Here is a 62,575-nt window from a genome sequence, read left to right as displayed (position 1 = left end):
TCGAAGAAGGTAGTTTCAGAAATATTGAAAGGAATAAACAATTATGTACAAATGTAACATGCATCAAGTTAAAAATAAATACCATTTTTTATTGGTTTGTCCTTTTTATTATGATTTAAGGAAAAAATATTTGCCAAAATATCACTATGTTTGAACTACTGTTCATAAATTCAAATCTATTATGAGTTCAACTCAAAGAACAAAGCTTGTCAGTTTAGAAAAATATATTTACTTCGCAACACTTAAAAGAAATGAAGCAGTTGGATGACCTTTTCATGCTAATGTAAAGAATGAAATGTTATCTACTTGTGTATATATATCTGTTTTTGATATTAAAAATATTTATAGTTGATTTTACATAACACTCATACCGTATATGACTCATACTTTTCTGTGATACGTGTATGTACCGCCACATTGTAACTGACGATGAACATGTATTTGTTTTTGCCAAATAAACTTTGACTTGACTTCTCTTGTCGATTCAAACACTTTTAGCAAAATGACCTACGTCTGACTATTCCGCCTTAAAGTGATTCCAGATTAGTATCCCTTCCTGGTGTAATTCGAACGTGTTAGAATAGAAATAGATTTTAATTTTGCGTGCTTTGTTTGCAAAACACGTTTTGTTTTTGTTCAGATGCGTAGTAATCTAAACACGAAGACAAAATACGTTTTTTTTTCTTCAGATGTGTCGTAGTTACTCACGAAGGACTTTTATTTGCCAACAATGCATGCAAAACTAGAATCTATTTCCCAATTTCAAGTATGTCTTTGTTGATTACTCAGTTTGAAATTTTGACATTAGTCATTTTAACAGCCTGTGGACTTTTGGAACCAGACCCTTCTATACAAATAATATAACCAATCATAGTGAATCTTTAAACGGGTGTTACAACGAACCATCAGTTTTAACTTATACTGTGTTGATTTGTAAGCCAGAAAACGCTATAAACGAAAAGTATCAGAATGCTGCTTCGAAAGCAAGAGCAAACAGTTGTAGCGTGATCAAAGCCTGAATGTGTCTGTTAATTAACTTATGTAGTTTTCTTTTTTTAATTAGTTGGTCTTAAGATGACAAGACATGTTTCATTTTATTATCATGCTTATGTTATTCGGGAAATGTAACTTGAAACAATTCTTGTTTTTGCCACCACGGCAATATCATTTCAGTATAAGACAAAGATAGATCAGACGCTACATATTATGAATGATACAAAGTTGTCTCATGCAATTAGATGTAAAGGGCGGTCACTCACATCCTTAAACTTAAAATTATAACATTCTAACCAGTCTTTATTAATTACGAGCGCAGGGGTCTTGTAACATATCGTGTATTTGTTAAATTTGTTAAGGTGAAATGCTTTTTTACACAAATTGAATCAACTAGTTAAATCTTCAGCCGTGTGCCATATAGGAACTGTTTAATTTTTAAAAAATAGGGTGCTAGTTAAAATGTCTACACAAAGAGATTGAACTGAGATAGGAGATTTGTTCTGTAATTTAAAGTGGAAGATCTGAAAGCTACTTATGCAAGTTGGAAAAAGTAATTAGGAACATAATTGCTCTTGCAAATCAGCTATATATTTCACATGTGCGCTGACATAGTAAAAAAATGCACTTTATATAAAATGTATTGAAAAAAGAAAAGGGTTTTCATTTACTGTTTGCGTTTCTAATATACACCAAAATACACCTTTTGCCGTCATTAATTAAAACAAAAAATGTATTGAAGAAAGAAAAGGGTTTTCATTTACTGTTTGTGTTTCTAATACACACCAAGATACACATTTTGCCGTCATTAATTAAAACAAATACGGAGCAGGATACCCTTGACCCCATTCTCCCCCCCCCCCTCTCCTGTCTCCCGTACACCACCTCTGTGATTTATGAAAAAGGCCGCAGCTACGCGCCTGTCAGATCTAAGAAATAATATTATACACGTATTCTGATAATAGCATTTGTCAAGAAACTGCTTAACAGTTCCAAACTTAACATAAGTCTAAATGTGGCTTCTTGAGTATTAAAAAGTACAAAAATGATTGGCCTAGTGAATCTATTTTTTTTTACCTCAGATGAGATTCAAGTTTCATGAAAATATGGAAGAAATATGGCCCTTTGCTTGATTAAGCTTTTCTATTATTTGATTTAGACTCCAGTTGGTCTATTTTCATACTTGGCCTAAGTTGTTTTAAGTAATAAATGAGGTCGCTGGAATGCTAACAATATATCTCTTTGATTCAATCTAGTGACTTGGGTTTTGATATTTTAACTTTCTCATAGACTTTATAAACATAACCTTTGGATATTACTTTATGTAATTCAGAAAGTAAAAATACAAGGTCTATAGAGTTTTAACAAAGTATTTATATGGCTTTACTTAAAACCAAAATAGCATAGTTTCAAACTTGAGCTATACTGCATAATGACAAGCATTCTGACAAAGATTCATAAAAAATACAAAGTAAATATGACCTCTGTGACCAAGTTTCTAACTTGAGCTAGTTTTCATAAAACAACATTCTGATCAAATATCATGAAGATCATATATAAAATGTGGCATCTGGAGTCTTAACAAGATTTTGTTTGTAAGATTTTAGCCGTTGGTCTAGAAAGTTGTTTTATTACTGTAATCATGTATCCTATACAATAATACTTAAAGCTGAAGCTGTTAAACTTTAATTTCCTGCCAACAATATATGCACTAGAATACCTCTGTTGTAATAGGAAACCTGTAAATGTGCTGCACCCGTGTCCCCAGAGGCTTTCATCCTTCGCTTGCAAGCATCTTATAGCGACATCGTCACCTTTATTAAGTTCAAATACCACGGTCTGAGAACCGGTTTCTCCACGGAGGTACATACTGGACACCACGGTACCATTCCTCCGGATTGCATAGCCTCCAGACGTCGTATCGTGGTATGTCAGCAGGCTCACTGAAAACACATAAACTCCAGCGACAGGCGCTCGGAAGTCTCCCGCGAGAGGGTTGTAGCCATTGCTAACATTGGTGATGACGTTTTCCAAAGGAATTACTTGATGACCATAGCAATTGGTTCTTTGTTCGCAGGTGTTAGTATCTTGTATTCACCACTATCTAAAAAATAAAAACTTAATTGTCCAGAGCAAAGGTTGAACCCTCATCGAGACGTGTGATTCGAACGCTGTCAAAAAAGTTTCGTGAAAGATTGTACAAAATTTCAATATTATAATAGTAAAAATCCACTTAAACAGAGCTGCCTAGGGTTTGATAACCTAAGTAAAACCTTTTCTGCATCTCTAAGAATCGTTATTTATAAACGTTGCTATGAAAGGTTAGGTAATAAGCACTCGATTCACTGGCTGTATCTGTATTTGACTGTCCAGATATAAGTAATAAACAAAAAATAGCACATACCACGAGTATGCTTTGCTTTCTTCATCATGCTGTGATTCTTTGCGTTGTTATGTTCGTGTGGCGACATCAACACTTCAAATTGAAATATAGCGTCCCCAAAATGGCTACCATGGCGACTTGAAGCATTTTGGTTTACTGGTGTATCAGTCTCATTGGACCTTCTACTAATCATATCTTTCCCAATTTCGATTCCAGATGTTCACATCGTTCCTTTATCTCGGCAAACTATTTTTCGTGCTGTCTATCTCGAACTTCAAGTTGAATGACGCGCTCTTTCAAAATAAGATTGTTTTCATGTTCCTTCTTCGCAAAACGTTCGATATTCTCAATACGTTCAACAAGATACTTAATGAGTATGTTGTCTCTTACGGCATTAGCCGAAAATCATTGCTTTTTACTTCGTTTTCCGAAAAAGGTTCAAACAACTTCGCGGAATCAGCTGTAAGACATTGTCGAAAAAGGAAAATTAGAATAAAATGGGTCCACATTTTTGAAGTGATGTTCAAATACCTTGTGGCTTATCTACTTGGTATGTCTTTAAGTAAAATGATTTTTAATGTAGGCCATAAAAAGTGATATACATTTGTATAAAGTAACGCTTATCTAGCAGGATCGGCATTTTAAAACATTGCTGTTAACATTTCAATGTCATTGTTAATCTAATACTGCTTAGCTATCTTCAAGTCATTTTATGGGAGGGAATGGATGGAAACGTCACAATTATCGGCGATAAACTGACTTGCACTGCACAGATTCCATAACTCTATTTTGCTTTTATTTTTACAAAACTTTGCCCCTTTATTGACTTAGTATCTCAATACCTACTTATGAGAATGAGTTGAAACACACAATGGTCCTATGTAATGAGTTGATATGCACTGTATAGATTTCATAACTCTCTTTTGCATTTCTGCAAAATTATTCCCCTTTTTCGACTTTTGTGTTAGTCTGTTTAATAGTCGAGCATTGCTGTCCTCCGACAGCTTTGCTCTATTACTGTAATCGTCATCTTCATTTGAAATATTTTAAGTCATTCATCGAGCAATATGTACACGGAAATGATAAAATCAGTTGAGTGAAAATACAGTCAACTGTTCCGAGAAAAAAAAGTCATTTATGTTGAACATAATTCTTTAAACACATACAAATGGTGCATTTCAGACTCGTATCTTCCCACGGTTTTGAAGCCTGTTTTTTACAAAGACGTTTTTTTTCAGGCCCAATATGGGTAACCCCATTTTATCTCCCCGTCATTGGCATATTAGGGGTCGGTGAGCACCCACTTATTTATAAAATTAAATATTATGAAATAAATAGTATTAACCTTAAACAATAGTGTACAAACAGGTAATAAATGTATATATTACAAATAGAACACAAATTAAGCATTGATAATTTTTTTGTTAAAATATTGGATATTAAGTGTCAATATAATCAATTATAGACTTTTAAATGTACTTAATTAGAGCATAAATTTGATCATTCACCATGATTATCTATTTTGTTTTTCGGTAACATGATATAGGGTATCATGTGTAACAAACTTAATAATTATTGCTTTATCGATTTCTTATTGTTTAAAATCTAAAAATAAAAACACATAAAAGAGATCATAAAGAAAGCATGATTTATCGGACAAATTAGTAATTCGAAATAAGTGAAAAAAATAGTTCCAAACCCATATTTCTTGTAGGACAGTCCTCACATAAGAGAACAAGTAAGTAATTGTAAAACTATGTAACTGGACATCATAACACAAACAAAACCTGGAATACTGCGACCCGTTTCCACAGGTGTGAAACTTTAACATTACGTTATAAAATGGATCGTGACGAGGATTATCAAACTTTTGTTGTAGTATATAAAGGACTTTCATACGTCGGAAAAGTATTAGAACCATACACAGAAAATGGTCTTCAAAGAACTCATCAGGACATCTACAAAGCGCTGGGAGGGTACCCGCCATGCCAGTCACAATGCAGTTTACAGCATGGGAAAACTGTTAATTCGTAAGTACATGCTATGAAGATCTATGAAAAGGTTACATGGATACAATCGGTCTTTACAAAATCAAAGTGAAAAAGTCTGCTTTTACTGGGTCAATGGAGATAAAACTAAAAGTTTAGTTTAGTGAGCAAGGGTCATGTGCTATTTAGAACTGATTACACCAAAAAGGAAGTGACTACTCAGTGCTACGTGTGAGGTAGTCCAAATTGTAGTTCCATGCTGATGATGAAATCGGGTATAATGAGTCATATGAGGATGTGGCAGTTATATTTTTAGCTTAAGTTTATTTCTTATTGTATTGAGAAAAGATCTAGACCATTTTCATTTTGAATTTCAAGGTTTCAGTTTTTTTTCATTGAGAAAATGTTTATATACGCTTAATTGCTAAACTGCTATTTTCACGGGAGCGTTTTCAGAGGGTGATGTTTTTAAGAACAGATTATTTTTCTTATATGTATTGTAACATGACATGTCAATATTTTTTATTTTTGATAAAAATATATCTATACTTATTGACCATATATGGTTTTCTTATCATTGAAATGCTCTGAAGTACTGAAAATGAGGTATCAAGATTTCATTGTTTATATGAAATAAAGAAGGAACTGAATTGGTGTGCGTGCGTGCGTACGTGCGTGCGTGTGTGTGTGTGAGTGTGTGTGTTTATTTATAGTCGCCACCGGTAACCCACATGGGCGACTCCTCCAGAAGACTGTTAGTAATGTTAGTAGGAGGATAGTGCAAGATACAAAAGACGGTCCAACTCCAGAAGCTTCCCTGGTTTTTTAGCGTGCCGGGTGTAAAGCACCCATACATGGGACTCTTATCCCAATGTTAGGTATAGTGTAACCTAGAATTAAAGGACTGATTACACTAAACAGGAAGTACTTTAGTGTAAAACTAACTCAGTTTTACGTGTGAAGTAGTCCGAAATGTAGTGCCATGCTGTTGATGAAATCTGGTATAATAAGTCTTATGAGGATGTGGCAGTTATATTTTTGGTTAAAGTTTATTGCTTTTTTTTGTATCGAGAAAAGATGTAGACTTTTTTATTATGAATTTCCAAGTTGCAGTTTTTTTTCATTGAAAAAATGTGTACATACGCGTCATTGCTAAACGACTCTTTTTACGGGAGCATTTTCAGAGATTGATGTTTTTTCAGAACATATTATTTTCTTATATGTAACATAACATGTCAATATCTTTTTATTTTTGATAAGAAGATATCTATTCTAAATGAACACATATAGTTTTCATATTACTGAAATGATCTAAAGCATTTTCATTTTCTATTTACTATATCAAGGGGAAAACTCTTCTTTTACTAGATCAAGGGCAATAAAACTTTCTGTGAACAAAAACCACATGCTGATCAATATTCATGTGAAGTCTGGTGATTCTAGCTTAATACTTTCTGAATTTCTGTAATAAATTTTGTCATGCTGTCATGTTGTCGTGTTTTCGTGTCTTCGTTCTGCCAACAAGCAGAAATCAGACATCACACATCACATTGAAGTGCTTCTGTTTTGTTACAAATTTCATTATTTTTTGCCCCCGTACATGTAAGGAGTGAACGTCCGTAAGAACCAAATTGCCTACAGGCCACATTAATGATGCGATTTAGTTCATACTCACACTCAACAACCAATCCTTGTAGCGAAACCTGCAAACTGACACACACACACACACACACACACACACACACACACCTATTAAACTGACCTAATATGTTAGGAACTGATAAGTGGGTCTCTTTGATTTTAACCGATAGGTGGGTCAAAATTTTGTATAGTAACTTAATGGGGACCCTTTAACTCACCCAGTATGAGTATATATATATGCAAAATGCTGAACCAGTACGAATGTGACGAATGTGTAGTACAATTCGGGCCCGTATATAAAGCATCATCGAAACTTATCTTATTGGGTTAGCAGCCCATAATCATGTCCCGATTTAGTTCATACGCAACAAGCCTTGTGGCAAGACCTACAAAATGAGCTATATAGATGATCTTGAACCTCATGACCACATTGTTGACCCAGTTTAATTCATACTAACGCTCAACAAGCCTTGTGGTAAGGCATACAAACTTACTTATACATAGATGACCTTGACACTTATATGACCTTTACTTTCAAACTTAATAATCAATATTTTAGTTCTGCAGCCCACATTAATGATATTAAGTAGTTTTTACTCACACTCAACATACCTTGTGGCAATACCTACAACCTGACCGATATATAGATCACCTTGACACTTATAAGAACTTCACTTTCAAACATAAAACCTTGATGCACCATCTTTGGTCCTAAATGCAATATAAATGATCCAATTAAGTTCATACTCACACTCAGCAAACCATGTGACAAGACCTTCAAGCTGATCTATATTTAGCAGACCTTGACCCTCATGTCTTTTCAGCTATATATAAATACATTGACCCGCATAATCATGACCTTCACCTCCAAACTTAAAACCTTAATAAACAACAACATTTTTGGTCCTACAGCCCATGTCATGACCCAGTGCGGTTTATACTCACACTCAACAAACCTTGTGGCAAAAACTACAAACTGACCTATATTTAGTTGACCTTGACCCTCATATGATTTTCACCTTTTAACTTGCGTCATTTGATTGTATATGATAATAATCCAATTATATAATCTAAAGGAGACAGTACCTCAGTTATCAAACAGGAATGACATAATATTATTTCAAATGTAGACATTAACATTTTAACCAATAAAAAAGCTTATTGTCCTTTTATTGTTAAACGTTTACTAAGGTGATGAATGTATATTTCAATTGTAAAGTATAAAAGAAACCAAAATTCATATTTGAAAGTATAAACAATTGCTACATAGTTTATTTAGACACAAAAGTAACAAGTTTAAGTTATTAACTGCACTATGCATAAGTTTAAGTACAAGCTAAATACAGAATTTATATATTACAGCTGGTGTAACACGTGTAAGAAATGGAAGAAGTACCTGGCGAGAACAACTCGAATACCTTTTGAATCTTGGGACGAGATAGAGTCCTGGAAATGGCCGATGGATTTTAGAAGCATTGCTGCAATATATTTGCCGAAAGGCTCGGCCAATCATCCAGTTGATTTAGCCGATCTTTCAGTTGCATGCAACATTTGGTGTAATTGCAAAAACGCGTTTAATGTTCGTAGGTTTGTAATTCAGCATTTAAGAGATACCAGAAATCGGTACTTCGCTCATAATCTCAGTAGGCTTCAGGTAACACCTAATGAAAAAGCTAGAGCTTTCGATGCCTTCAGTGACGCGATTAAAGATCCAGATCTTGTAGGGTTTGTAGACAAGGAAATATCACTACAAGAATTAGAAAAGATCAAAGACGGAGATGAACTAATTGTATGGATGAAAGAACTTGCTGATAAAATTAATCAACATAGTGTGACCTTAGACAGTATAAAGCAAAACCAGAACGTTTTTGCAGAAGCTGGCACTCAACAAAGCCGAGCCTTATGTGATATACAACAAACCCAACATGGGGCGGTAGAAGTAGTTGTACAAGCGCTTGAGGATATTAAAAAAGAAACTCTAAACATGGGAAAAGTAAAACGATCGTCTGTCCCACTGAATATTCGTAGGAAGATTGTTTCAGCTTCAGTAATTGCAACGATTATCTTCTTAACTTTAGTTGTAATATGGCCAACCAAGAAAATTACTCATGAAAGGAAAGAGAAAGGTATATTTTGATATTGAGTAAATAAACTATTAATATATTTTGAGCATTTCCCATTTAAATCTTATTTACCTATAATTATCAATCTGACATACTTTATATAACTTTAGATAGTGTCATTATGTTAATATTTTCAATTACAAGAGAAAATACTTAAAGTCTATAACATACACAAGGAAAAAACCACGTTACTGCCTTCTTGAACTACAGTTTATCCAGTAACTTGGAGAAACGTTTAACCTGTCCAAGTCTTGCTGAGGTGATAAAAGTTTCGGAGACTAGCTGGATAAACTTAAATTCAGAAAGACAGAAACCTTATATTCTATTTATCCTGCAACTAAAACAAATATGTTAATAATTTGTTTAAAAAAGCATTTCGAAAGAATAATCATCAATTTAGACTTTTACTGATTTGGTAGATTCCTACGCTCTTGCTTAATTCAGTAACGCATGGTTCCTGACAATAAAAACATTATTCCTTCCTTCTATGTTTGATTTCCATATGATATAAATGATAGGTGCTAACAAGGCATTCATGTACAAAACAAGCAAACTGATTTTGAGTCGAATAAGATACCACTGAAAACCACGCTTGAGATGAATTCAAATGCTCTCGGTCTCTACCTTAAATATACTCCATATCTGTGCAGGAAAATGTAAATGCAGGAGAATGTGAAGGCTGTGCATCCCTTTCACTCTGAATGGTTAAGATCCAACAAATACAATGAAATACTGCATAAAACAATTTAAACTCTATAAATTTTCCAAGAAGTAATGTACAAATATTCAAAGTCAAGGTCGATTCACCCAGGCATAAAAAGAAAAGCCTGCATCGTATCATTCCGTATTAGGATACTAGTAAGAAGCAGACATATTTTAAATTTTTGCCTTGGCTGTTGTCATAAACTGATAAAATGTTTGAACTTTCGTCACCTCCTTCGAACACTTGTCCCAGTTTATACCGCCTACTGTACAAATACTTGAAAAAGTAGTCCGTGATAAACCTCACTGACCGTATAATCCTAAAGTTTTTACGACAAGCAGATACCGGTCTGATAAATACATAGTAATAGGATAAAATATGCATCACAAGTTTAACACAGATTTATATCAAGGGCTATACATGTTCATATGTATACACCAGTGACTTATCGAACAGAAATATATTGTCTTATGATTTCGTTTCAGCTTGCCTTTCAGAAAATTACAGTTACCCATTTAAACAGGATCTGCCATTGATGGGTTATCTAAACGAACACAAAGAACTGAAAGGTAGGAAATGGTTACTAGACGACCTTGTTAGTTTATTTTTGGAATCGGAGACAAATTATAATGGTGTTACATTAGTCGCTGAAATGGGATACGGTAAATCTGCAATCATTTCTCATCTGCTTTGTGCGAACACTGATGATAAACAGAACATCTTGCGAGAGCATATATGTGGCTTTAATTTGTGCCGATTTAATGTGAAAAGTACTCAGTATCCTGAAAGATTTGTAAAAAGATTGGTAGGATTTTTGGCAACAACGAATGCAGCGTATGGCAATATTATATCGCGTCTGCCAGACTCTTCGATCTTGTTTAATTCTGATGCTTGTGCCAAAGAAATAGACGCGTGTTTCGATCAGGGCATTACTTTACCGCTTAAAGAGATGTCAGCTCCAGAGAAAATACCCTGGATAATAGCAGTAGATGCTATAGATGAATGTTATGATGAAACACTTCACAGAAACCCTATTTTGGATATGCTGTCCAGTAGAATCAACCTATTGCCACATTGGATACAGTTCCTAATAACATCTAGGAACATAACAGAATTGAATAAATTTAGAAACATGAAACAAGTCCATTTATTCAGAAATAATGCAAATAACCTGAACGATATAAATTCGTATATTGAAACATACTATACAGAAAAGAAATGGGATGTTGATACTGAAACGTTAAAAAATTTAACACTACAAAGTGAAGGCAACTTTTTATACATTACTCATTTATTACAGTTTTTAACGAACACAAAATGTAATGGCATTTTACCGAGAACTCTGGCCGATATCTATGAAATCAATTTCGACAGACAATATAGTGGAAATGTATCTTTTCACGTGTCAAGAGCTATTCTCGAAGTGATATGTGCATCACTTAACCCATTGAGCAAAAACAACATTATGGATATACTTACTTCTAATAATATCACCGATAAGAATAATTTTGAAGACCATTTTGGAAGATTAATTTTTTTTCTCAGGTTAGATAAAAAAGTGACGATCATCCATCAAGCGATGCACAAATGGTTGGTAAGCGAACAGAATGCTATTTATCGTATCTTTCCAGAATCGGGACACGCAATCATTGCAAAACACTTATTCGAGAAACCATCTAGTGAAATACATGAGAGGGATATCGTTGACCTTGCGATACACGTGAGCATTACAAATGATGCTGCACTAACAGACATGTTCATATCTTTACGCTTTACAGAGGCCGATCACAATAAAACAGCCTTTTCATTACATAATCTTGTTTGGAAAAGTTCATCAGTCAAAGCTTTGGAGTTGCTTCTCCATCTGCAACCTGATGTTGATAAACTTAATTCTGGTGGTGTCACTGCAGCTTTTGTAGCGGCTGCAAAAGGACACATTGAACAATTAAAATTGTTACATATAAAAGGTGCAGATATAAGTTTCACCGTAGAATTAAATTTTATAATAAAACCGGTTCATATTCTTGAGAAAATAGAAATGATAAAAGACACATTTTACAACGGGTATAACTTGATACACATAGCTGCTCAGCATGGACATCAGCCTGTAGTAAAATATATAAGTGAAGTTAACAATACGTTGACAAACTTTCAAAATTCTATTGGAATGCGTCCAAGTGATATTGCATGTGAAAATGGTGATATCGATTCTTTGAAAACACTAGCTGCCTACAATAAATCATTTCTGGATGAAATATGTATGCATTACGCAGCTAAAGAGAATCGGCTTGATATTGTTACATTATTAATTGAAAGTGGACTAGAATTATTCTGCATAAACAATCACCAGTCTGTAAGAGCATTTAATGAGATTTTTAGAAACATTCCAGTACAGAAAAATGGTAGATTGTTACTGCCATATTTTCCAACAGAAGATACGGACGATATAGTATACAGTCCAGTGAAACCCCTCGATATCTGGTGGAAAGTCTTGAAGGAAAATCCTCTCCATGTTGCAATTAAATCTGGATCAGATTCAGCAGCGCTTTATTTAATTGAGAAATTTCCTAGACTTCTGAGATGCAGACATACCCTTGGATATACCTCGTCTCTTTTAGCTATTGTATACAATCGAACGACTTTGTTGCCAGCAATTGAAAAACGATTGGTCATAGACACATGCAAAATATCAAACTACGTAGAGGAATTCAGAGTAATAGGGTCAGAGAACCTGATAAAGGAAATAACAGACATTTCCATTTGTGCGAACGGTTCTACTGTGGCACATTTGTTAGCTATCTATCCCCGAGAATTATTTCTCATATTCGCAGTTAGGCAACACACAGTTGACTGGAATTCTCCAGATAGCAGCGGTAATTATCCTTTACACTATGCAGCTGCCAATTCTAACACGCTTTTCATTATATCTATGTTAAAACTTGGAGCAGATATTGCTAGCGTACAATCAAGAAATGGATCTACAGCCTTTCATATAGCTGCTATTACGAGTTCATTTTCAAGTTTCTACGCTTTGACTGAAAAACTACAGAAACTTCCATCTAATATGAACGATAACGACAATAGAAGTGTTTTACATTACGTTGTTTTGGAGAAATCAGTCGATTTATCCATAGCGAAATATTTATTTCAAATTCTTATTGAAAATTTCAAATACGATATTCATCAAACTGATGCTTATGGTCGAAACGTTCTTCACTATGCGTTGCAATTTGGTCATTGGATGATAGTAGCTTATATTCAAGAGCACTATCCACAGTCTTTGAAAATAATGCTTGAGCGTATGGACATTGAAGATTTATCACCCGTACCGTTTGCGCTTAAAAGAGGAAAATATATTCATATTTTATTAATGCCATCTGCATGTAAATATTATCATATTTTCAATCCAAACTGTTTTGAGGATACGTTCATCGAACAAGTGTTCTCTGACTGGGAACTTGCGCTGCTTGTTCTTATGAAAAATATGTCTACCAACCAATTCAATTCCTACATAGAACCGTTTCTTCAAACTATAATAGTTAAAAGCACATATCTTACAACGGCGGTTTTAGTGTACTACAAAACCATTTCTGATGATTGCCTTCAAGATCTTGTTCTAAATTGCTTTAGCGAATTCCTTCACCCATCACCGTATACTTTGCTCTCAATTGCTGTGTATAGACCACATATATTGCATCGATGCAATAAACCATTGTCAAAATCTCCAATGCATCTTATTATGAATAATGATTACAGAGTGAGTGAACATTTCAGTACTAATCACTTGTTTTTTGAAAATGCAAACGATTCTGATTTTTTTATGAAAAGTTTATTCGGGAATCCAATTGATATCGGACTCTTAAGTTGTGCCGATGAAAATGGCTACAACATATTTCATTATTCTGTAATGAATGGTAATATACCTGCTGCAAATTACCTAGTCAGTAAAGGAGTCCAGATAGCTAATACGAAAGTCAAGGTAGTAGATCTATTTTATATGACACATTTTGCCAACATAAATTTTGATCTAGGATTCATGAAGGAAGACTATACAAAATATCAAAACCCACTATCAGCGACACAACGTTTATCATCTGATATATTTTTAACAGAATTACTAAAAATGTTCAAAGACGAGATCACATTGGAGATGATGTGTGCAAGCGGTAAATCATCGTTATCACTGGCTCATATCTTAGCTATGTGCGGGTTTCAAACTACTCTGAAAGAAGCTATAAACATCTTTGGAGAAAGAATTTTAGATTGTGAAAATGCGGATGGTTTTACACCAGTTTATTTTGCACTGTTATTCCAGAATATCGACATGTTGCCTTCAAGCAATATTTCCTTTGGAAATTTTAGTAACATTAACCGCACTGCAGAGGATATACTTATCCTCTGGATATTAACTGCATTCCCTCAACCATCTATCTACTCAGCAAACTGTGGAATGAAACACGTAATACCTTGGTCGAAGCAATTAAAAGTAGAACTTGAGAGTATAGAAATGTTTCTGCTGTCATATATAAGACCGGAGGATGCAAATATGTACTTACACATTGACTTAATGATTAAGTCTCTTCGTGGTCTTTTGTATGCAATAGAAATATCAGCTCATATTCTTAGACGAAATGCGTTGCCAGAACCATGTTTAAAACTTATAAAGATAGCTCAGTCGATTTGTTTGGAAAAAGACACCATACAAAGAACAAGTAATCAATTTAACGATCCACATCTCTTCAGAAAGGCATCATATTTATTCGATATCATGATTGAGAATTTAAGAAAAAGGTCGCATTCTTGTATGAAAAACTGTTCTTGTTCTAATTTGAGTGTGGTATACGAGAGACTCGGACGCTTTTTTAACTCACTACAACACATCGTACAAGTCATTTCAAAGATCTTAAGACATACTCTTTTGACTGATTTCTTACATATGAAGGAAAAGTTATCTCTTACTATTGGTAAAGAGTTTCCTTTTTTTCAATGCAGGATGAAAAAACTCAAATTTTGGATAAATGACTATCGGTTATTATCTGGTTTTACTTCCAGCAAAGTTGAACCAGTGTCAAAAATACAATTTTCCGACCTAAGAAGACTGAGATATTTACGTGTGATTCGACTGACGTATGTGTACCAATACATGAACCGCTATCTCAAAAAAGAAAGATATGAAAATCATTATTTTCCGTCAGAGAAAAGTGAAATTAAGGAGCCTTTCAAGGACATGAATTAAAGTATTACATCTGGGTTGGTATTGTTATTAATGGATTAAGTAGAAGAGTATTTAGTAAACAACCAAAGAGTGGATTTTCTCGTGTTGTCGCAATATTGTGCAGCAAAAAAAAATATATGAATAACATAGAACCAGTTTCAAATGATTCATTATTATATCTTATAATAGACTAACATTAAAGCAATTGTCTTTGATCATTAAACGAACCGTAGGTGATGAAATATTCATTAATGGATAAATAGGATCAATTTTAAAATAACAACAAAACAATGCAGAGTGAATGTACCATGCAACCTCGTACATGAATTTAGTACACAGATTTCTGAGTTTTATTTTAAATCATCATATTAAACGCACATGCATGTTTTCATACCAGAAACAGTAAGTTTCTCTTCTGTCTGGATCATTCCTTGGACAAAACAATTGTTGTGCAGTTTCATCGAACTCGCTCCATTTTAATGTTTAATCATTTGAGATTATTCTGGAATTTATTACTTTTGTCTTGTTATAATTGGGTAAGTGAAGTTCACGTTTTATCGAAGATGTGGTAAAATTTGTTCAAACATACATGATGATTTCATAATTTGTTAACCGCTAGGGAATACGTATTTGTTTGAAATCGTGTAGAAGATGTGGTTTAATAAAGAAATAATATATAGAAAAATTGTGTTTTAACGTTATCAATACACGGAAAGAGTTTATACGTCCTCGGAATGATTTCACGAGGGCATAGTCCGAGTCAGTTATTTTGATGACGTATTACCGATTTTGAGTGTATTGATTTAGGTAACATACGATTTTGCTATACATTATTTTGATTTTTATATGCCCTTAATTTAAAATTGTAGATAAAATATAGTAGCGCTCTCTCTTGGTAGCAACTAAAACATTGACGTCATCGCACGTCAACAAGACGTCATTTTAGCGTAAGCACACAAGCATATTAGAAAAGCACATAATCAATAAGCTTAAAGCTGTTTCATATCTATTCAGTACGGAGTTTCAAACAAGTAGTTTGGTACCTGAAACATGTTCAGATATTGAGTTCTTCTCTACCCTCGTCTAGAGGATGTTGACGGTAGCATGCATTTGCATTACCGCTCATGAACAACTGAAGTCTGCAACATTTTTATTTTTTGTCGTGTTGAGCGACCTGCGGAGTTTCCACTTTTTCTTTTTTATAGGGAGACCAGACATGTTTCTGCTCCGTACATAATAAAATTAAGATTACATATAAAATTTGCTTTTTCCTATATCAATTTATCCCAACGTAAGAATATCATTTTTGACTATATTGTTGTATACTTGCAGATTTGTTTCAAAATTGTTGCAAGTGAAATGATTGTATAGCTATCGTTTATATGTGATCGTTTTATGCTAAATATTTAAATAAGTTTAGCAGAGGTCATTGATAATTATATGTAGTTTTTAGACTTGTCAGATATATAATGTTATTATTGTATTTATCATGTTTATAAGTAAGTGCATATAAACGTGCACAATCATTTATATTTATCATTTTAGATTTTTGTTACCTTAGAGTATGATTTTTTTAGCACACCTCTTATGTAAGATGTTGCACACATGATTTTCTGTCTTTAAAAAAAACAACAACAAAAAAAAACTGACACTTTTGGCATAGATTTTAATCGGAAATTAAGATTCGGACAAAAACTTTCAAACACTGATTTCTTGTTTCTGATTTAAGATATCTTTTGATAATAATTTGCTTCTGTAATTAAAGACCACAAAAAGAATATTTGTTGTTTTTTGGCATTGAAAGTGAAAGAAATCAGACACTGATATATTTGATTCTGCGCTTTTTGAATTTGTTATTTTTATGTAGGTTTGATGTGATATAATATTGCAAATAGTTCTGTTCTCAAAAAAGTTATCATAAAACCTGTCACTTCAAAACAAATTTTGAAAGTCTATAAAACAAGAAGATATGAAGATATAATAATTTGTTATTTTGAGTTTTTTTCTGATAGCATTGTAATTATATGCCTTAACTGTTTTGAGACACATCGCATGTTTGGTGTTTAGTCCTTTGCGCTGTCTTCTTTGATTGTGCCCGATGGTATATGTGGAAGTCCACTCGTACTTGATAGTTGCTTTGATATTTGTCTTTTTGCTTGTTTCGTCTGGTCCTGAATTGTGTTTCCTTCTACAAAGGCATAAGTACATACGTATATGGTTATTTAGGTTTTCTTTTGTATAATGTTACATGAACATTTTTGTATTTTCATATTGTTCATTTTGTTCGTATACGCATGTAAGGGATTAACATAACGGGGATAAATTGTATTTACACTGTCCTGAAACACTGGCACCTGGTGCGATAAAGAGTTGGGGTTTGCGCGCAATTCACTGGTTTAAGATTCCCATTCGAGGTTTCCCCCACCCCCTTTCTTCCCCTTACCACTTCCTCCCCCTCTATCTATATTTGGCATAAATTTATATCTACTTGTTAGATGTTTGAAGCAACCCGTCTGTAATACTTTTCCGTTGCAGCTTCTTTTTATTCTCGGCCTACTTTGCAAATGCGTGGCTCTGAGGCTGTGTTATAGTGCTCCGTGCTCCCGAGAAGTCTATCCTTACCTATCATCTTTTGCTCTAGGTCGATGACCCGCACTTTGTTTTGTCCTTGTTTTAGCTCACCTGAGCAGGAAGTGTTCATGATGAGCTTTTAAGGTCATAGGATGTCCGTCGTCAGTCTGTCCTTCGTCCGTGGTCCACAATATCTTAAAAAAACATCTCTTTCAAAACAGCAATGCCAATTTCAACCATACTTCAAAAGAATAGTTCTTGGGTGGTTTCCTTTAAAATCCATGCAGAATTCCATTAATACTATGGCAATTAATGGAAAACCTTCTTCTCTAAAGAAACTGCTATCACGATTTTGAAATACTTTCACAGAAAAGTTCCTTGGCTGATCCTGAATTAAATTCCGTCAAACCATTTTGTTTCTTTAAAAAGGCGGGGCAAGTTTTTCCATTTCTTAATATCTCCCCCGATACTGCTGGCTCGATTTCAAAATAATTTCGCAATAGCTTAAGTCACTCTCTAACAAAGTCCTTTAAATGATTCTATTTCATTAAAAACGTGGCTATCAGGGGCGGGACTAGTTTTCTCTACATGGCTATATTGAAACTTTTCCTCTGAAAACTGCTGGCTCGATTTAAAAATAATTTGACGGCGATATTCCTTGGGTGACCCTCTACCAAATTTCTCCAAATCGTTTGCTTCGTTAAATACATAGCCACCAGGGGCAGGGCTAGTTTTACCAATATGGTTATATTGAAATCATTGAAAATCCAATCTAAAATCGCTGACCCGATTTCACAATAAGCTGACGGCAATGCGTGACCTTCTAGGAAATTCCTTGTCTAAAAAAACATGGCCACCTATGGACGGGGCTAGTTGTCTTTATATGGCTTTAATGAAACTCGAAATTGTCCTTAATCGACCCTCTCCAAAATGTTTTTAAGCTCTTGTTCACACATCACTCCCGCCCCTTCCCCGAGCCACATTCACACAGTTTTTAGTTTCAATTTCTTGTGTTTTTTGATACAGTACTGTCTCTTAATATCATCTGACAATTTTACCCCCACTCCCGCATCAACCCAAACAAAAACATTCTTTTTTACTTTTAGTTTATTGTCATTTTCGATATTTTCTCTTAGTATTACGTCATCATTACCCGACCATCCTCCCAAACACATTACCTTCTTCGATTTATTTACATACAATGTTACAAAAACCAAGGACAAAACCAATAACAATGCCACATTCAAAAAACGCAGTCGCCCATACAACACTTCACATGGAAACATGGGTATTTGAAACTGTATACACGTACATGAACTCATCAACACAAACGAATGAATAATAACACAGAAGTAACTAACAAACACGAACACATATGAAGAAGGTTCAATAGTGTAGGGTAACGTCTTGGACAGGTCAGTGGCAAAACACTACTGGGGAGTTTAAACCTTCACTCTTTAACGTCTTTACTTCCATGTTCCTATATAACAAGACAGTGTAAATAAACAAAACCCCGCCAGATGAATCCCATACATATGTAACAAAGATATATAAATAAGTCGAAATCCATGTAACTGTAAACATATTTACTCGATGTATGACTTTGCAGTAGCTAGCACCATTATTCCTTGTCATATATTGAATGTTACTGTGCTATCATTATGGCCGCCAAAACCAAAATGACCGACAAAAAGATGAGAATGAAGTAGTCAATCGAAATATCATTAAACTGTAAAATATATATAAATAGGAATTCTAATAAATCGGTTATTATAATAATATAGCAAAGATTATGAAAAAATAAAACTTCCTTCAGCTGTTATTATACTGCTTAGTGGTGTTCTATGCTTCCAATTAAGGGCACGACGAGCAGAGGCAAACAGTAAACCAGTCCGTCCCTAGAGGGTGATTTAAGAGCTAGTTGCAATGGAGTCTTTCGCTTGTCCTATCATCGCACAATCGAAGAGAAAAATGTAGTGACTAATTGTAGAATACTTCTCTGAACAATATGGTCAACCGTGCTATTTTTGGGAAAGCATCAAACTTAGTTGAAAGTGAAGATATTTTATTCTTATGTTTCGTTCATGCCGGTGTAATGAAGTATTTCGACCCCCATAGAATAATGAACCCCCGGTCATTATTCTATAGAAAAAGTGACCCCCCGGTCATAGTATTATGACCTCCAGATCATAGTACTATGACTCCCCCACGTGAAGTAAACTGAACCTCACGAAGAATATTGACTCCCATAAAAAAAACGACCCCCGGTCATTTGGTCAAATTTAGTGATAACTCATGTATCTAAGGCCTTATTGCTGCATTTTATGCCCCCACTCGGGGGAGGGGGGCATATAGATTTGCCCTTGTCCGTCCGTCCGTCCTTCCGTTTGACCATTAGCCCCAGATACCATCACTTCACACAGAAATCAGAGCATTCCGCAACGGGAAAAGGGATTTTATTACTCTGTATCTTGGCGTATACATTTTTTTCAGGAAAATAACAATTCACAATACGTTCACAAAACACACCAGTGTCAATAATCCCTGCAAACTTCGGTATGAAGTAATTCTTCAGAAGAAAACTGCACAAGAAACTGCTAGAACTTAGAACTTAGTATTAATAGAAGTTGCAATACATAGCAGTGGCAGTAAAGTACGGTAGCGGCAACAATAGAAAGTAGTAGTAGTAGTAGTGGTAGTAGTAGTGGCAGTGGTAGTGGCAGTTGCAGTAGCAGCAGCAGCAGCAGCAGCAGCAGCAGCAGCAGTAGCAGAGGAATAAGTGACAGCAACAACAGCAGCAGGAGAAGAAGAGGTAGATGTACAAGACGTATTAGTGGAAGCAGGTATAGTAGTATCAGTAGTAGCAGTTGTAGTAGTAGTAGTAGAAGTAGAAGTAGTAGTAGTAGTAGTAGTAGTAGAAGAAGAAGAAGTACATGTAGTAATAGCAATAGAAGTAGCGGCACCAGTAGTAGTAGTACAATCAAAATGTTAACTATTGGCAATGGAGGGTATTAGAGTTGTAGATCTAGTAAAATTGTCCGTTAGGTTTGGTGGGGATCACTTTTTAATAGATATTATCGTCGAAAGTCTTTTTAGGAGCCGGTGTTTTACACGGAAAGAGTAACTTTTTTAAATAGAATAATGTCCGGGAATCGATATTGAATGAGAGTTCGAATGTAGTAATTTCGGCAGTGAGTATTTTACATGGAATGAGTCACTTTTTCTATAGAATAATAACCGGGGTCGTTATTCTATGAGATTCGAAGGGAGTCATCTTTAGGGGGTCAGTATTTTACTTGGAGGGGTCAGTTTTTCTATAGAGTTTTCAAAGGGAGTCAGATTTTTATAAGGGGAGTTAATATTTTACAGGAAAGGAGTCAAATTTTCTATAGAATAATGACCGGGGGGTCGTTATTCTATGGGGGTCGAAATACTTCATTACACCGGCATGAACGAAACATAAGAATAAATGTAAGAACCAGACACCCTCAGTGAGTATTTGTTACAGTAAATTTGTGTTTTGTTCAGCATTTTATGCAAATATTGATTAAACATACGTATCTGAATAGATTTAAGTTATTTATTGTTATTCACTACCGGTATATCATTACATAAATTGAGTTGCTTCCCTTCTGAAACATCTTGAGTTATGGATATTTTAACTATAACTCCAAATATATCTCTGTAGAAGAAACAAAGATTTAGATGTGTAGTGGTGCTTGAGTTGCTCAGGGAAAACTTTTTTTCTCAAAAATTATCTGAGTCGCAAATTTCACAGATACAGTCACAAAGTTTATATTTTCAATAGTTTTCAACATTTTGTTTTTGTAAGAATTAAGCTGTTTTACAAACACTATGCATACTTTGTTTTGAGATATTGCGTCCAGTTCAGTCTTCTTAGAAAGTATATGCTCTGTTGTGTGTTATGAAACAAATTCTATGAAACTACATAAACAAGTTAAATATTTAGGGTTATTTACATTTTTACAATTACATGAAAAATGCAAATTTTAACCAAAATTCACGCTTTCAATAGACTAGTTCATTTAGAATGGTCGTAAGTGAAATAAAAATTAGTATTATATTTTATTATGGAATCAGTTTTATATTAAATCTTTAGTATTTTGTTTCAATTCCCTTTATTTTACATTTTAATCTGATTCTGAACAGATTTTACAGACTGAAAATATAAGGTGAGACAGCATAAATGTTGACTCTTGTTCTGGTACCAGACCTGTTGTTGAAGATATAAGGTGAGACAGCATAAATGTTGACTCTTGTTCTGGTACTAGACCTCTTATTGAAAATATAAGGTGAGACTGCATAAATGTTGACTCTTGTTCTGGTACCAGACCTGTTGTTGAAAATATAAGGTGAGACTGCATAAATGTTGACTCTTGTTCTGATAACAGACCTGTTGTTGAAAATATAAGGTGAGACAGCATAAATGTTGACTCTTGTTCTGGTACCAGACCTGTTATTGAAAATATAAGGTGAGACTACATAAATTTTGACTCTTGTTCTGGTACCAGAGCTGTTATCTTACAAACCCAGGGAACATTATTACTTAGAAATGCTTTGTCGGCTACATTTTCTCAAAATTGTTGTGGGGCGTCTTTAACATCCAAAACTAACATAAGCATAGAATGTCATTGTAGGTCTTAATCATTATTCTTATAAGAAATATCATTGTACATCTCCAAAATAAAACACAGCTGCATTGACATTAGGTAGGCATATCATTTGGTGCCATAGAGACGCCAAGAAAGAGTGCTAACACATTAGATCTACAACTTTATATAAAAGACATCATTTCCAAATCAAAATGATATAACGGAATAGTGTTACACTTGATTCACCACTCTGAATCAGTTATTAAGTGCTAGAATAACTCACTAGATGTCTATGCTCTCTATTTCAACACTCTTAAAAACATGGTTATGTGACCTTGATCTAATGTATTTGACGCCATACATGCGCCAGGAATAGTTCTGCCTTTTTTTATCTCTTTTTGTCTACATAAAAGACATTAGAAATAATATATAGAAGGTACCTGTTTTGAAATATCTCAAGAATACAAATCAGTCGAACTGCATGTATAATTCTCTTAGGTTACACCCTAATGCAATTCCACAGATGTGTAACCTCTTCATGTTGTTTAGATATGTTTAAACATGGTTCTGCAGTATATTGTTTCAAAATTATTACAAAGAAATCCTGAAAGTGCTACTTCATGTTTTTGTGCAGTGTTTATAATTATGCAGAAGGTAATAATTATTATTGTTTTGTTTGTTGCAAGTACCAATGTTTTATTGATCAGTGTATATTTTTTTAAAATGTATTGTTTTTAGTAAAATACTTTATTGTGGTAAAACTTGTTAAAATTATTAACTTTTTAAATCTTCATACAAATGAAATACAGTTATGGAAGTTTTTTTCAAATATTTTATTTTATTTTCAGTTAAATATGAAATCTGTAAGGAGATGTAATCTTGTTTGCTTGAACTAAATACTCTTTAGAAATACTTGTTCTTCCCTTAAAACACTACATTATTTCTTTGAGATAGATATCTTTTTCTACTCGAGTTCTGTATTAAGGTAATTTAGCATATCTTCGTATACTGAGATAATTCAGCCTGTAAAAACGATATTGTTTTGATCTGATTTGAAAAAATCGGATGTTTAGCCGTTAAATTAAAATTTTAACAGTCTGCCCACTTAGCTCAATAGGGAGAACACTGATCTACGGATCACAGGATCTGAGTTCGATCCCTGGGAGGAGCATTATGTTCTCTGTGACGATTTGATAAAATCATTCAACCTCCACCTCTGATTCATGAGGGGAAGTTGGCAGTTACGAGGGATGTTCGAAATGAATTGCTTATTTCTATCTAGAAACTTCAAATTTCAAGTTAGCCCAAAAGGGCTCATTTCATGCCCTCGAAGTACTCCCCGTGGCTAGAAATGCAAAGTTTCAGCCGATGTATCCACTTCTTGAAGGCGTCACGATACACTGATTTGGGCACAGTAATAAGGTACTGGTGAATGGCAGATCCAAGTGCCTGTCGTGACTGGTATTTCCGCCCAGCAAGGAACGATTTCAATTTCGGAAACAAAAAGAAATCACATGGGGCAAGGTCTGGGGAATACGGGGGGTGAGGCAAAACAGTTACTTTTTCTTTTTTCAAAAACGCCGTAACTATTGCGGAGGTATTAGCGGGGGCATTGTCATGTAGAAGACGGACATGTTAAAACCATTGGCAGGGCGTCGTTTCTGATAATACTTTTTCAGTTTCTTCAGTACTACGTCTTTGTAGTACTTTCCGGTGATGCTTTTGCCCTTTTTCACCGGCACTTTTATTGCGACTCCTTCACCAGAGAAGAAGATTGCATACAAAACCTTCTTTGCACTCAAAGAACGTTTGGCAATTATTGGGCGTTTGCTGTGTTTAGTGGCCCAGATCTTATTGCTAACCTTTCTGACGGGCTCAAAATAATGGACCCAGGTTTCATCACCTGTGACGACATTGGCAAACTGCTTTTTGTCAAATTTTGGAAACATTTGAAGCAGCTTTTTGGCCACTTTAACCCGTTGCCTCTTTTGCTCATCAGCAGAAATCTTTCTGACTTTCAAATGCTTCTTCAAAATAAGGTGAACCGTTGACAGTGATATGCCTACCTTTCGTGCAATATCACGAACTGTAAATCTGGCATCTCCTTCAATGATTTCCGTTATTTTGGAAACGATTTCTTTACGAGATGCAGATTTTGGCCTACCTGATTTCGGTGCATTTTTGATGTACTCTACACCAGACTCAACTTTCTTTTTCCACCGCCGAACTGTGTCATAAGACACACAAGACGGTCCATAAGCAGTAGAAAGTTCAGTCATCAGCTGCTTCAAAGAACAACCAAGTTTTGAGCGAGCTTTGATGTAAGCCCGTATTTCATCTTTTTTGTCGACGCTTCTACCAACCATTTTTACTACAGTGGTCAATGATTGCGTGTATTCAAATGGCAAATTTTATGTCTTACACTTAGTCTAACATGTACATTTATACACCGTTGTGTAGGTATTGAATAACCCTATACAGGTAGGTATTGGTTTTTATCGTGCCCCACGTGGATATCGAGCTAGATATCAATAAGCAATTCATATCGAACACTCCTCGTACTTGCAACAGGTTTGTACTGAATCCAGGAACACTGGTTAGGTTAACTGCCCGCCATTGCATAACTGAAAAACGACATGAAACCCAAGACAAACAAACAAAAACAATTTTAACAACACAATTTAATTCTAGATTATTTGTATAAATGACCAGCTTGAAAATTTGCAGAACTACTTTAAATGTTATAAATTTAAATCTGCTTTTGTTGCTTGCTTTGACAGCAAACTCTCCTTATCCGACTTCTTCTTTAAATTTATATTATACCTTTACCTGTGATGACCAGCTCAATTTTAGTAATTTTTATATCTATTTCTTCATTGAACTGTTTTTATTTTTATATCTTTAAGATTATAGAAAACTCGTTTGTATAGGCGTTTTGTCAAAAATGTATTTATATTGAACAGTGTGGAGTTTCAGGGGACATTTTTGTAAAGTTTTGTAAATGATGGTCCTATCTTCAAAAAGTAAGTGAGTAGGAAAAAAAATGACAAAAGCTTTTGTGTTGTAGATGGAGAAGAAGTGTTTAATATATTCATGAACTTTGAATTTAGTATATAAATGTTAACATTCTATGGTTCTTCATGCTATGTTTATTAATGAAATTACAGCATATCATTTAATGAAATGTTGTTGGTATATATTTTAAGTGATAACAGTATATCATTCCAAGAGTATACATTTTTGCTGGTCCTGACTTTGGGACTTTTGTTATGGTTACTTACCAACCTAAATAGGACCCCTGTAATTCATGCCAGATAGCTGGGCTACTATTTTGCATGCTTAAGTATAGGGGCGTTCTTTTTGTGACAAACTAATTTGGAAGTACATTCAGGTAATCGGGCTACCAGGTAAAGCAAAATCTGAATTTGGAGACCGGTCTCTAAACACTAGCATCTCATTGGTTGTTCCTCAGCTCAATTTTGAAATCAGCCAATGGCAAGGTTGCTTTCTTAGACTGGTATATATAGATAAATCATTATTGGTATGTAATATATTTACACAGCAAAATCACTTTTGTGCCACATCATTTACTTATCCATTTTTATTAGCAGCAAAAAATATCAAAGAGTTGTAAATTTGTAGAAAAAGTGGTCAAATGATTTTTTGGAATTTTGCTCTTAATCAGAATCATGAATGAAATTATTATACACATGGTAATTATTAATGAAAATGCATGATTTGTAATTTGTTTAAGTTTGCCATTACCAGAATATTTATTGTCTTTTCTGTGACTAGAAAAATATGTTTCAACTTTTCTTGTTGTTATTTGACAAATGTTTAATAGAGAATAACAGGCTACTGTCTTTTGATAGCAATGTTATCAGGTCGAGGCTGATATGGGCTGGAAGGGGTGAGGGAACCGAACCCCTTCCGCCCATATCAGCCGAGACCTGATAACACTGGTATCAAAAGACAGTAGCTTGTTATTCTATTTATCATGAAACTCATACAAACTGCCTAGAAAAACATAATCTTCATCTCTTATTTAGCAAAAAATGTCTTCTGAAGCAAAAAATTAAATTTATATTTTACGGATTTGAAAATTCATCCGCCCCTGAAACATCTGAACGAAACAATACGGCAGCCATATTGAATTCAACTCCGACAATGTTTTTGACTTTCTGATATTCTTGTAAAAAAAATAACAATGAAATAATTTCTTACATGCGTAAAAATAAAAAATCATCCTCTTGAATAAACCAGAACATGCTTTATTTCCATATTATACAACATTCAAGACTCAGACAATTACATGTCCAAAGCGCTGAAAATTTCACTTCCAGTTCCAGGCTTAAATTAACTGATTCAAGAATAATAATTTACACAAACACTTTTGCTAATACTTGATAAAATGTGCATGCCTTAAATAAGGCATAAATCAAAAATAAGTATATATATTGTCAAGTGTATTGTAAACCTTTCCAAGAATTGATCCATGTAAACATTGTGATGTCATGATGAACGTTTCACAATGACGTCATTCAGTGCTATTGTCTGTGTGATAAAATGAGAGACAACCATATTCAAGGAAATTTGTTGAGATTACAGAATATATTTAGAAAAAAAGTTGTGCAACATCGAAACTGGACTCTGTAATAGAATTCAATCTGGAAGGAAACTAATGTAAAAACTAGTCCGTCAATATGGGAGGAGCTAAATTTTGATATCAGGTCAATGACCTGATAACAAAATAAAATATCAGGCAAGTGATATCAGGCACTTTTCATAGTAGTTGCATGATAAAAATTGTTTCATGCCCATTAAATGGGATGTGTAAATGTTAACTTAATTTGTTATATTTAATAAACTTTATACTTACAGTGAATTGTTAATAGATATATTGTTTTAATGTGTTTTCGCCAATGAAGTTTTTGGACCCAGTAAAATTAGAACTTTAAAAAAGCTTAAAACTTGGGTGTTTTTACCTCAATTTATAGAAGAGTGTTACAAGTTGTATCAACTGTGCTCAATGACTCTGTCAGGGACTTCTGAATGATGTCTCTGTAAGGGAGAGTGTAGCTTGCAGTAAAGTCCTCTCTAGATCAGCTTCGAACTCAAATCCTCATGATTGGGAGTGCGATATTGTACTCTTACATTGTAGCAGGTTATTTAAGGGCTTTTCTTAAATTTAGATAAAAAAAAAGCTGAACTTAAGAAAAAATTAGCATTATAAAGTGGAAAAATGAAGTGATTCAATGAGTTGAAAGATTTATTTATTTTTAAAACTACTTATGAATCCTGTAGGATAATTAGAAAAACCTGCTACTTAGTGCTATTTGAATCCTTCATGCTATTTCTCGGAAACCACTAGCTTGAACTAAACTAAATTTCATGGGAAACTTCACTATCAAGAAGAAATACACATATTATCAACCATTTCTGGTTTGATGTTCTTTTCACGGAGTTATAGCCCTTTGATTTTGCTACATTAAGTAATCTGTAGCACTATTCTTGATTTTCCTTGTCTAGAACGTAACTCCAAAGGAGTTAACATATTTCAACGAAATTTGGAATATTGATAGAGATCAATACAGAATACCAGACTGTTACCTCTATATTGAATAATTCATTAAATATTCCCCTTTTTAACTCACCTGAACCAAAGGTTCTAGGTGCGCTATTAGTATAGCTGGAAGGTCTGGTATCCACAATTTTACTGTTATCACACTGGAGGTCTCTATATTAGCCCAATCTTAATGTTTGCTTCAGTTAAACCTCAGGTGAGCTTGATACTGGGTAAATACCTGAGGTAAAAAGAACTCTGACACTAGGCCAACTTATAGAAATAAGTTTAAAGGCTAAATGGCTTTCATTAAACAGAATGTCTGCCTTTACAAATCTAGGTCAAGATCGAAAATGGGTTATCTAGCGTCAAAACTAGGTCAATAGGTTAAATCATAGAAAAGCTTCATTAACACTCTAGATGGCGCATTTTCCACATGCCCCTATATGAAATCTGGTCAAACTGTTTGTCTGTATAAAATTTAGGTCAAATTTAAAACTGCTGGGACCAGAAACTAGGCCACTAGGCCAAATTATAGAAAACACATTATTAACACTATTATAGAGGGTGTGTGTCATTTCTCGGAAGACACATATATTGTATTTTCTGATTGAAAATCAAGTTCCTGTGGTTAGTGGTAACAAAAACAATGATATGTATTTACTGTTCATCCAGGGGTGAATTGCCTATTTGTAAGATTCAGATATATGTTATACGCTATATTTTAAATGTCTCCATGGTAGAAGTAGGATACTTTAATTTGTTAGATATCTTTAAAAATGTAAATTTTTCGCAAAACATGTTTTCTTCCAAATGTCCCATGAAATCGTTTTCAAAATATTACAAAATTTTGACATGTGAATGATACTGTTATGCTGTCTAAGATATCCTAAAATTTTTATAACAATCCGTCAACAAATGAGAACAAAATTTAAATTCTGATTCTTGCTGGTGTAAAAAATGGCTTAATTTTATAAGGGAAAAAACCCTATAAAATCGCTTTTTGCAAAACATTTAAACCTAATCAAAATTATTTGAAAATTTAAAAAGTTTCTATTACCAGCCTGGGCGTTCTTTCAAATTATAATGGTTTCCAATGGACATCGTCGGCCAATGATTCCAGTCTCTAATAATATAAGCAATTTGATTGGTTTAGATGACGGGTTCAAACTTTGATAAACCCATAGTTCATCATTTTTATTTCTAGTACAATTGTATTTTAGCGTTGCATTAATGGCCTAATATCACAGCAGTAACATTCGAAAAACAGCTACAGCTTTCTTATTTCTGAAAAAACTAGAGCTATCACTAAAGGTGATGAATGTACCCCCCACATGCACTGACACAGTACATTGCAATTTGACGCACACAAGATTGCATAATTATGTGGACTGTATGTATATAGACTGTATGTATACAGTATAGTAACAAAAAACCAAGTCCCATAACTATGCAGAATATTTATCTAATAGAACGTAACATGCACCATGCACAACTAGGGTTGATACTGATCACTTGTGTGAAGTTTCATTAAATTGTGTGCAAGGGTTCGGAAGATTAGGAGCGCACAAGACTGCATATGCAGACTGTATGTACATAGTATGTGAACAAGAAACAAAGTCCCGTAACTCTGCAATTTTTGTTGTTGAAACAACCTAACATGCCCCATGGACAAGTACTGTTGTTACTGATCACTTGTGTGAAGTTTCATTAAATTGTGTCAAGGGGATGAGGAGAGATGGTGCGCACAAGATTGTGTCTATGTATATAGTATAGTAACAAAAAACAAAGTCCTGTAACTCTGCAATTTTTTTATCTGAAAGAACCTAACATGCCCCATGCACAACTACTGTTGTTACTGATCACTTGTGTGAAGTTTCATTAAATTGTGTCAAGGGGATGAGGAGAGATGGTGCGCACAAGATTGTGTCTATGTATATAGTATAGTAACAAAAAACAAAGTCCTGTAACTCTGCAAAAAATTTTCTGAAAGAACCTAACATGCCCCATGCACAACTACTGTTGTTACTGATCACTTGTGTGAAGTTTCATTAAATTGTGTCAAGGGGATGAGGAGAGATGGTGCGCACAAGATTGTGTCTACGGACAGACAGACGGACGGACGGACAGACAGACAACCTGAAACCAGTATACCCCCCCTTACAACTTTGTTGTCGGGGGGTACAAAAACCGTATAAGTGTGATTTGATTTGATTTAGCCATATTTTATTGCTTATATATACATATACAAGTAGATAAATATAATTACATCAATACAAAGGCAAATGGGTTGGGCAACAGGTTCTAACAACATTACATTAAGCCCTTCCCAGTAGTGAAAAATAACAGAAAAATACAAGAATGGTGACACAAAATTATTTACATGTATATGCAGTTAATAATTTAAATTTTATTTGTAATTTTATCTTAGTTTGAAAGGTACATATTTGAGAATGTAAACTGTAAAAAAGTAAAAATTATAAAGTAACATTTCTGGTATACTGAAGCAAAGATACTGAGATCCCATTCGCCCTACCGGTCATTATCCACGACCTCGTGCCCAAGTTAATAAATTCCACCTAGTATTAATAGTGAGCTACAGAGTTTGTTGTTTTAAGTGCTCGGAACAATTAAATTGTGCTGTATTGAGATAAGAACAATCACTCTGTATTAAAACGTTTTGTCAGTTTGATAAATTTTTGTAAAGCTTCAAAAATAACTAAATTGTCATCGTATCGTAGGTTTTCGCGGCCAAATAGTAGAAGGTTAATATTCAGTGCATGATATGGTCTTGTGTCGCGGAATAGAGTAATCCTCTGTTCTTTAAAAATAATGCTCAGATTTTTCAGTATTTGAACCACACTGACAGTAAGAATCTTCTCTTAGGTGATTTCTGAACAAGTCATCATTTAAATTGCTGCATTTGTTTCTCAAACGAGCATGTGATACTAATAAATTCCTTTGACCACAGAGAAAATGTTTTGGTACCTCTGTTGATTTATATTTTTGTTTTAATTTTGAATTAAAAATATTTAAAGACGGAAAATTTCTTATTTCCGGCTCAAGATTATTCCATAATTCAGTAGAAGATGGTACAAAATATGCATTAAACAAATGAGTACGACTGACTAAAGTTGTATAATTGGTATTATTTCTCAAAGGATAACGGGTTGTCTCGCATATTATTTGCGGAAATATATTTGCAAAGTATTCAGGTAAAAGGCCATTTCTAGCTTTATATACAACGACAAGCTTTAAAAATTTGTATTTTGCATCTGTCCGAAAGAGAAACCCAACCAATTTCCTTTATTAGACGTTCTATAGAGACATATCTAGTTTAGCTAGTGACGATTCGGGCAGCCTCGTACTGTATTGTTCGATTAATTGTTTTTCATACGCGGTACATCCGTCCCGAACAGTGGACGCGTATTCTAATATAGGACGCATGTAAGATATATAAATCTGACATAACTTAAACCGTTTTAATTTGAATTTCAACGCTCGCATTAAACTAACTTAAAGGACTTTTGATGCTGAAATGGTTATATTATTAATATGGTCATGCCATTTTAGATCATATGAAGTGTTAGGCCTAAATGTTTATGGTGTCCGACGAAATCAAGTGTTATATTATTAAACATGATCGAGGGTTTATTTTCTTGATTAGAGGAGAAAAACATTACTTCTGTCTTGTTAGGGTTAAAGTTAACTAGCAATTGTTTCGACCATTTATTGATTTTTCTAGATCAGTATTGAGGACAGTTTCGATATAATTTATATCGTCGGATGAAACCGCTAATTAACTGTCATCAGCAAATAGCCTTGCCACACTTAAAAGGTTTTCAGCAATATCGTTAACGTATACGAGAAATAACAGATGACCTAGGGCGGAGCCTTGGGGAACACTCGCTGATATACTTAGAACATTAGAACTTTCATTTCCAACAAATACTGACTGTTTATGGTTAGAGAGACAATCTTTAATCCATCGAAGAAGTTCGTTATTTATGTCATATTGTTTTAATTTAAATATTAATCCCGAATGCCAAATTCTGTCAAATGCTTTAGATATATCGCAAAATACAATGCACGTTGACTGTTTTTTATCAAAAGAGTCACTGATCTGGTGATAGATGTCGATTAGCTGATAGACTGTTGAATGGCTCGGAAGAAATCCGGATTGTAACGGATATATTAAATTGTTAGAGTACAAATGATTATATATATGTTTGGACATAACTCTTTCCATTACTTTTCCTACGCAACTTATGAGCGAAATTGGTCTATAGTTTGAGGTCGTATCACCCTTTTTAAAAAGAGGCATGACTTTAGCTAATTTGAAATTAGCTAATTGAATATAATGTGTGAGAACTTCTTTTCTTCATTTCCTATCCGGTGATCATAATTTCGATTCAAAATTTGGCAAAAAGTTTTTACTTCGAAAATATCGGTGCCGAGGAAAAAGATTTAAAGGCATAGATCCACTTATGTAAGTGCCCCCCCCACCCCCATTCAAATAAACAACTCCCATCTGTTCTGTTTTGTTGAATATTCCTCCGTTGACTTGTCGGAGCATCCAAGGTAACCTTGATTGATAATAGCGACGATGAATAAATCCAATATTTGAATAGCACATATAATACCACTCTCCAGGAATATTTACACAGGACACAGATATTTAACGTAAGAGAGAGATTTCACTTTCTATCAACACTATCACATTCCTTCCTTATACATGTATACGAGACGTAGTATTGTATTAAACCACTGATTTCTTTCTTTGTATTTATATTTGTCTTAATACCCTCTTATTAATTTTCTCATTTGTTATCCTATTATATTTCAGCACTGTTCATTCTATATATTGATAAATCCTATCCCTTATGTATTGGTTTTTATCACATTGTTAGCTTCCATTAGAATATTCAACTATTTACGCAATATTTGTTTGTTAATGCATCCTAAGTTTTGCTTCAATAATAATTTATAGTTTATTTGTGATTATTGTGAGTATTGTGTTTCCCCATGTCATAATGAGAATTATTCATTTTTGCATGCACTAGTTTTATATACATGGACTGTCTATATTTCTACTGTCTGTGGTATTTTACAGTTACCTAACTGTCTGAAGCATGTTCAGCCTACTCATATGCAGATCGTATAGAAACTTTCTGGAATATAGCTCGTGTTGCTCTATAGTGTGGGACTCTATTTTAATACCCAAGGTTACATGTATACCTGGGTGCGCACAGTCTAGCACAAGTTGTGTAAAATGACCCGGTTTCATATTTTGTATTTCGAAAACTGACAGATTTAAAATACCTACAGCTTTCATTATAAATATTTCTCTTGGTGAAGAAAAAGATTTACAGACAGCAATAAAGTGTTCACGGTTTTCTGGATCTTCTTTGCATAGCCAGCAAGCGGGATCCACTTGGAATTGGTTGAATCTAGATCGGTTTGCTTGGAGCGCATAATGTACCAGTGAGGATTTTTACTTTCAATTCAGCTCTTTATATATCAAATATGTTGTTTTCTAACTGTAGAGTAGACATTACGGGGTTTTCCTACATGTAGAGACAGAGGATTGATGTACTTTAAAGAATTCACTATTATATTTTCTTTCCATTTCTTTTCTACTTCTGTATTTACTGCTTTCACAAGTAGTTCTTTCCATTTTTCTGTAGTTGGAGTGACAGAAGTAACTGTCTTGCTCCTGAAAACATACTTTTGTCATTGATTTGTTTCACTTCTAACTGACGCACCGCTATATCAAATTCTATTGTGCCAGGTGTTGAAAGTATACCATACATTAAATTCAGAAGATTTTTATTTACGACTGCTGTTACTGGTAATATTCCTAGTAAGGCAGTTACTGCAACTGATGATGTCCTTTCTGGAAGATGTTGGATTTGTTGCAATGTTTTGATTTCAAATTTCTTGATGTTACGTTTATAATTCTTTGTCATTAATAATGTCTCTAATCCATATGTAAGTCTTGGTACTGCATATATTGTCCAATAATGTGCTTTACTTTTCTTTGCTTTTTCCATGGCAGCCAGCAACCATAAAAGAGAATACAGTTCTTCTAACAATGTAACTTTTTTCTTCTATGTTCACTTTTCCATCTGGTCTTCTGGTTACTCCAAGATGTACGGTTTAGTCTGCTATTTCAACTGACTTCCCGTGCAGAGTTGGATTTTCCATTATTTTCCTTGAATTATACAGCATGATTGAACTTTTTGTTGGGTTTATTTTGTATCTATTGTCATTACTGATTCTTCTACTTGTTTGACCATCTTCTACAATTCTTTATCCAATTTTGAAACAAGAGCGAGATCGTCTGCACATGTCACATGCTGAATTTTAGTTGTACCAATGGAAATACCATCAAAGTTGTTTTCCAGTTATATAAGCAGAGGATTGTTATACCGCTTGTTGTGCGCAGATGAAAGTATTCAACCCTGTCTAACTCCTTGAAGAAGAGGAATTCATTGGAGAGAATTCCTTTCCATTTTACACGAGAAATCACATCTTGGTATAGATCTTTGATAAGAAGCCAATCATTGTTTCGTATACCGTCGAAATAGAGTTTATAAAGAAGGATGTCATGTGAGACGACATCAAATGCTTTTTAGGTTAATATCATTTGTTTCTTATTGGATTTGGACTCTAGGGGACGTCAGGGGATTTGTTGTTATTGAGACTATACACTGCAGATTATATATTTTTAATGTGGCAAATTGTGGTTTCTCATTATTATTTTCACACAATTATTCAATGAGTTCGATGTCACTGATAATTTTATTCAAATATCATCATCAAAATTTCCATCCTGAAGAGCTGATGTCTGTTTTTTGAAGTATGATGCCCACGCTTCTGTTATAACTTCAGGAGTGTCTGTTGTTTTTTAATTAATGGTTAAGAAATTTGTCGGAGTAGTAGACGTCGCCCTCTGCTCTTTTACAAGTTTATAAAAAGTTTTATCATCTCCCCTGGATGTCATGACTTTCTCTACCTTTTTTAGTTTCAGCTTAATTATCATTTGTCTTTGAGCTTTCCTTAAGATTTTCTTGGCGGCGATCATAACCTGTAGTTTAGGGTTTCTAGTATCTGTGGGAGATCCGTTCTTTTTCCATTCCCACCATATATTTTTGATGTCTTTGGAAGCTTTTTTTATTAGGCTATCACAAACCTTAAAGTTAGAGCGCTTAGAGCGAGATTTCTTTTTTGGTAGACTTCCTTTTTCAGCAGCTTTCAGAGCACTTGTTAAATGTTGAATCTTACTTACAATACAGGTCTGTTCAACATTTTCTTCTTGGCTTTGTATCTGCTTCTGCACGATTTTCTTGTATGTTTGTACAACACATTTTCCCAGTTGGGTTTGCACTGTATAACATTTACTTTCTCGTCTTTAGTTTCAAAACTGATACTTAGTTTGGATATGACACAACGATGATCAGACGTGTTTTGGGGGTCATTTAAGTTAACATCTATATAGGTTACACACCAACGTGCGATATCTTGAATAGAGGGTAGTCTATTACGTATTTATCTTGGCCGTTGGCATGCATAAAGGTAGGGGTACCATTTTGTCTGGTAACCAGCTTATTCCCAGCAATAGATTGCTTGAAAAGTTTGTCATGTTGATTTTCAGGTTGCCTATTATTTGATGCATTCATATCTCCACAAATGATGAGAGCATGCGTGCCTGTAAATTTCTGAGATATTTGAAAAATCTGTGTTCGTTTATGAATTTACAACATCATGAGATATTTCCACAAGTTTATCTAAGATTGACTGAAATTCTTCTTTCGTGTTGTTTCCTTTAGACGGCATGTAAACACTTACGATGCAGAGTTTAGGATTTGTGTCAAGTTCTTTAGCTGTTATACGATTTTGCCCGTCGGGGAGCTTAGTTGTTTTTACGGTCCAAAATCAGTTCTATGTAATGTATCTAGTTCACCATATCCTCTAGAGACTTGTGTCGGAAGAATAGGGTCATTTTCATCATCCGACTTACTATGTGATGCATGATGTGGGGAAATAGAGTCTAAAAATTTTAAGTGAAAGTTAAAAACCCAATGCTCTTGTAGGCATACTATATCATGTTTATTTGAGAGTTGCTGTGCAAATGTCAGATTCCCTTTGATGTTCTTGACATTCAAAGTGGCTATGGAAATGTTACGTCTCTTAATGTTTTGTTCCGGTCCAATCTTGTGGATGCTCTGCCGTGTCCCAAAAAATATTGCTGTTGTTCATGATTCCCTTGGGGTACTATTCCTTTACCTCCTTCAGGCTGTCCTGTATCTTCACTCCTTTCGCTTAATTCATCATTCATTCTTCCTTTTTTTTAGTGTAGAGTGTAGTGTGACATAACTGCTTTCATTAATATCTTTGTATGGTCTTTTGTGTAATGGGGGTCCAGTAACCATGGTAAGGACAGAAGGCGGATTGTTAACATCTCCTTGATTCTGTCGTTGATAGAATTTCCCATCATTATTATTACACTGTATAGAGTTATTGCTCGTTGGATGTGGCTTCGCATCTGAAGTTGTAAGTATTGGTTGCTGTGTAGATGTATTTGTTTGGTGTCCTATATTTGGTGGGAAGCTATTTTGAGGCTGCATTGGATGTGATGCAGCAGCAGTGGACTGCTGTGCCATATGGTGTGGAACTACTGGAGGTGGTTGCACTGTATACGGTGGAGCATTGTGAGGTAACTGCATTGTATGACTCGGAACAGATGGAGTTGGTTGGTACATGCTGTATGGATGTGGGACCAATGGAAACCGCAAATTACCTTGTGATCTTATCTGCTGCTTATCAGCGATTATGTAACAGTACCTGATTAGAGGGCAATTAGCGCAGCAAGGGTCCCAACTAGACAATGAAGATGTGTGCAGTGGTGTTGAAAGAAATTAATTTTCCTTTGGTGAATGTGGAATAACATTAATAATGATATTATTATTATTATCATATACCAAACAAAAAAGGCCCAATAAACACTGTCAATAAACGCCACTAAAACCATGATCTTCAAGCGAGTTGTTAGTCCAATAAACACCATCAAAACCATGTTCCAATTTCACAAGCAAATGAGCTAATGGATCGCTAATTAACATAAATGCGTCATTTAACAACACGCTAATGGAGCGCATAATAGATCGCTCAATGGAACGCATAATAGATCGTATAATGGATCGCTTAATGGATTACATAATGGATCGCTTAACGGAACGCATATATAAGAGATCGCTAATAGATCACTCAATGGAATGCGTTTCATCAAACAGATACATTCCTAACTACAGGCTGCATTTAATTGAAACAATTCAGTTTTGGCAAATTGTTTATGTGACTTGGGTTTAGCCTGGATTTGCAGAGATATGCAGTAACTGTTGAAAAGGCCTTTCTGTTAAAATTGTTCAAACTATAATTTGTTACAATAATGTTAATATATAGATACAAATTTAGCAATCATTCTATATTTTCATGATCATTTGGATTCAGTTTTATACAAATCATTTGATAAATCATGCAGCTAACAGAAATTCAATCTTTGTGAAATATGGAATCAGGATAGACAAAGAGAAACTTACAGTAATTAGCTAGTTTTCATATAAGTAAGTGTACAGGTCATTTGATTCAGCATTTCAAAAACTATTATGTTATATTGAATAAAATCTTTGAATTCTAACATACGCTTATTTTATTGAAATCTTTAAAGAATCACAATGTAAACATGTATTTATTTATACTGAATTGTAAGTATTAAGAAAATGCCTTTAGCTGTAAATCATAGAAAATAAATGAAATAACAACGACCATTTACTCTTCAATTATCCATATCCTGTCCATCCTCTATTCTTATTACCTACAAAATGCACTAATTTCTGTCCCTTTATATTATACCTTAGATGAGATTACATAACATAACCATAGCAACTAGAAGATAAGAAACTCTCCAGAATATCTTTCTGAACTTCTCGTAAAACAAACACAGACAAGGAACTTGCGTTTTTCAAATTCCGTTACTGGGTGTTTCGTTGTTCCTTTCAACAAGCGCAAAACGTTCAGCGACAGAAGTTTTGGTACTGTTGGACCTAAACTCTGGAATGAATTGCCTCTCGAAATAAGGAACTCAGACACAATAGATGTTTTCAAAAAGAAGTTGAAAACTTATTATTTTGGAAATTACTATGCACTCTTTTAGAAACTGTGACTGTATTTTTTTAAGAGATTGAAGTGACACGGACTGGATGATTTTATTGTGTAAATATATTCGAATTCTTACCTTGATAACAAACAGCTGTCTTACCGTACCTTAATGTTCTAATATTTTATTAATCTTTTCTGATGTCTGATCCTTTTTTTTAATGCTTACTAAATAGTTTATTCACAATGATATTTATGCTCATTTATGTTATATGTCATTAAATATCTTAATTTTTTGTCGTATTTTTATGTATTTGTAAAACGCCATTGAATATGTTTTCCGTAAAAATAGGCGTTTAATCAAATAAAACAGTTTCGGTTTCAGTTTCAGTTTCAGTTTCAGATATGCTGTGATGGTAAATTGAAGGGAGTAAAACCATGTGTTTCCTGATAAAAGAGGAGAAAGCCTTCTGCCTGACTCTGTAAAGTTAATAACTCTCTTCAAAATCGCGATCCATTTAATGGAACACGTTCCGTTAGCGATCCATTGCAACCATTTCTTGATTGTTTCCATGGATCACTAATGGAACGCACTAACAGACACCGAAAAAGCGGGGTTTTTTTATAGTGTTTATAAGATGTTTTGATAGTGTTTATTAGGAAATGTTTTTGTTTGAGTAGATAATTATTAATATCTTATTATCATTATATAATATTACAAAAAAAATTAATAAAAGATATAATGATAATTATATTAAAAATAATAATGATAATAAAACTCGGGTATAGTGAATACTCCATAATTTTTTTTTAATCCCCCGCCACAAGGGTTATAGGAATGGTCTCCGGCCGTCCTTCCATCTTCCGTCCTTCCGTAACATTTTGTGTCCGCTCTGTATCTCCTAAACCGCTTGAAGGATTTCATGAAACTTGGGTCAAATAATCACCTCATCAAGACAATGTGCAGAACCCATGAGTCAGCCATGTCGGTTCAAGGTCAAGGTCACAACTCAAGGTCAAAGGTTTGAGCCATCCATTTCGTGTCCGCTCTGTATTTCCTAAACCCCTTGAAGGATAATCATGAAACTTGAATCAAATGATCACCTCATCAAGACGATGTGCAGAACCCATGAGTTAGTAATGTCGGCTCAAGGTCAAGGTCACAACTCAAGGTCAAATGTTTGAGGCTACCGCTCTGTACCTCTTAAACCTCTTTAAGGATAATTATGAAACTTGGAATAAATGATCACCTCATCAAGACGATGTGCAAAACTTATGAGACAGTCATGTCGGCTCAAGGTCAAGGTCACAACTCAAGGTCAAAGGTTTGAGCCTTCCATTTTGTGTCCGCTCTGTATCTCCTAAACCCCTTGAAGTATTTTCATCAAACTCGGGTCAAATGATCTCCTCATCAAGACAATGTGCAGAATTGATGAGTCAGCTATGCCGGCTCAAGGTTAAGGTCACAACTTAGAGTCAAAGGTTTGAGCCTTCCATTTTGTGTTCATTCTGTATCTCCTAAACCCCTTGAAGGATTTACATTAAACTTGGGTCAAATGATCTCCTCATCAAGAACTCATGAGTCATCTATGTCAACTCAAGGTCAAGGTCACAACTCAAGGTCAAAGGTTTGAGCCTTCCATTTTGTGTCCGCTCTGTATCTCCTAAACCCCTTGAAGGATTTTCATCAAACTTGGTTCAAATGATCTCCTCATCAAGACGATGTGCAGAATTGATGAGTCAGCTATGCCGGCTCAAGGTTAAGGTCACAACTTAGAGTCAAAGGTTTGAGCCTTCCATTTTGTGTTCATTCTGTATCTCCTAAACCCCTTGAAGGATTTACATTAAACTTGGGTCAAATGATCTCCTCATCAAGAACTCATGAGTCATCTATGTCAACTCAAGGTCAAGGTCACAACTCAAGGTCTAATGTCTGAGCTCTGTATCCCCTAAACCGCTTGAAGGATTTCATGAAACGTGGGTCAAATAATCACCCCATCAAGACAATGTGCAGAACCCATGAGTCAGCCATGTCAATTCAAGGTCAAGGTCACAGCTCAAGGTCAAAGATTTACCCTTTCACTATCCATACCAGTGGCGGGGGATTTAGCTGTCTTTCAGACTGCCTTGTTGTGTTTAAAAACAATATCTTAAAATATCATACTTATGATGAGAAAGGTCATACCAATCAAGGTGATCCTTGAAAACTTACAAAAAAGAATGGGAAAATGATTTTCTCATATACATGCAATCACCATTATTGGAATATAATATTACTGGATAAAATCAAATTATTGTGTTCTATCCATACTGAATTTTTGATTTCAATAATAAATTGCCTAAAGCGTACTTTTTTCATGCTTTATTTTATAACACTGAAATCAGGGGGAGGGGGACTTATGGTGGTATGCTGTAAGGATTAAGTGAGCGAAATGTATCGCTGTAACAAAATGGCGGAAATTTAAACAGAAAGTACACGTGGCAGAAATATTTTCGACTGGTATGTTGGTTTTTGCTTTACATTTCACGAAATAAATATGCCAGTGCTGTGGCGCAAAGCCTATTCCTTAGCTACATTGTCTTTACAGTCGGATAAGTATGAAGACAAAAATGTTTTATGAAAGGTTTTGCGCTCGGGTGTACCGCTTACAAATAAATGTCTTGATTTTTGACGTAATTTTGCCCTTTTCCCCTGTAAATATGACACTTTTCTACATGTTATACATGCCTGTTCATGTAGTTGTGCCTATTTACCACTCAAACATATCTCTGTCACATGTATTTTCCGTTTAAACTTCCGCCATTTTTGTTACAGCGATACATTTCGCTCACTTAATCCTTACAGCATAACACCATTCTTCCTCCTTCGAAAAATAACAATGAAGAAAACGATACTCAGATGATCGAAGTAGAGACCTCTAGTTTATTTTCATACATAGCCAAGCTTAAGAATGCACCCATTCCATACCTTAACTTTAAATCTCAAGAAAGACGAGTAACTATTTTCTAGATCAAAAGAAAGCAAATAATAAACCACTACACGATTATTCGCAGAATATGGATTTTGGTATATATTTGGGATACAAGGAAAGTTGTTTTAATCACTGTAATTATGTATCTTATGCAATAATACTCTAACAAACTGAAGATGTTAAACTTTTATTTTCTGCCAACAATATTAGCACTAGGGTATGTCTTTTGCAAAAGGAAACCTGCAAATGTGCTGTATCCGTTTCCATTGAGGCTTTCATCCACCGCTTGCCTACATATTACAGCGACATCATCACCTTTATTAAGTTCATATACCACGGTTTGAGATCCGGTTTCTCCACGAAGATACATACTGGACACCACAGTACCATTCCTCCGAAATGCGTATTTTAAATACGTGTTGTCATGTAACGTCAACAGGCTCACTGAAAATATGTAAATTCCAGTGACAGGCGCTCGGAAGTCTCCCGCGTGAGGGTTATAGCTATTGCCGACATTGGTGATGAACTTGGAATAACTTGGTTGACCCCTGTGTTGACCATATGTTTTCCGAGCGTTGCGAAGAAAGCAACTGGTTCTTCGTTCACAGGTGTTAGTATCCTGTAATCATCACTACCTAAAAAATAAAAACATAATTGTCAGAGCAAAGGTCAAGCCCTCACCGGGACGTGACATTTGAACACTATCGCAAAACATCCTATGAAAGATTGTATAAAAATAGCAATTTTATATTAGTAAAATATCACTTAAACACAGCTGCGTAAGGTTAAAGTTTTCTGCATCCGAATCGTTATTTATAAACGTTTCTATGAATGGTTCAGTAATAAGCTTCGATTCATCCATTAAATCCGTATCTAACTGTCTAGTTTAATTAATAAACAAACAATACTGCCTACCACGAGTATGCTTTGCTTTCTTCATCATGCTGTGATTCTTTCCATAGTTACGTTCATGTGACGCCATCAACTGTTTGACATGAAATATATCGTCACCAGAATGGCTACCATGGCGACTTGAAGCATTTTGGTTCACTGGTGTATCAATCTCATTGGATCTTCTACTAATCATTTCTTGTCCCAATTTCGATTCCAGATGTTCACATCGTTCCTGAATCTCGGCAAACTGATGATCGCGCTGTCTATCTCGAGCTTCAAGTTGAACCACGCGCTCTTTCAAAACAAGATTGTTTTCGTGTTCCGTCTTTGCAAAACGTTCGATATTTTCTATACGTTCAACAAGATACTGGATGAGTGTATCGTCTCTTACGGCATTTGCAAGAAAATCAATGCTTTTCACTTCGTTATCCGAAATAAGTTTAAACGATTTCGCGGAATCAGCTGTAAAACTTTGTCGAAAAAGGAAAATTAGAATAAAATGGGTCCACATTTTTGAAGTGAATTTCAAATACTCTGTGGCTTATCTAATTGGTATGTCCTTAAGTAAAAAGATTTTAATGTAGGACATGAAAAGTGATATACATTTGTATAAAGTAACGCTTATCTGGCAGGATCGGCACTTTAAAACAATGCTGTTGACATTTTAGTGTCATAGTTCATCTAACATTGCTTAGCTGTTTTCAAACCGCTACATTTACATGTAATGTATTTAACAGTTGTAACATCATGAATAGATTGAATACTTCAATAATTATGCTTTGATAATTTAATAAAGAAAGCGCAAAATGACACACCCAAAATATTTTGCTTTCTACACAACGAACCGTCAAATATGCGATGACAAAAAATTCTCAACATAGCTTTGTGTTTCATCGTCGCTCCTTTGTGCTTTTCATTAAATATAGGGATAATACTTTGTTTCTAACAAAACACCGTAAAACTAGATCTTCAAATTTCTTCGAATATAGATTTGTTTTTAAATGGATCCATATGTGCAGCATAATATGACTTGTCGTCTTTTGATTGATATATTTTAGGTAAATATGTAATTGTAAAATGTTTAAATGCTGAGGTTCACGGCTACTACAAACAACAGAATCAGTACCAAACACACATGCATCATGGTTTAAAGACTAACTGACCAGCCGCCGCCTGTCAATGAAACTTATCTATGATCCAATCGGACGGTATTTAACAAACGCCGCCATTTTCCTTCGACATGCTGGTTGTCGAGGTTAGTAGATAAGTAAGCATCTGTCTTTAAAATCTAGTTAAAACTCTGTTTTATTGCTAAACTGTTGAAGTGAAGTTAGAGTTGTGCAAGGTTTTTCTTTCCCTTAACCAAAAGGAAGTCTCCAGAGACATGCAAACTCTGGCCTTTTTGTAGTAAAAAGCATCTTAGTCGGCTGAAGTTGAATAAACTCGAGACCTTAAAACTTACATCAAATTTAAAAGTTATTAAAATGTAGCACCATATTCAATGTATTTATACGATGTTATATAATAAAAAGTGAACTCTACACTCTTAGTAACCGCTATTTGGTGAAGACAAAAATAAATTAGTGCGAATATTTACAAAATACATATATTAAATAAACAAAGCTGAAACATATAATTACTGAATTCCAAATAAACTAAAGTTCTTATTTTGTGAATGAACAAGTATGTTCAACCAGTAGCGTTATATGGCCAAATAATAAGAACTGATTGGGTCGGCAACCCTTTTTTCGTCAGAAATTTAGTGTTTTATTTTTTCTCTCGAAAGTAATACTCTACCTATACAAGCCATAATGAAGGTTTAAGCTTTCAGACATTTTAAAAAACTGTTATTGATATAATAAATACCGCTCAGTTTTTCAAATATAGATGAAGGTTTGAAATGTTGAAGAATTTAAAAAGAATTGACTTCATAATAAAATCGCACAAGAATCCCCAAACTCGTGTGAATCCCGCTGGAATACCAGTGACTGTTCGGGTGCCCATACCTACCCCCTATAAATAAAACTGAGCAAGTTCATTAGAAATAAGTATTTATGCCACTTCTTAATTTCAGTTTGATAGCCACAAAAGAGAAGTCGTTTGTATACCCGCAATGAATTAACACAAGTAAAGTTGAATGAATAAATAAATGATATCAATAATTTAGAAGAATTAACGAAATGTGAATAAAGTGACAAAAAGTATATTAATCCGGACGTAAATTTGTTCAATACGTTCATATTGCGTTAAATATGCAACACTTTTATAGTATTTCCTTTGAGCGGGTACATTTAAAAACGTTATATAGTTGAAATGAAGTATAGAATTTGAGGACATACGAAAATACAGTATACATTGTAGAATTTCAGATTAGAATTTGAGACATATACGAAAATACAATATACATTTTAGAATTTGAGAAACATATGAAAGTGAAGAAAACTACAACTCAACGCGGAGTCTTAGCGAAATATTTGATTTTCTAATTATCAATTTTAAAAGTCATATACCCGCAGCCTCTTTAACCTTAATAGTGCTATTTCCGTCCCGAATCTGGAACGACTAATACATATTAGACTTCCTGAAAAAATGACTAATTAGCAAACTTATTTGTTATAATGATCTTTTGCAAGGAAAGAAATATTAGCCAGCATCGTAAGGGACATCATTTCAGCATTATCGTATCCGTCATTTTGAAGCTTGTTTGTCGGAGGTTTTGCATTTCCAGACCACGTGATCTAAGAGGCGGAGCGGTCGGACGTTTGGCGACTGATCAATTGCTAAATAAGAGTAGATATCATATTTTACGAACACTGTCGATCATAAACAATTTGCTTGTGATTTTTTCGTAACTATACCGAACAAAACAGCTAACCCACAATTACTTCTTTTGCCAGTAATTTAAAAATTACGGAACGTACAATTTTGAAATTTCGTCTAGGTTTAGAACAATTTGTTGTTGACAATTTCAACAAAATCAAATTATGCTATCATATAAATTGGCTCATTTGACGACTTCAACCCATTTTTGAGAAGTTATGAAAATACACTGAAACATCTAGAATTTACAGACTCACGAAAACAAAACCGTTATGAGGAAAGAAAATGACAACAAAAACAGAATAATGGCGTTGTCAGGCTCTATCGTAAAAACGCATTTTAATATATGTGTGTGAAATTTTAACCTTTCCTAGTAAAAAAATCAAAATCTACACTTCTTTATTTCTATAATTTGTATATATTCGTCATGGGTATTTTTGTGACTTTTTAAAAACGGTCTTTAACAGTAAAATGAATAAATTACATGTATATTTTTTCGTAATTTAATACTATTAACATTTTTATATGTTGATATCAACAGATCGGTCTAATTGAACCCTTAATTTAAGAAATGTACTTTCAGTAATTTTTACTCTATTTGCTCTTTGGTTCAGTATATTTAATTTCTGATGCATTTTGCAATTATTGTGTTTGAAATGTTCATAGATATCATATATATATAATATATATATTGAATACTTTTTCATGAAAGGGCACATAATCTTTACATATGTCCCCCAGTTTTCGGAAATTTCAAAAGTTAATGAAAACACGTAAAAGAACTTGCTTTTATTACATTCATGTTATATCGCATAACAAATGTCAAGCACAGCACGGCTACATTGTAAACAAACCCAAGGTAGGCCTAAATTGTACAGACATTTTACTATTTTATGTGCTAAAACACTATAAATAGGAGTTTCAGTTTTGAAATTTGTTTAAAAGAAGCCCTAAGTCACAAAATGTCTCATGCTTTTTAAGAATTATAAAACATCATGGTATAAACGGCGGGAGGTCCCATTCGAACTGAATTTTGAAGATTAAAGTATGATTCCCGTTGTGGTTTTTTTTCACACAAAATCTCGGAAATTTCTGTACCTTAGGTAATTTGACGTCAATTCATGTAGCTATAACTAAGATTTTCGTGCTTTCCTTAGCGTTTATTTTACGTAGGACTTAGTATCTCCTACGTAGGACATAGTATCTCCTACGCAGGTGATACCATGTCCTACGCAGGTGATACCATGTCCTACGTTGGTGATACCATGTCCTACGCAGGTGATACTATGTCCTACGTAGGTGATACCATGTCCTACGCAGGTGATACTATGTCCTACGTAGGTGATACCATATCCTACGCAGGTGATACCATGTCCTACGCAGGTGATACTATGTCCTACGTAGGTGATACCATGCCCTACGCAGGTGATACCATGTCATACGCAGGTGATACCATGTCCTACGCAGGTGATACCATGTTCTACGTAGGTGATACCATGTCCTACGCAGGTGATACCATGTCATACGCAGGTGATACCATGTCCTACGCAGGTGATACCATGTCCTACGTAGGTGATACCATGTCCTACGCAGGTGATACCATGTCATACGCAGGTGATACCATGTCCTACGCAGGTGATACCATGTCATACGCAGGTGATACCATGTCCTACGCAGGTGATACCATGTCCTACGTAGGTGATACCATGTCCTACGCAGGTGATACTATATCCTACGTAGGTGATACCATGTTCTACGTAGCAGATACTATGTTCTACGTAGGAGATACTAAGTCCTATGTAGGAGATAGTAAGTTGTACGTTAGACAAATCTAAATCTCTCTGCTGGCACCGGGACACTTCCATTTCAAAGGTATTCTTTAAAATCAGATCAAAATTTCTGTATTTTTTTTTTTAAATAACGTGACTTCTGCAGAAGGGATTGTAAAATATTTCACCAAAAAGAGTTTCAGGGTTAAGTTTTTTTTGTAAATTACCATTTAAATTCATATCAACTAAACATATGTAGCAAAACAACCAATATGAAGTTATTTTGTTTCTTTCTACCAGAAGCGAATAGTTTCTTTTCGAGGTAACTTTCTCGAAAAAATGAGATACAAAGTTGTATTACCATCTTCAAATAACAAGAACATATACCGTCATGACGAGAAAAGAACTCGTAATTATGAGATAATTTCTAGTTATAACCGGATAACAAGCACTTTTTATCACTAAACGAGTCAGTTTGGTTTTCGTGTTTTTGTATCAACGACACTTTAAATCACTTTAAAGAAGATGCATTGTCTTCTGTACAACCATAAGACACCCATAGTGAAAATTCAACTGTTATACATGAGACAAACAATTTTTTTGTATCGGTAAACTGCCAACACGTTTTTGATCTAATGTTAGTGACAGTTCATACCCGAACAAATTTCCTCACTGATACTTTACAAAATCCTGTAAAAATAATTATATAGAACTGCTATGATTGGGGAATCGCTCATTGTTTAGATATTTGACAGAATGAATCCCGGAATTATGACGTCTTTTTTCTTCGCGCAAACCTTTTTTTAATCTGGACAGTCAAAGTTGCCAGATTTTGTTTCTTGTTTCAAATTCGCATGAAATTCATCTGTTATCTTACTGAGAGCTTGAACAGGATGAACTTTGTATAAAATACGGATAACCCTACAGACAAAATTCTCCTCTGCTGGACTAAAACTAAAACACACGGCAATATTGAACGTTATAAATATGGTTGAATTTCATAACGACCCTAAACAACGGGCTGGATACATGTATTTGATCTGCTTCAAGACAATATTTCAAAACAATTTTAACCACATTCAGATAAGCTATGTCCCAAAAATTGAAAGCGTTATAATACAGGGGCCAGACACGTCTACCATGCACGCCCGTAGATTTTTTTCATAGGCACCAAATTGTTTGGCAGGACCAACTCTTTCAAAACAGAAAATGTTCCCGTGAAAAAACTCTTTTGAACTATATACATGTATGATTTCACTGTTTCCATGGCAACCGTTTTTGGAAAGGACAACCATATAGATGATCATGGGTCAATTTTTGGTGATAAAATAATAAAAATGGTATCAAAATGATATAGGGTTACGATTTGGCGGCTGCCATCTTGAAACATGTGTTTTTCTAATGGATACTCAGAAACACAGGCACTATAATGAGATGTTACGTGTTCATTAAAAATATTCAGTAGACTAAACAAGAGGAAATATACACGCAGTTTAAGTAATAATTTTGGGTTTTACTGATTTTTTTCTAAAAGTTATAGTCACATAGAATTCTAAAACATAATGGTAATGACGTATTCGAAGCATATATTTTTGAAGCGTCTTGGTTCTTCTTTTACAGGTATGTGTACCCTGTAATCATCACAACCTAATGCGAAACATAATACAATGTATAAGTACCGCACAGTATTATGGCGTTTTTATTTTTAGCAACATGTAAATAAACAATCAGTAGCATTCTCTTTTAAAACAAAAGAAATAACATATAATTCAATAGTTGATTTGATAGCGCAGCAAGTTGAGTGTATGGACATGTAATCATTTTGTAGTGATAGTTTTGATGGTTCGAACCTTGCACCTGTCAATCTTTTCTTTTTATTTTGCATTTTATTTACATACTTTGTGCAAGTGTGGTTTTCTCTGGTTTCTATTTCTTTCACGAAAGCTTCAAAAACATATAGATCATATTAAAGACGAAGTGTATCTAAACATATTTACGTGTTAATTGTGACATTATTTAAGTTAGCGAACAAATTAATACTAGATTAACAAACTCGTGCTGTTTTCGTTGAATCGTACTGAAAAAAATTAAATACGGTTTTGAAATTTTTTCTACGGGTCTGCGAATCGAACTCCCAACGAAAAATTAAAACACGAATACCGTTACCGCTCGGCCAACGAGGAATTACGTACTGTTTGCATCGTAAACGTAGTGTATTGGCCTAAATTTATACTTTGTTTTGTTTGTTTACATTTCAAAGAGCCTTATTACTGTGCGATACCTATAGTCCAGAGCAAAAGTCAAAGAGCTTACAAACAACAACAAAGTGAAGTTGCAAAAAATCCCCACTAAAACATACAATTACCTTGAGTTTGATAGCCTAAGTAAAGCTTATCTGCATCAGAATATTCATTTATAAACGTAACTACGAATGGTTCACTTCCGACTTATTATTCAAATATGTCCAGATATAAGTAATAAACAAACAATACAACGTACTACGAATTTATTTTGATTTGTTCATCGTGCTGTGCTTCTTTCCGTAATTATGTTCGTGTGACGCCATCAATTGTTTGATTCCAAATATAGCGTCACCAAAATGGCTATTATGGCGCCTTTCATTGTTGAATCATTTCCATTGGATCTATAGTCTGTCCCACCTAATTTTGGACCTCCGATAATTTATTTATACTGTATATAAAATTGTCAAAAATGACATCGTTAATATCAGACGGTTAATATCTCGAGGCACCTTTTTCATTTTTTTGAAAAAATGTGAAATGAAGTTAAAAATCAAGATTTTATGTTTTTCCCCATAGACTTGCATTGTAAAATGACGCGACGTCCATTTCAAGATGGCGGCGTCCATACAAACGTCATTTGGGGGTTTGCTCACAGTTAGCGACGTCAGATATTTTTATTGTTGAATAACAGACATGGAATATTAAAACAAACTTTGTCCAAAACTTGTAGTATTTTCTTGTACGGAAGAACCTGAATTTAACTTCAAATTAAACAGTTATTCCCGTTTCAGGTTTTCAGCTTTTTTTCTGAAAATGTGTTTGTACTTACCCGTTAGCATTGACGTAAATAAATACATGTCTCAAATCAAGTGCGTGTCATTGTTTCAGCCGTACTACGTAGATATCATAATAGAGGTGGGGACAGCGGAGATGCGCGCAACCCATTTAACTCGTTTTCATTATGGTTACTGTTGTTTATAATCGTATCAAAGGGTTGGATGATATCCGTCTGTTAAAATGTTGTTTTTAAATAGCATGAATACATGTTTGTGTACTGACTGGTGCTCACTATTTTTTGTGACCGTTCGATCAAGGTAAAACATTATTCCTCAATGCAGTTAATGATTTAAATTATACATATTTCAATTTGAGACAACCGCCTATATAAGGGACTACGTTAAACAAATATTCTTTATAATAACATAATACCAGTTTTTCAATTCCATCCTCGCGTCTTTATTTCTCATGCTCGGCCGTTCAGTGAAATCCAAAGTGGCATGTTAAAACATTTTTATGCTATTGATAGGCATGGTAGACCTATAGACAAATTAAAAATATGAGCCGCGCCATGAGAAATCCAACATAGTGCATTTGTGACCAGCATCCGCGCAATCTGGTCAACTGCCTACTGCAATTAGAGAAACCGTTAGCGAACAGCATGGATCCTGACACGATTGCGCGGATGCTGGTCGCAAATGCACCATGTTGGTTTTCTCATGGCGCGGCTCATATGACCTTTTGAAGGGGTATTTTGTTCTTCAGCTAGATAAAAGAAGCATGTTCAAGCGCGTCAGTTACTTTCATTTTCGATGATATAGTATTACGTGTTTTTGTGTGTTTTTTTTCACCAAGAAGTACGTATACGAAACATTTACGTCTGTTACAAACGGGGCAGTACATAGCTATATTGAAAATTCAACCAAAAACACGTTGAACGCAAAACAACAACAACAACAAAATAACCGCCCCCCCCCCAAAAAAAAACCAAAAAAACAGCTATTCCTTAAAAAATGATTTGTAGCAATTCAAACTTTATATAGATATTCAGTCGAAAAATTCGTACTTGCATGAACTTTACCGTAGGCTACTGTGTATAACTAGCTTATTAAATGCATCTACCCGTCAAGTTCATTACAAAAATATACTCTGGCAAAAACACGGCTACTAAACGCTAGCGCCACCACCGAATTGTGGTGATAAGGAAAAGAGCTATCGACATTTCCGTGGTGCAGCTATCGCCCGTTTCTATCTGTAAACACGTGAGTACAATTTATATTTTATCTTATATTTTCATTGATAGAACTTTTTTCGAAAATCGGAGAATGTAGTTCCGTGTAACAACACTTTTACTACAGGTTGGCTGTTATTTCATTAAAATATTACGCAAATTGTGGTGTCAGGAGCTTTTCTCCGGAATCTGACTGTGGCACATTTTCATATCGGCAAGTATTCGAACACCATTCCGATGAATAGACAAACTGTAAGAACATACCTGCGCATGCAAATGGTGCAGAAATGATAAATAATTATATACGCACACACCATGAATAATAGAATCTCGGGTTAGAAGAAATATACCAGGATTTTTAAAAGTGGTGGCGCTATAACTCTAGTGATGGCGCTATACAGTAGTGGTGGAGCTGTTACGACATTCAATAATACGAACTGCTGACGCGTCCAGAACAAAACAAACGCAACATTTTTCTAATCGATCATTTTCCTGCAAATAATTATGTTATTAAAGAAAGAAAAACACGATCATAGTGTATTTACCTTTATGAAACATTCTCTATCCAAAAAAAAAAAAAAGAGAACAAAATACTCACAGACCCTTGGGACACATGTAGTCAAAGTAAATATTTATTCGGGTCAAGAAAAATAGTAGCAATACCTTTATATCAAACGAAGATTTGTGTCCAGGCAATAATTTGAAGACAGTGTAGAATTTATTTTTATATTAATATTCTGAAAGTTACTTCCCTTTGTTTTTATACGTTGTTTGCATGTCATTGTAAACAAAAGACCTTACTTTCACAGTTATTTCTGAAAAGTGAATACAGTACATTTTCAATTCCAATCGATTAAATATGATTAATCAATTAGGGCTTACATGTACAATCTGAATCCATATATATGTAGATTATTTTATTTATGTATTTTGTTGAGTAACGTAATTTTAGTATAGTGTGGGATAGGTTGATATCATCGATTATTGTAGAAATTTCCGTGGCTTGCAGACAGACATTTTTATATATTAAAATTGAATATATTAGCCACTAATCATATACAACAGCGCCACCACTACAGTATAGCGCCACCACTTGAGTGATAACGCCACCACTTTCGAAAATAGTCGTGTTTTAATTTTTTACTGTGTTTTTCGTAATTCATTGATGTGTGGGAATACGTGTAATTCATTTCTACACCATTTGCATGCGCAGGTATGTTCTTATAGTGTGTCTATTCATCGGAATGGTGTTCGAATACTTGCCGATATGAAAATATGCCACTGTCAGATTCGGGAGAAAAGCTCCTGACACCACAATTTGCGTAATATTTTAATGAAATAACAGCCAACCTGTAGTAAAAGTGTTGTTACACGGAACTACATTCTCCGATTTTCGAAAAAAGTTCTATCAATAAAAATGTAAGATAAAATATAAATTGTACTCACGTGTTTACAGATAGAAACGGGCGATAGCTGCACCACGGAAATGTCGATAGCTCTTTTCCTTATCACCACAATTCGGTGGTGGCGCTAGCGTTTAGTAGCCGTGAAAAATGACGGTATCAATTGCCACAACTTGTAACTAATGCAATATAGTCTATACGGAATATCACTGCGGTCATGTATAAGCCGTGATACAGTCACATGCCAAATGAATTTTATTTTAGTTAAGTTTTTATCAATATATAAATTTGTGAAGTTGTGTACTATACCACTATTCGACAATTTACATGCTGATAATTCTCTGTTACAATTACTAATACGTCTCAGGCGCGTAACTAGGCATACGCAAATACGCACGTGCGTCATTTTCAAATCGCATTTTCAAAAAATAAAAAGTCTAAAATTTCGAAAACTGCATTAAAAATCGATGCTTAAGGGGGATTAGGCATTAAATTCTTATCGATCACAGCTGAATTCTTGAGTTCTTTTAATATCTCAAAATGAGAAGATATCCCCCACAAAAAGCCGACCGCAGACCTACTTCGTTGAACCGTTTATAACCTTTCATGTATCATGTATATTCCAAATGTAAAATGTAAACGAGCCGCGAATGTTTGAAATGGCTGACTGTGGCATTTTGCCCCCTTAACGCTGACGTTTTTGAAAGCACAAAGAACCCAAAGTATTGTAATAAAGACGAAAAAGTGGCATTGATCACTCACGAACGTGACGTCATTCTAGCGTAAGAGTGTTTTAACAGAAAAAAGCATATTAAATAAAAACGATAATGCACTATAGTGTAATAAGCTTTGACGTCGACGTCGTATATAGTATACGAGGCGTTGGTCAAATTGATTTGTTTATATAGTAAAAGAAAGTAAAAAAAAAATATGTTTCGACACATGTGATAAAAAGAATATTATGTGTGTGACTTTCCACTTTAATATCTTTAAATCCTTTTTATAAAATTGATAAAATGATCGACAGAGCCTTGCATTTTATTATTTTATTCAATTCGTTTGATAAATTCAATATGAAAAAACACTCGTGTAATATCCTCCAGGCGCGTAGCTGCCTTTACGCAGATACGCAGCTGCGTAGTGAAAATCTGGCAAGCATACACAATTCAAATTGCTAATCTATTTCGTTTCAATAAGAAGTCTAATCATGCAACGGAGATTGCTTCATATACAATCATTGCTTACTTCGTACTCTGTTTTTAAAAAGAAGAATAGCGATCTAATCGGGACAAGCAAAATATGATCGTTAAACATATGTTACATGTTCTTTACCAGTAGGAATTATTTGTATAGCAAACTGATTTATAATAAGTTGATTTAACATGCATTGAAATTCACCAATTGTCTTTGTAGTTTTATAACAATTTATGTTAGTTTTGCAATTTATTTCGTTATCCTACTACATGTATTTGATTACTTATTTTGTAATAATCGTGTGAAATAATACAATCATACGCCATCTATGCTAACGGTTTAAACAGGCAAACTTCTATAACAAAATTATAACACAATGTCAAAAAAAGAGTGAAACAATGTTGGCTTTCAAGTTTAAAAGGAATTTTGAATAGGATATTTTTTTATAATATTACAGAAATAATTTTCGCACATAATAATTATTAAGTTATTTTCAGACGTCATAGAATATCTGCTATATGTTAAATTTATAATTTACTTAAATGTATACGTAAAGGATATCGACCGAGTACAAGGTCTTCCTCTGCAGGAAAGACCTACGCACGAGCTTCTTGTGAACACCGAGAGCGCGAAGAGCTCGAGGTGTTTTGAGAAGCCCGTGCGCAGGTCTTTCCTACAGAGGCCGATGTATGAGGTCGATACCCGACTTACATACCGTCATTCCATCGGTTACGATTCTGACGAAATTTTATCACAGGCATTAGATCTCAGATGATATAATGAACTTAAAGACAGAAAGGTTTTTCTGACACAGAATATAAACATGTAAGGAATTTATGTTACTTTTAGAAATTTAGAAGTTATGACGTGATAATTTTGTTTATATAGGTGTAGGAAGTGGTTAAACTGCACATGCAAGACCGGGAAGGTATGTTACCCCATCAAATATTACCTGAAAGGTTTATGCAGGATAATAATTGCCTGCCTACCAAAACAGTACTTCCATATCGGTAGACAATATGAAACCTCAGAAAAGTAAAAAATATTTTCATTTTTGTAGAGCAAATTATGGACATTTTTGTGACAAAACACCAAAAACATTGCTAAAAACGATTAAAACCTTTTACTGTTTCCGTGAAGAAACTTGATATAATTTTGAAAAAGGTCACACAAATCTCGTTTTCATTTATGGCTGGATTTTAGAATAACTTTTCTCGGTGTTCATCAAATTGATCTGACGTGACGGGCATAAGACCAAAGTCCGTAGGTCAAAGATCAATATCACACGTGTAGGTCAAAGGTCAAGATGTCCTGAAAATATACACACATACATGTATGTGTGCTGAAAGTCTAATTTTCTCATTGAAAGAACATCGTTTTTATTGTCACTCGTAGAAGTTTGTCTACAAAGTTCAGACAAGAAGGTTATAGAAAGTTTGTCCAGTACCGATTAAAAAAAATATGTATGAGACTGTGCCCCTACTTTGAAAGAAGTGTAGTTTTAAAGAACCTGACTCAATTTTTGAAATATATACCATTAGTATAAAAGATCGTACTGAGTGTAACTAGAAACCTATGTAAATGGCTTACTTATACTTCAAACATTTAAAGAATTAAGTGGGAGGATGTGTAGTGACAACGTATCATAAATGCAGCTGATATTTTTGAAGATATATCCCTAGATGTTTAAAAATTGTATGGAGCATTACTTGTGTAGTATAAGAGGCGCTCGTAATTATAAAACACATTGAGGACAAATGAAAAGGCACACATCGCAACCATATATTATAAAATTCTGTGTTGCATTTTATTCAAAGTTTTAAAGTTTATTCAATTGAATAATGTTTTGATTGGAATAGGCTGGAAAATGGTGAATTGTAAAACGTTTTTTGTCTGCCTCAGTGGTAGAGCCACTGGCGCCAGACCAGAAAAAAAATGCCTCTGTACATGTTATACCCTACCCCTAGGTATTCTAAAAGAACCATGGTCATGAACGGGAAAATATACTTACCCGTTTCAGTCGCACATTTCATACCTAAAACAAGCAGTTCGGTAAAAATGTAATTTGGATATCAAACAAGTGGTAATTTATCTTCCATTGTGTACTGGTCACATTACTTCAATACTTCTTATCTTAGAAAAACAACGCGTAGTTTATAGTTTTTCAACGTTTCACAAAAAATTTGCTTGAACTTCCCTGGTGACGTTCCGTTCTAGATTACAAAACCATTGTGATTGGCTGTTGTGAAAATGTATGTCAGTCGTCATTTTACTACACGTGTTCGCTAAAATGTGAAAATCAGCATAAATGTGAAAAATGAATAAAATAAACAGAACAGATGTAGACTTATGTATGATTACAAATTAAATATCATATACAAGATGGATTTCATTCATCATTTCGAATTTTAGTGTAAAATTGTGAATTTTTTAAATTCTGTTTTTGTTTGTTTATATTTTGCCTAACGTGTGCACACCGCCGTGACCTCTAGACCGGATGTTCATTAGGGAAGGTCACGCAAGTTTTTTTCTGTAACGTTGACGAAAGCGTAAAATATGTTGATTATCTCAGAAATATTGAATATTGAGACAATGTGACTGGTGCACGATGGAAGATAAATTATCGCTTTTTCAATATACTAGGTACACGGCCAGTAAACACTGGCTCGTCCTCTTTGAGGAGATGAATTGAAAAAAGAGCCAATGATACTTCCGAGGCGGCGCTAATGACCGGAACTTTATGCAGAATGTAAACAAAAAAGAAGGGTGAGTTGATTATTTCCTTTCTCAGATAAATGTAAGGCCCTATTTCAAAAACAGCCAATGTAGTTCCACTCAGAAATGATTATACTTTTTATATATGCAGGCCATTTTGCAAGGTAAATGCATTCCTTGACGTGAGAACTTTTGAAAGTTAGAAAATAGAGCAAGACCAAACCAAAAGTAGACATTTTCCCATATATTTCGCCCTAATTTACACAAATTTAAGATTTTTTAGTCACTGCATCAATCTTGCTGAAAAGCATATATTGGTACTGCATGATTTATGTGGTTTACTAGCGTGTTTATCCCGTACATGTCCATTTAACACCATGTGGAGGAGCCATCGACGCAGAGGAGGCGCTAAGAACCGGAGTGGGAGCCAAAGCACCATGAAATTGAGATTTTTTTTAATGTATCATTAATTCTCACATACCAGAGCTTTATCATGGTTCCCTTTGATTGTGACAAACATCTGATGGATGATATTGTAACAACATCCTATTCATTTTCTTAGAATGTATTGTGAGATATTTGCTCTTCTTTTTTTCTTTTTCACTTGTCTAATGATGGGCTATCATGGCGTTATAAGTTGTATAATTATGATATTTTTTATGAAAGGGACATTTCCTAATGCACAGCGGTTTTCGTGTCCAACGCATTTTGAAATTTTTAATAGTTAGTGTTAACTTTTTAGTAGTCTTGAAATGCAATTGCAGTATGTGCTTCACTGGGTACTTACAAATGTTACATAAATATTTTTGTTTACTTGTAAATTACTAAGTTCGATTACATATATATGAAAATGCTAACACTCAAAATACTTCTCCCAGATATTCTAATGATAACAATGAAACTGAAAACGTTAGATATTTATTCCCCGGTCGAACCGCACGTTTTATATAGGGTTTGTCTTATCCTTGTCCGTTTGTCAGTCGTTCTGCAGTCAAAGTCATATTGAGTTATTATTTAGTACTGGGAGTTTGTAAATATGATGGCATCTGTTGAGGCAATATTTGCTGTCAGACTTTGTTTTTAATTAATGCTACACAGTAAAAATGGGTATTGACCGTTACTGAGCTTACAGTTACAGAATTATAATACAGTTTTCTAATTTTACTTAAAAAACGTTTGTAAGGAAACATGTATGTTGATACTTAATTTCCAGCTAGCGCGATTCATTGATTTACCGATCCTATTCTGAGGAATACCGAAAAATATCATTTCTTATATTTAATCATATAGTATCACTACCTTAATCGATTTTATTTATGCTTTCAAATAAACTCTTAAAACATTTGTTTCTCAATGAATTAGAAAAGACATAAATATACTTAAAAGATAAAAAAAACATATTAGCAAAAATATCGAGGGAGTTTTATAAATAAAGTGTACATTCTAACATGACTAGCAATGCTTAAATCGTCAAAACGATATTATGTTTACGTCACGTGGACGTTGTATTTAGCGCCATGTATGCACCCAGAAATAGCGCTTCAAAGTTTAATCAAATATTTTACTTAGTAGCAAGTATAAAACCAAATGTCAAATTGCACAACTGTTTAACTTAATTTACAGATACACTAAGCTGATTAATGGCCTTGCAGAATAAATAGCCATCATTTCCGCAAGAAGTATTACCATTTCCGGTCCTGATGTGTGTATTGTACAAGCGAACAATCGGCGATAATACTTTACATTTGTTTGTGCAAAGGAGATCTGAATGTATTCACTTTAATGCTGGTGACAGCCGTTCTCTTGCGCTTCTTTTTTTTGGGAGTGCTCGTGGTTACATTTCTAAAGTGTTCGTGTAAATTTGATGTGCTTTGCTGTGTTTTATTTTCACTTCTTTTACAATTGTATGTTACGTCGTTCTTTTTCTTTGTTAATGATAACCCTTTCCTACGTTTGCCTTTAAACAGACCCATCTGGAACGAGCAAAAGTAATAATATCATACAGAAGTGAGAATCCTTTCTTTGCGATTCCTTTCAAACATTTACATTAAAATTGACCATTTATCATTAAACTGTGTAGCCGTTGCATTGATACATACACATATTTTAGCTCGAAAAAGTAGAGCTATTGCATTCTCACCGGCGTTGACGTCGGCGTTGGTTTTATTTATAAAGTCAATTATCTCTGTTACTATCAAAGCTATTGACTTGAAACTTAAGATAGTTATTTACTATCAAAGTCTACACCAGGAGAATCAATCTCTATAACACTGATTTGAATTTTGATGGAATTATGCCCCTTTTTAACTTAGAATTTTTGGTTAACCCTTTTGATAGCATCAAATATCTTTGTTACTATCAAAGCTATTGACTTGAAACTTAAAATAGTTTATTACTTTCAAAGTCTACACCAGGAGATACGATCCCTATAACTCTGATTTGAATTTTGACAGAGTTATGCCCCTTTTTTAACTTAGACTTTTTGGTAAAAGTTTTTGGTTAAGTCAGATAGCTCTGTTACTATCAAAGCTATTGACTTGAAACTTAAAATAGTTATTTACTATCAAAGTCTGTCCCAGGAGAAATTAACCTCATAACTCTGATTTGAATTTTGACAGAGTTATGCCCTTCCTAACTTAGATTGTTTTGGTTAAAGTTTAATAAAGTTTTACTGACAAAGCTCTAATTCAGAGTCAAGCACTGAGAAAAGTCGAATGCGCTGTCTTACGGACAGCTCTTGTTATTTTAGGTAGAGTATGTGCATTTGGGTAGTATAATACAATTTCAAGCATCAAATTACAAACATTAAAACGGAATAGATATTACAATGCGAGAACGAAAACGCCATATACGAGTGTTAATCACCCAGGAAAAGAACTGGTCAGTGGCTCCCACTCTGGACTTTTGCGCCTCCTCCAAGGCTTTGGCTCTTCCTCTTAGCCAAAATTGAGCATAGAGGGGTAAAACCCGCCGTTAAAACACATAAATAATTCAAATTTAACATACCATTATGAGAAAAATTGGTACAATGTATGTCTACTCTTATTTGTGTAAATTAGGGCGAAATATATTGGTAAATCTCCACTTTTGGTTCGAACTTGCCCCGTTTTCCAACTTTCAAAAGTTCTCACGTCAAGGAATGCATTTACCTTGCAAAATGGCCTGCATATATAAAAAGTATAATCATTTCTGAGTGGAACTACATTGGCTGTTTTTTTAAATAGGGCCTTACATTTAACTGAGAAAGGAAACAATCAACTCACCCTTCTTCTTTGTTTACATTCTGCTTAAAGTTCCGGTCATTAGCGCCGCCTCGGAAGTATCGTTGGCTCTTTTTTCAATTCATCTCCTCAAAGAGGACGAGCCAGTGTTTACAGGCCGTGAGGTACCCATGCACCGAACTGCGCGTTTAAGTTGTGAAATGTACGATTGAAACGGGTTAGTATATTTTCCCGTTCATGACCATGGTTCTTATATAATACCTAGTGGTAGGGTATAACATATACAGGGACATTTTCTTTTTGGTCTGGCGCCAGTGGGTAGAGCGGTCATTCTTTACTTTCACTTATCATTTCGATTTCACATACATATTTTTCCTTTCATCATTTACGGCTTTATTTGTAAATTTGGAATTTTTTCCTCATTTTGGTCAGGCATATCATGATTATCTCACCATAAAAATCATGTGATTGAAACATATTTATGTGTTTGATAGATGGTATTTAATTATTTTTCTTGTGCTCAGGTCTGGGTTGAACAGGTAGAACACTGCACGAAAATTCTTTTCAAGAGGTCTTTCAGAAAAATATAGACCTCTTCCTAACAAAGGAAGAATTATGTAAAATTATCATTTAGTCCACAGTCACATTGTTGTAGAATATAAAATCCTATAGAAATCAAGTAATTAAATCCGATTTTATCTTACGCCATTGCCCCACAAGTCTTAAGATACTACAGTAAAATCCAGTTCACAGGGAGATAAATATCTTCTTTCTTTTATAATTGATGATTATATATTTTAATGGCGGATTAGGTAGCTAAATTATATGTAATTATATTTCAGAAGACGTTAAACTACATTCTTAAAACAATCAGATCAAGATTTCAATGATTTTAGATGTTGTTCAGATATATCAACTGTCACGCTAAGATTTCAATATTTGTTTTACGAATCAATATGTTAGTACAATGTCTACCCAATGCTAATGTTAAAGCCTCGTATAAAACTTCTGAAAAAATAATTTTTTGGTTCGCTAAAGCTTGATATATGTTATTTCAATGTATATTTTAACATTGGGACATGAAAATATGTTCCTTACAAACCATGTTTGTTTACATAGATCAAAGAAGGGCTAAAATAGGGACATTTTAAATTGTTCCTTATAATAGAAAATTTACCGAAAATTCATTTTTAACTATGTTCGTTATATTTGAAGTTAACTCTGTTCACAATGATTACACTAGCGTGAAATCACAATGGCGAAGCGCGAAACTGTGAATTTTTCGTAATTTCGCTCTTCGCCATTGCAATTCCGCGTTTCGCAATCGTAATGTTGCGTTTTGTGCTTCTCCATTATGCACAGGTGAAATGCGAAGCGTTGGATCACGATCCAGGACGACAAAGCGCGAGATCACAAGTTCTATATAGTTCTAATCATTTCTTGTCGGAATTTTGATTCCAGATGTTCACATCGTTTCTGAATCTCGGCAAACTGATTTTCGCATATGTCACACGCCCGGTATGTAATTTGAACGTTGATATGGAAATGATATTGATGTTTGAGGTTGTAGTTTAGTTACAAGTTCAGCGGCAGAAGCATTTAATGATTTTAAGATCTCATTATTATTCCGTAAAAAACATGTGCATATTTCTCCATGCAAATCTAATACTCGTTTTCTTTATTATGCCCCCCTTCGAAGAAGGAGGGGTATTTTGTTTTGCAGATGTCGGTCGGTCTGTCTGTCTGTCTGTCTGTCGGTCGGTCGGTCGGTCTGTCTGTATGTACACCCATCCATTTCCGGATGATAACTCAAGAATGCTTAAGCCTAGAATCATGAAAGTTGATAGGGAGGTTGGTCATCACCAACAGATGACCCCTATTGATTTTGAAATCTGTATGTCAAAAGTCAAGGTCACAGTGACCCTGATTAGTAAAACGCTTTCCGGATGATAACTCAAGAATGCTTGTACCTAGGATCATGAAAGTTAATAGGGAGGTTGATCATCATCAGCAGATGACTCCTATTGATTTTGAGGTCAGTATATCAAAGGTCAAGGTCACAGTGACCCTGAACAGTAAAACAGTTTCCGGATTATAACTAAAGAACGCTTGGGCCTAGGATCATAAATGTTGATAGGGAGGTTGGTCATGACCAGCAGATGACCTCTATTGATTTTGAGGTCAGTATGTCAAAGGTCAAGGTCATAGTGACCAGGAACAGTAAAATGGTATCCAGGCAATAACTCAAAAACGCTTAGGACTATTGTTAAGAAAATTGGTATTTAGGTTGGTCATGACCAGTAGAAGACCCCTATTGACTTTGAGGTCATTAGGTAAAAGGTCAAGGTCACATTTGCCGGGAACAGTTAAACGGTTTCTGTTCTTCTTGCCTTTAACCACAGGGCCTAGGGCTTTGATATTTGGTATGTAGCAAAATCTAGTGGTCCTCTACCAAGATTGTTCAGATTATTTCCCTGGGGTCAAATATGGCCCCACCCCGGGGGGTCACATGGTTTATATAGACTTACATCTATAGGAAAAAACTTGAAAAACCTCTTGTCCAAAACCACTGGTCCTAGGGCTTTGATATTTTGTATATGACATCATCTAGTGGTCCTCTACTAAGATTGTCAAAAATTATTCCCCTAGCGTCAAATATGGCCCCGCCCTGGGGGTCACATGGTTTACATAGACTTATATTGGGAATCTTCTTGTCCAAACCACAAAGACTAGGGCTTTGATATTTGTAATGTAGCATCATCTAGTGGTTTTCTACCAAGTTTGTTCAAATTATCCCTCTAGGGTCAAGTATGGCCCCACCCCGGGGGTCATATGGTTCATATAGACTTATATAGGGAAAAACTTAGAATCTTCATGTCTATAACCAACATCATTCAAATTTGGACCATATGTATTGTTTTAAGTGGCAAGATGAACCTTGACATGAGTTGACCTTGATCTTGACCTAGTGACCTACTTTTACATTTCTGTAGCAATAGCCTTCAAATTTGGACCACATGCATAGTTGTGTGTACCGAAACAAACTTTGACCTTGTTATTGATCTAGTGACCTACTTTCACATTTTTGAAGGTACAGGATCAAATTTGGACCACATGCATAATTTTGTGTACCGAAATGAACTCTGATCTAGATTTTGTCCTAGTGACCTACTTTCATATTTCTGAAGCTACAGGCTTCAAATTTGGACTGCATGCATATTTTTGTGCTCTGAATTGAAATTTGACATTGATTTTACCTAGTATCTACTTTCACATTTCTCAAGCTACAGCCTCCAAATTTGAAGCACATGCATAGTTCTGTCTACCGAAATGAAGTTTGACCTTGAAATTGATCTAGTGACCTACTTTCTTATTTCTCAAGCCA

The 62,575-nt window shown here is 34.5% G+C and overlaps 3 protein-coding genes across 3 annotated transcripts; 2 read left to right on the top strand and 1 right to left on the bottom strand.

Annotated features, from left to right (window-relative positions):
- Positions 1–5,020: 5,020 nt before the first annotated feature.
- On the top strand, positions 5,021–21,745 carry LOC128553926 (uncharacterized). Its single transcript, XM_053535126.1, has 3 exons — positions 5,021–5,406; positions 8,368–9,131; positions 10,317–21,745. Exons 1-3 carry the CDS (start codon positions 5,219–5,221, stop codon positions 15,065–15,067), a joined length of 5,703 nt encoding a protein of 1,900 aa, XP_053391101.1. The 5' UTR covers positions 5,021–5,218; the 3' UTR covers positions 15,068–21,745.
- A 19,427-nt stretch (positions 21,746–41,172) lies between these two features.
- LOC128553924 (uncharacterized) lies at positions 41,173–42,335 on the bottom strand. The gene is made up of 2 exons (XM_053535124.1): positions 41,839–42,335; positions 41,173–41,558 (listed from the first exon to the last, which is right to left on the bottom strand). Exons 1-2 carry the CDS (start codon positions 42,326–42,328, stop codon positions 41,365–41,367), a joined length of 684 nt encoding a protein of 227 aa, XP_053391099.1. The 5' UTR covers positions 42,329–42,335; the 3' UTR covers positions 41,173–41,364.
- Positions 42,336–45,860: 3,525 nt separating this feature from the next.
- Positions 45,861–46,472, top strand: LOC128553927 (uncharacterized). The gene has a single exon (XM_053535127.1). The coding sequence runs from the start codon at positions 45,861–45,863 to the stop codon at positions 46,470–46,472; it is 612 nt and encodes a 203-aa protein (XP_053391102.1).
- The last annotated feature ends 16,103 nt before the right edge of the window (positions 46,473–62,575 follow it).

Source organism: Mercenaria mercenaria, unplaced genomic scaffold, assembly GCF_021730395.1.
Source record: "Mercenaria mercenaria strain notata unplaced genomic scaffold, MADL_Memer_1 contig_4506, whole genome shotgun sequence".
Taxonomy (NCBI): Eukaryota; Metazoa; Mollusca; class Bivalvia; order Venerida; family Veneridae; genus Mercenaria; species Mercenaria mercenaria.
The sequence above is the reverse complement of the archived record's forward strand: the minus strand, read 5'-3'. Positions and strand labels throughout refer to the sequence as shown.

Excerpts from the sequence above, each read along its gene's own strand:
- LOC128553927 (XM_053535127.1), top strand. The coding sequence starts at position 45,861 with ATGTCCTACGCAGGTGATACCATGTCCTACGTTGGTGATACCATGTCC.
- LOC128553924 (XM_053535124.1), bottom strand. The coding sequence starts at position 42,328 with ATGTGGACCCATTTTATTCTAATTTTCCTTTTTCGACAAAGTTTTACA. Across the intron at positions 41,559-41,838 it reads GAAAGCAAAGCATACTCGTG|GTAGTGATGATTACAGGATA; the intron begins GTAGGCAGTATT and ends TTTATTTTTTAG.
- LOC128553926 (XM_053535126.1), top strand. The coding sequence starts at position 5,219 with ATGGATCGTGACGAGGATTATCAAACTTTTGTTGTAGTATATAAAGGA. Across the intron at positions 5,407-8,367 it reads CATGGGAAAACTGTTAATTC|CTGGTGTAACACGTGTAAGA; the intron begins GTAAGTACATGC and ends TATATATTACAG. Across the intron at positions 9,132-10,316 it reads TCATGAAAGGAAAGAGAAAG|CTTGCCTTTCAGAAAATTAC; the intron begins GTATATTTTGAT and ends ATTTCGTTTCAG.